Source organism: Chinchilla lanigera, unplaced genomic scaffold (assembly GCF_000276665.1).
Source record: "Chinchilla lanigera isolate Chin_1 unplaced genomic scaffold, ChiLan1.0 scaffold00005, whole genome shotgun sequence".
NCBI lineage: Eukaryota > Metazoa > Chordata > Mammalia > Rodentia > Chinchillidae > Chinchilla > Chinchilla lanigera.
In genome coordinates this window covers 26,826,120-26,898,208 of record NW_004955406.1, presented here as the reverse complement: position 1 = coordinate 26,898,208, position 72,089 = coordinate 26,826,120, and positions in this window count along the sequence as shown.

Genomic DNA, 72,089 nt, shown 5'->3' with positions numbered 1-72,089 from the left:
GAATAAAGGAATATGAACAATCAAGACAAATTTAAATGTTAAAGTTTGCCTTACATATTTTAAAGGCCACTATTAATTATAATGCTAACCACTGTGCATCGGATAGAAAAACTAATGGATAAATAAAATATATAAAAATTAATGAAATAGGACACATTAAAAAGGAAATTTATTTTGTTAAAACGTGATATTTCAAAAGAGTGGGTAGATGAATCACTGGGTGTTTCTAATGTGACAAACGGCTAATTGTTTGGAAAATGGTAACCTTATTATAAGTTAAAGGACTAAATGAATCAGTACGTTATGTTGAAATGAGTAATTGTTTCAAAATATATCATGATAACCTAATTTTAAATTAATCTCAATATTAAATCTGCTAATTGCTAACATAAAGATACAATAAAAATAGAATTATCTGTGTAGGAGTCCATACAATCTCCTCTTCAGAAAACAAGTTTCTTTTAGTCTCTGCTGTAACCTCTGCCATACACAAAGACTCTGAAGGGTTCTACACATGACCAACAGAGGAGACTGAGACAAATACCTCAGTGCCATGGCTTCAGGTAGGACATACTTTCACTTACATTTCATTCATACCGCATCCTCACATAATTCAACCTAGATGCAATTAAGCCCACAATACATAATCGCTGTTAGGAAAATAATGCATTCAGGTATGATGCCACAGCTTTGCAATCTTAGCTACTTTGGCAGCAGAACAACTCAAGACTACTTTGGGTAATTTCTGGAGATTCTCTCTCAAATTTTTAAAAAATGCTGAGGATGAAGTTTATTGGTAAAATACTTGCCTACCATGGAGAGGGGCTTGGGTTCCAGGTCCACAGTTACATCCTCAGTACTAAAAACAAAACAAAACTAGAAAAAGAGGAAGATGAATAGGAATTGTTGATAGACAACTGAACTTATCTATTTTGTACATATGTAAATATGAAGTAAGCACACTGGAATTAAGATTTCAGTTGCATTTATATACTTTAAAATTTAAAGCAGCCTTTCAAGTATAATTCAATCAGTACGCCTTAAAACAAAACATGATATATTTTAGTGAATGCATATATTAAAGATATAATAAAATTATAACCAAAATGCATTGAATAAAATTGAAATCAAAATAAAAGTGAAAAAAGTACTTAAATAACTAATGGCTCCAGTAAATCTACAAATACTTATTTAAATCAACAATAGAAATAAAAGCAAATACTATTCACTAACAGTACACAAATGGAAAAATTTAGCAATCTTGCATAGCGGAGAACATTGTTTTTCAGTCAAATTCATTAAAAACAAAAATTATCACAGGTAGAAATCTCCTTTCAGTCCTGATGGGGTAAGACAACTTGAATTTAGTGTCTAGTAGAAAAAAAAATGTATACTTCAACAGAAGGTATGAAACAAATTATTTCAGATATTTTACAAGCTGGAGAGAAATAAAATTCTTGATAAAAGGGAAATAAGGAAGTGAGCAGTAGAACTGTGCTTAATTTCATTCTGGAAGTGATTTTGAAGCAGGGTCAGAGAAGCCACAGGGCAGGAAGCCCTCAATGAAGTACAGAAATGGAGGTCAGGGTATGCGGCTGAGGTGCGTGGAGGATGGACAGGAGTGACAGAATGGAGGATGATATACAGAGAGAATCTCAGCTGCTTAGATTCCCTCTTGAGTGTTTGCTGATACTGAGCTGTACATGCAGAGATATAATTCACAAACCAGTTCAAAGTAAAAGGGAGAGGTTAGTAAAATCAGTCATTCTGAAAGTTGGAATAAAGAGGAAGAAGAGATGTACTGTATTTAAGTTTTAATTAGCAGGAGTTGATAGTAGTTTAAAGGTTTAGTGGAGGACTTAGAGGGAAATCCCACCTAAGTGGGAGACAAGTAGACATGCTGTGAAAGTTATTCTAAAACTAAAGTAGTAAAGCTTAGGAAGAGTCCTCAGAAGGACAAAATGATGTTGAAGTAATAGAAATGTTTGCCAACACAAATCTCCACACCTTCCAAAGAAGAATAAAACAACATCAAAGAAACTGAAAGATATCCTGGAACTAATGCAAATGTTCAAAGCAACATTTCAAATAACAGATAAGACTCTCAAGGAAAATGTGATCATAATGTAGAAAATTAGACAACATCAAAAACAGAAAGTGGAACTGCTGCAAATGGAATACTGTCTGAAAGGAAATATATATTAGGTGATGTCTGTCTTTCACTTTGCGGAGCCATAAAATTCCAACCTATGAATTAAAAGAGAAGAGCTATACCTCAGCTCACATTTCATAGAAATTTCAGCCCAGAACTGGTTGGTTTCAAGGCAAGGCAGCATGGCAGAGAGGCATGGAAGAGGAGAATCAGTCCATGACGTGGCCACAGGAAACACAAAGAACTATCAAGGGAGAAGGGAGGGACATACACCCTACCAAGCCATGTCCCTAGTGACTCAACTCCTTGGACACGGCTTCATTGCCAACTCTACACTGAACTATGAACTCATTAGTGGACTAATCCATTGATAATTACCATACCCCATAATCCAAATAATAATAATCACCTCCCAAAAATGCTACTGATGATCACAGGAGACTTTATGGGGACCTGTAGCTATAAACATTAACAAATGAAAATTAAGAACATACCAGCTACTACAGAAAAAAAGATAAAAACTTGAAGATATGACAGAATCTATAGAAGTGAAAGATTCAGAGAACAAAACTGAAAAAGAATGAGCTTACTTTGAGACATTATCTTTCAGTGTAAATATGCGTGCTTTAAACCTAAAAGAATGCAATAAATATTTCAGGCACTAACATCTAAGGTTTTCCAAATTTGACAAACCAATTAAATACAGAAGGAAGAAGCCACATGCTCTCCGATGACAGTCATATTTAATTCAACACAATTTAAACATTGGTAAAAGTAAGACCCCTAAAATCTAACATTATCAAACTATTCAACACTATTAATGAAGATAAATTTCAAAATAGAATACACATTAAGCAGACTGAGAAACCTGAAGTACCATAAATTAAAATAAGAAGGACTTCCTCAACTTGACAGGGAACACCCATGAAATATCTATAGCTCTTACTAGTGAAGGACTTAATTTACTTTCTTATATTAGAAACAAGTATTGAAAACAAGGTGTTATGGTTGATATATTGTGTCAACTTGGGGAGTCTAGAGGTTTGGCTAAGTAACTTAGCAGGAAGCCAGATTTCTTACTTTGTATACATCCTGAGCCTGTGGAAGAGGAGGGCATGGAGATTATGTGAGAGCTACACGCCCCTTAGGTGGGGGTAGCCTGTTTACAAAGTAAGGCAGGGAAAAAAAGCTGCTTGCCGCCATTCCTCCGGGTTTGCTCTGGCTGTTTGCTGTTCGGCTGCCATTCCCCCTTGCTCTTGTTGCTTTGCTACCTTCTGCCTCGGAGCCAGCCAAGTATGGACTGAAACCTCCACAAACTGTAAGCTAAATAAACCTTTCCTTCCTTCATTTTGGATGCTGGGTATTTTGTCTCAGCAACGAGAGAAAAGTAACCAAGACACAAGGTAAGTACCCCTGTAATTTAACTTGATTTAATGGAAACCAATAAGACAAATAAAAGGAATTTTATTGGAAAAAATAAACACTTTACTTCCAGATGATAAAATTAGGTGTGTGAAAATGAACCAAAATAAAACTTCCTAGAAATGATCAATTTGCTTAGCAATATACTGTATGATCTCTGTAAGGATAAATGATCAATATGAAAAACAATCCATTTCTCTATTGGAATAAAAATTCAAAACTAAAAAAAAATCCTTAAGAAGTTCTAAAAAGATCTAAACAGATAGAAAGTCTAATATATTTGGGAGTTGAATGATTCATTATGTTAAATAGGTTTTGTTTGAAATTATACAACATTGTTATTTTTCTGCACATCATTTAGGACTAGACCTGTTTCGAGTGTCATTTCTTAAATCGATTTGGCGAATGGTATATTCCTTCTGTGAATTACTTTTCTTTCTTTCTCCATTTTTACTTAAGAAGTGTTGTAATAAAAACTTTGTAAAAAATAGCTTTACCTTTTAATACTGATATTTCCTCTTTCTTAAGAATTGAGAATGAATTTCTATAATATATTCATCCATTCATTGTACTTACTTTTTATTTGTTTTTTTTGTTTTGTTTTTTTGTTTTTTTGTTTTTCTCCGGTACCGGGAACCAAACTCACGACCTTGCGCTTGCCACGCAGGCGCTTTGCCGCTGAGCTAAATCCCCAACCCCTGTACTTACTTTTTAGACAGAGAACAAAATGACAGATAGGAATTAGTCATCTGGGAATAGTAAATTCAAGATAAATTTAACACTGATTTTTAATTTATATACTGTATAAATATATACTGTATTAACAGTGCTAATGTCTAATTTCTATGTCAGGTGAAATTTCATAACACTGTCTTTAAATGTCTTAGGGTAACTTTTTTTTTTACATTCTTTTTTGAGAGTTTAGTATTTTATGAATATTTACCTAATTTTTCATTTAGATGAACTTGCTCACATTGCCATGAGCCTTTCAATGACTAGATTTAGATCTTCATGTCAGAAATTTTATACTATTATTAGTTTTGTTATTATTTCATCATCTGTCCATTTATCATCTTCAAGAACTCTTGCTCACATTATGTCTCTTGTTTGATTTGTTATCATACTTTAATATTTTATTATTTTATCTGCACTTAATATTGTTATTAATTATATCTTTATCTGTTAGGGAACTATTATTTTCAAAAGTACATACATTATTTTCAATAATATTCAATTATTTTCAATTAATGTCTTTTTTACATTTAAAATATGTGTTTGTAAAATTCTTCAGTATTCTGTTTGTGGGCATGCATACATGTGCACTGCAGGTGTGTCTTCTAGTGAGCTGTCATTTTCCTTTCACTCTATCTTATTTGCCTACTATTGTCACTTCAACAGAAGTACATGTTCAACACTTCCACATTGTCATATCTTTTTTCCTGATATATTTTTATTATTTTTGTCTCTTTATTACATTATGTACTCTTTATAGTCCAATCAGATTGTAAGTCTCTCTTGAGGTGCTTCATAGATAAAACAAAAGCTTCTGCTGCCATTAAATAAAACAAGTGTACACATTGAAACATATTACCATTGCGTGGCAGGTTACTCTGGATGTGAAAGCGGAGTAAAAATATCTTGTCCTACCATTCTGAGTTGGAACAACTTTGCCTACATGTTCAGATTTCTTCTGTGTTCTCAAAGGTCAGAGTCATGAAACCTTCTTATTCTTACTCTGTATGCTTGTACAGCCCTGTTTCAAAAGTGACTCAAAGGTATTCTTAAGTAACAAGCAGTACAACAGCCCTGTGTCAGAGGATTATCTGCTCTCCTTTCTCCATTTCTCAAAGGAGTTCTTAAGACATATGCACTGCGGATTTGATTACATATGCTGCCTCGAGCTTCATCCAGACATATTTTATATCCTATTAAATTGAGCTCTTCAAGGAAATGAAAATAAGATACCATCTTATCCAGATTGGCTCTAATTTTCCTTCCTTTCCCTTCCTTCCTCCCTCCATCCCTCCTTTTCTTCCTTCCTTCCTTCATTTTCTCCTTTATCTTCTCTTCCTCCTCCCTCTCTTTCCTGCTCCCCTCTATCTCTTCCTCTTTCTCTTCCTCTTCTTCTTCCTCTTCTTCCTCCTTTCTCTCTTCCTCTCTCTCTCTCTGTCTTCTTTATCTCCCCAACACTTTTACTCTCTTCTCCTATTGAGGATTAAAAACAATTTGATGTGATACAGACAGCCAGCTCAGAACACAAATAATTTGTGAATTATTTTCATCAACATTGCATAATTTAAAATCTGTATATACTATTTTAAAACGTTCGGAAAATATCCATTGATAGTGCCTTATGAAGTTGAATCTATGCACCCTCATTTTCAAATAACTTTAAGAAATGACTTATTGATTTATGTAGTTTTCATACTTCAGTACTATATGTTATTTTTGGGGAGTCTGTGTGCTTCCGATTTATAAGAGTTATGTATCACAGATGGCCTTCTGGTTAAATCAGACCACATATGCACCAGAGATTGCATGTGATTATAATGGAACTGAACAATTCTTATTTCCTTACTGACATCATAGCTAAAAAGGTATCAGTGTTGTAGTACACTTCATTACCCCTGTTTGTGAGATGCTAGTATGGACAAAACCTCTGCTTTGCCAGTTGTATAAAAATGTAGCACAAAAAATTATGTACAGTATAGGTTACATGACAATGAACAACTATATTATTGCTTTATGTATTTACTACATTTATTTGTTATTTTATAATGTACTACTTATTGAGAGCTTACTTTAAAGCAGGATGACATGTTACAGTGGCAACAGTGTGTAAGTATTTGAGTATAAATATCTCATATTATTTAATTTCATTATTTCATAATATTATAAATAATGCATATAATATAAAATATGATAGCATAATTTTTCCCTTACTTGATCTAACCTTGTGTTATTTTGGTTACCATGACTCTGATGGCAATAAATGATCCCTACATTACCATATATATAGTGGTATATCTCTTAATGATGGATACATTCTAAAAAATTTATAATTAGGTGATTTCATCATTGTATGACTACTGCAGAGTTTACTAAAACAAGCAAAAATGGCTGTGATGTCACTACCCATTCTACATGCAATACATCATTGAATTAATGCCATTATGTAGCATGTGAATATACACTATAAGTCCTAGAAGTACAGTAGAATGTCTTATATGACCTTATACAAGTGTACTGTGTGACATTTGAAGAACAACAAAATTACCTCATGACACATTTCACAGAAAATATTCCCATTTTTGGATTGACTAGCTTAGATGTTGTCAGGAAATACAACATTAACTCGATGATATGTGCCTTGCTTACTTCTGTCTCATTGCTGAGACAAAACACCTGATGCCCAAAATAAGGGAAGGAAAGGTTTATTTAGCTCACAGTTTATGGAGGTTTCAATCCATACTCAGCTGGCTCCATGGCAGGGTGGCACAGAGGACAACTGTTTATGGTAGAGGAAGACAGAAAAAGCAACAAGAGCAAAAGGGGAGAAGTAGGGGGAAGAACAAGCTTCTTTCCCTCCCTTCACTGTATGCAAACTACCTCCCAAGGATGGGTGCGGCACTCACATCCATAAACCCACCATTGGCCCATGGATCAATCACAAACTCTACAAGCCTGTGCCCCATGACTGCATGAAGCTTTGGGGGGACATCAAGACACAAACCATAATATATGGCTAATTTTGACTTGATATATCTGTCCATAGTTCACATTTGACTAATTATTTTATGTAAAAATTTTGTCATACATGTTTATGTATTTATATGGAATTGTAGCTCTCTGTAAAGCCTTTTAAATGACATATACTTCAGACTTGAATTTATCATATTTTAATTTAATTATCTTGAAATCTGGTTGGTATTTTGCTTTGAAATTTAATTGAATTTATTTCCATATCTGATCATTGACTTAATCGTGGTAACACTCATTTTCAGACAAAATTAACACTCTGTGAGAAATGTACATTCTGTGAAGCCTTGACAGCTTAAATGTCAGTTAGAATTATGTCAATTCAAATTGAATTTTAAAAATAACCATTCTGTGATGAGGAAGGCCATTTGAAATTATGTGGCATATAGCTTTTTTTAAAGTGGTGCTAGAAATTGTAAATAGGATCCAGATATGAATGTCATACTGTGTAAGATTTGCCTTTTTACAATCCATGCAAAACTTGTATGAGATAGAACTCACATCATTTTACAATATTTTGGAATTAATCTCTCCCAATGTTGGTTATATCAATAAGCAGATATTTTCTTCTTAAAAATAATTTTGTTTCTTAATGATCTAATTAAGCCTAGGTAATTAAGTGACTGACTTTGGCCACAATCAATTACTTGATTTTTTTTTACTCTTTATGGATTTCAATAATGAGTTTATCAATGTTATAATGCATAATAATAAAAACTGAGTAAATCAGGAGATCTAGTAGAGAATTAGGAAACAACAGCTGCTGCACCCACACAGATCTATGTCTAAATCAGCACTTTAGACCCCGTTATCCCACTTGGCTTTCTCATACTCATCTCAGAATATATCTATGATCATATTATTATCTTTTCTCAAAAATAGTTTCCCTTACCAATTCTTATCTCTGTCATTCACCCTTTCAATTTGAAATCGTATCAAAGTTTGCATTCTTTTTCTTTACTTCACTCCAGTATTTGATTTTCATAATCCTATGATAAATTCCATTTCCTATCTCAGACCAGGGTCTCATCATCCCCTGGAAAACTGTTGCTGTAATCTTCAGCTTGTCTGCTTGCACAGCATACTGTTTTATCTTACATCCTTCAGACTACTTAAACATCATATTCACTTGCAGGTGAAACACACTGTTGCTTTCCATGGCCTTAAATTCACACAAATTTAACACTGCACCCATCACACATCCAGGACTAGAAAGCAAGAGTTACAATAGTGTCAATGTGTGTGCATATCCATTGAAAAGATGGCTCTGCTGAAATCATTTTTATTACCACTAAAAAGGTGAATATTCATTTAAATAGTACTAGAAGAGAGTAGATTGATGCTTCCAACAAAATAAATTACAAATGTGTAAGGAAAGAGAAATGATAATTATTCTGATTATATCATTATCATATATATGGTATATAATACTTTGTAGCCCATAAATATCTATAATTACTATGCATCAATTAAAAGTTCAAAGAAGAAAAATATAGAAAATAAAAAAGAATCATGCCAATTTAGAATATACTTCAAATAATCATATACAAAGTAATTTTTATGGAGAATTATTTGCAAATGGAGGTATGAAAGAAGAAGAAAATAATAAAAAAAATTAAACAAATTCCTTTTATTAAAGATGACTAGGCATTGGCTAGGAAAGCTTCTTCGGTTTTCACAAGGTTATAGTGTTTGGAGCTAATAGCATTGTCAGAAACTTTAATATTGGCTCTAATTGAAGCCCTTGATAGGAAGAAAATCAACAAACTACAAAAGCAACATCACTTTCCTCCCTAAGTCTCTATAACACAACTTCCCTTGTGTCTCAAGTAATGGAGTTTAACTGGATCATTAAAAACAAACCAGGCAGATGAAATTATCCAGAAAATCTATTTGAAAGCTCAAAAATTGTATAGCCGAGATATATAAACAGAAAGTTATTTATATGAATGGAAAAAGAAACTGCAGGTTGGCATGATTGTCATTTTTAGAGTATTACTACATGCCTAGTTTGAGATAGAAACTTTCAGATTGTCCACATATAAAGGGTCATAATCATAACATCCTTTTATTGCATGTTAAAGGACGACAGAGGAAAATCAAAGGAAGTTATTCATCTTTTGAAGGTTCTCTCTTCCACAAAAGTGCAAGGAATGTTTGTTCATGATAAAAAGCATAAAACTTTTATTGAATTTAAGCAATATTCTCTCTAAAATAACATATTAAAGCTTTATAATTTAGATCAACTTAAATATTTTAAGGTACTTCATAAGTTATACTACCAAAGATAAAAATAACTAGTAAACAAATAGTGTATATCAAACTTCTAGGGAGAAATAGTTGCAACTTTTGAACAACTAATCAAACAAAATGAAAGAAAAAATTGGAAAATGAAATAATTATCTAAAAATTATGCTAAATTGATGAGTTCATATTTTTAAAGCTTACTAATTAAAATTTATATTTTATGAAAATTTGAGTTTTTAATTATAAAGCTTCTGATAGGTCTAATTCCCATATTTCTATGCTTTCAATTGCTTAAGCTAGTTCATGCTTACATATTTGGAAACTCTTTTCACACTTGAAATCATAACAAACGAAAGTGAAATTTCAGACAAATCACAATTGGTCAGGTTATAGTCATGAACTTTATGATTTCTGTATGAAAATCAAGGTCGATGGTAAAACAGTGAAATTTATTTCTCCTTTTATCAATATGGGACATTTGCCTTAGAAATTATTCAAAGTTAAAATAGTAAAGCGGTAAATAAGTGAATTATCCAAGTGTAAGCTCTTTAGAGATTAATGTTGATGGAAAATGCAGTGTCTTAATTAACTGACTGAATGTTTTGGGCCACAGCCAATGACTTCATTTATTTTTTTATCTTTAAGTATTGCATGATAGAGACAAACTTATAAGTACTGCAAAAGATAATTATAGTCTGAATGACACATATAACTTAGAATCTCAGAAAATGCCCAAGCACTTATATTTAATTTGTTTTCCCATTTGCAAAAAGATGATCAAATAAAATTTTTGCTGATACCCAAAACATAAGAATGTAATAAACAAAAATGAGAAATAAAGAATATTCTTACCTTCCCAATCTATCCTTTTCCCAATTACCCTTTTCAGCAATGCAGAAAATATATTAAAACATAGTCTTTTCATTGAAATAATAATTATCAGAACACCTGTTTTCCTGATAACTACTAATCCTGGAAATAACAATAGGTAAAGTTCATCTTTAACCCTGAATATTAGGAGACTAAAGGGTCCTCACCCACATGACTGATACAGAAGATATATTTTCAACACTGTTATCTTTGACTAGAGAAAAAATTGAGAGAAAACCATCAATCTTTTCACTTTAATACTGAACATAATTTTTGACATGCAAACTTTCCATTTTCTCTGTTTTATTATATCTGTATTACAATATTCCAGTCATCATTAAAGAAAGTTTTCTTAGTATTTGACTAATGCTACCTAGTGTGTTCTTGATACATGTTTTAGGAACAGAGCAATAGTAGTATGAGATACACATCCTCAGGTTATTTTCTTTGCTTACAGTTATTGATCATTTTTAATTCATTATAGAATAAAATGGAGTGTTAAGAATATAAGTTATTTTGTCTTTCTGCTTAGAGCAATAAGAGATTTTCCAGATTTAATAAAACAGTCAAGTTTTAATTAAAAATGGTATAAGCCATAATTCATTAAAAACAGAAAAGCTAAAAGAGGGAAATTAATAAAAAGAACTCTGTAACTAACCAGTTGTTACACAAGAACTAAACAGCCAAACGTAGAATCTAGAGTGACATATGAACAGTGACGAGAAAAGTAATGAATCTAGAGATCATTAATCAAACAAAAGGAGAATCTGTGAGCTGAAAACCTGGAGGAGGGTTTCATGAAGCTGAAACTGGAAACACTGACCGGGGAATGCTCCATGTTGGTGCTGATATTCCTGGTGTGGAGGAGGCTGTATGTTCGAACCATGGCAAGGGAGCTGGAGAAGAGCTCAGGCCTCACCTCACTGGCAAAGAGAAACACAGTGGGCAGAATGTGAGCCCAATGACACAAAGCAGATTTTAGAAGGGTGAATCTGGGAACTGAGTGTTAGCAACCCTAACTGGAACAGGCGGCTTATGTCCAGGCTACTCTGTAATCTTATTTTAGTTGCTGTCACTGCAGAATACCCTGCTTCACAGAACTGAGATGGTGTAAATGGCAGCAGGCTTTCTAGTGATTTTTGTGACAATCCCAGAATATTCTGCCTTGCTTTAATCCAGAATATATGGAGATTTGAAGTTGTCTCAAATAGACTTTTAAGGTCACTGTCATTTGCAATCTCAAGCAATTGATCTCTTCTAGCACCAATGAAATTGAGTCATCTTGCTTATTCACAAATGGGTCACAGATCCATACTTTCCTAGTTTGGTGGTATTTGTGATCGGGAAATAAAGTTCAAACTCTTTTTAGAGCTGAGATCTATGATCATGCACTACCTGGGAGAAAGAAGTCCTTGACTCAAGCTCTTTTAAAAGATCAACTAATATTTAAACATATTGAAAACTCCAGTGTTCAGTTGCTGCCCTCATAATTCCAGGTTGGCTTTGAATGAATCCACTTTGTCATTCTCCCTTATCTGACAGATTTATTCTGTTAATCAGCTTGAATATGTTACACAAATAAGCATGAAGCATTTCTTATTCTGTGGTACTAAAATGTGCTGCCAGTGAAGGCTGTTTCTCTACAAGAAATCCCTGCAGTGTATCTCATAAATCAAAAACTCTAGCTACTGAACTACTTTTAGAAAGCCATCTCACTTCTGTGTGTAAGAAAACGTGTGTGCTGTGGCTCTCTCTTCCCTCAGAGTTATGCAAACAGACACAAGTTAATGGCATGTACTCTAACACGGAGTATAATTTCAATCGTATCCTGCAAAAGGTTAAGTTCAGATGACAGTTTTTGGACAGCAAACATCTCTCTGTGGATGAGATAGTGGCAGATTCAAATTCAGAAGCACTCTCTTGGACCTGAGTAGTAAAACGAGAAAGCCATTCAGTCGTGTCAGGCACTCTGTCCATGCATGGACCGACACAAAATGACCAGTTCAGTGTTCCTTATATGTAATCACTCAAATACTTGAAGAGTTGTGCAGCTCTAGTGTTTTTATTTTATTTTATTTTTTGTTTTTTTTCTGGTACTGGGAATTGAACTCACGACCTTGCACTTGGCAGGCAGGTGCTGTGCCATTGAGCTAAATCCCCAGCCCTGCTCTAGTGTTGATTAGCAACAAAATTGCACAAAGCATTTTCTCATGCACATCTTCTTGAAAAAAATGTATTGCAAAAACCAAACATTGTTGTCACTTCTTTTCACTAATGGTAGACTGCTCAACCCAGGCTACATACCATGCTGACTCATTAATCCTAAGAACTGTTGTCTTGATTACTTTTCTCTTGTTGCTGAGACAAAATACCTGATGCCTAAAATTAAGGAAGGAAAGGTTTATTTCACTTACAGTTTGGGGAGGTTTCAGTCAATACTTGGTGGGTTACAAGGCAGAGTGGCACATGGCAGAGGGCTACAGCTCATGGCGGCAGAACACAGCAAAAGCAACAAGCACACAAGGGAGGAATGGTGGCAAGCAGCTTCTTCCTGTCCCTTATATATGCAAATTATCCCCCCCCAGGGAGGTGTAGTTCTCACACCCATAATCAATCAAACTCTAAAAGCTTGCCCCATGACCACATGAGGCTTTAGGGGGGAAACCCAGTCACAAACCATAGCAACTGTGCTTCAGTATCCACTTCCCTTCTATAAATTTATCTATTTTAGGGTAACAAAAGAGAAACAACTGTCACATTTTAACTGTTTATAACAAATATCTCTATTTATTTATTTATTTTTTTGGTTTTTCTCCGGTACCGGGAACCGAACTCACGACCTTGAGCTTGCCAGGCAGGCGCTTTTGCCGCTGAGCTAAATCCCCAGCCCCAACAAATATCTCTAGAAGAAGGATCAATTCTTCATCCGAGTAAAAGTCTTCTTAGCTTTAGCAATATGATTATCTGATAAGAATAATAATCTCAGTGCAGGCACATTTGATGGAGGTATGGCCTTCAATTATTGCCTCCTGGAGCTGGGCATATAGCTCAGCAGCACAAGCTCCTGTCTGACAAGAGCAAGGGCGTGAGTTTGATTTCTGGTACCCTCTGCCAGAAAATTGCTTCTGTTATTCATATTCACACTTTTTTGTTATGAAAAACTCCAAAAAGTTGTCTTTCAATGCTAGGCCATCAGTCCCCATGTGCCAAAATGCTTATTTGTTCGCCAAAGCACTTTTGAAGGTATCATGGCTCCACTGGATAGCCGGTAGTCACATGTGATAGATAGTGAGTTTGGAGAATGTGAATGCCCCCTGAAGTTAATCCATCATTTGAGTAGGGTTCCAGATATTTTTTTCTTTTAAAATGCAACTTTCTTTTTCTTGGTAGTCTTCACGTCCTCTGCTATCTCATCACATGGTCTTTGTTTTGAAATAAACCCTCTAGTGATAATTTTTTTAAGCTCATTTTGAATAGATAGTATCTAGGCTCACCAAATCTGTAACAGAGACATTTACAGTGTGCAAGAAGGGCAAAGATGAAAGTGGTAAATAAAATAATGGGCAGGCCACATGTAGACTAAAGTAAGTGTCTGCTTATGAATATAGAATACCAGGAGATGCAGCATATGACTAAAGTACATCAACACACTTGGCACTGCACAGGCTACCAACACCCACAGTTAATTGTCACATGTCACACACTAGTAGGGTTTTGATATGAGGCTGTACACAATTAATTTGCTATAGTTGTTGTGTAGTAAAATCTGTCTACTAAGTTTAATCTGCGTTGTTAGGCATTTCCCAGGGTTAGCATTACTGTCTTGACTCCACCTCATATCACCAAGCATCTATTGCCATAAAGAACATGTGACCTAGAGCCCAACATGAAGCAGATCTGTCTGGAAGTGGGGCTCCTGAGGTAATGGAAGGTATGGGGAGCTGTACATACAAAGAAACCTTTGTTTACTTGTGTGCCACTCACCTTGGGATGTGCAAAACAGTTGATGATGAATATAAGAATTTATTTTTGAATTTCCTATTCTGTTACCTCGATCCATATATCCTTTTAAAGGCCCTGCCATGCTGTTTTGATTAGTAAAGTTTTGTAATGAATCTTGAAATCAGGTAATAAGATGCTTCCAACTTCATTGTTTATGCTAAAGATTGCCTTGACTATTCACTGAATTCTTTAGCTCTGTGCAAATTATAGAAATATCATTTTTCATTCTACTTTAGAAAAAAGTAATGAAATACTAGAATATTGAAAGAGATAATTTTGAATATATAGATCACTTGGGTCAGTATGGACACTTAAACAATATAAATTCTTCCAATCTGTAGAAAAATAATAAACTTCTATTTATTGTTTTCTTCAATTTGTTTCATTGATATTTTATACTTTTAGTAGTATAGAATTAGTTTACACCCTTTATTAAATGTTGTCTCATAATTTTATACTTTTATAGCTATAGCAAATGGTATTATTTTCTTGATATCTTTCTTCAGATACTTCATTATTAATATATAGAAATGTTATTATTTATTGAAACTTGCAATTTTACTGAATCTGTCTATTAGCTGTAATAGTATTAGATTTTCTGTGGCAGTATTGTTACGGCAGAAATTCCCGTTTGTCCCAAACATTCCACAAGAGACGCCAATCGCCAGTGAGAACAAAATCAGAGTTTAATTTGAGGCTAGCCACCCTGACTTCCTTGCCAATCTGGAAGCAGGGGCTCATGGCTAACTTTGTTTCCCCTTATATACACTTTGGTTTCCACTGACAACAGATTGGGGTGTTACATTCTCTGACCCCGGTGGGCATATGGTGTTTCTCTCATCCTGTTGGACCCCAGGTCAGTTGCAGGTCACATGTCAAACCATGATAGATGTTTTTCCCCCCAATATCTCCTTTTTTACAACCTATGCATTCCTTTAGGGTTACAATGTTTACCTGGGGCCAGGAGATGGCACTACCCAGGCGGGGTCACGGAGGGTCACCTAGGCCTAGGCGCCCCCTTATCTTGGGGAGACATTCCTGGGCAGTGTTGATCTGGGGAATTAGCTCTTGCACTGTCCCGGGAGGCTTCCCGAGGCACCATGCAGGCTTTTACCAAACTATTTTATCTAAAATAGTATGCTAAGATTCATTGCCCCCTACAGTATTAATGTTGTAACATATAACATATTTGATGCAAAGCAGTTATAGCTTTAGTTTTGGAATATTTTTATTTCTTTCCCTTAATTGGTCTATCTACAATCTTGATTAGGTCTAGTAAATCAAATAATTTCTTTTTTTGTCTTGAACTTAGTGAAAATTAGACCATTTGAGTACAATGGAACATACGGAGTTCTCATATATATATATATATATATATATATTTTTCATATATGGTTTTTATACCTGCGTTCCTCCTTGACCTAATTTCTCGGGAGGTCTTGAAATAGCATAGAGTCATAAAATTGTAATCAGTAAGTGCTAGCAACTCAGTTTCTCCAGGACAAAATGTCTGTAGAATCTGGAAAATAATAGCTTGGAGAAGAACCAAAGAGATTAAATGGTACACAGGAACCGTGAAGGAACTGACAGAGGAGAAAAAAATAGAATTAAGTGATACAGAAGAAATAAAGCGCCCTGCAGAGGGGAGACCACGTGGTGCTGCCAAGAAAGGCTGGATAGCCACCAGGTGGGAGGCAAAGTGAAACCAACAACTTTTCTTCTCAGGAAAAACTGACAGCTACACCAGGACTAAGAGAAGCTCACAGAGTTGGAGACAGCAAGAACGATGCAGGACGCTGCATCCTAAGTGCCCCTTCAGCATCAAAAATTTGTGTGTGACTGCAACACAAGCACCTAAGTACACAAACTTGAGGAACAGGAGCTGGCAGGGATGTCATTGTAGGGAAAGGATAGGTGATTGAACCTGAGCCCTAGAACCGCCCCTTGGCTGGTTTATATGGCCAAATTCCCAGAGTGGATGAAGGAAAGACAGTCACGGGAGACTGCCTGCAGTTGGAGAGCAGACTGGGGCAATCCCACTGAGAGGCAGGGTCTGGCCAGTTTTTGCCTGAGTTACTCAAGATTCCAATCTCAAACTGGTCCCATGTTCCAACTATAAGGATATCTCTATACCCAGCACTATTCTGGGGGCAGACTGCCACTTTAAACTTCCAGCATGAACCAAGACACATCTTGGTCTGAGATCTGCCCCTTAACCAAATCCTGGGGAAAGGAGCCAAGGGTACAAAAGAACAGGAAACTTTATTTTACTATTTTCATTTGATTGTGTTGGTTTCATTTTATATTTTTAACATTTGAAATTTTTATTTATTTTATTCTTTGCTGTTTTTCTCATTCTGTACATTCCCCCTATACGTTCTTTTTTATTTTTTATTTTAAAGAGAAAATACAGATTTTACAACAAACAAGATAATAGAATATTAACAATGGTTAATACATTGTGTACTGAGATCTTCAAAGTAGTTGCTCAGATTACTAGACATGGACATGCGTAATACTTTCATTCCATTTGTTTACACTCTTTTCCTTTATGAACATATCAATGTCTGCATCTTTACTGATTCTTGCCTTTTATTTCTCCTCCCAATATAGTTTATAGAGGGTAAGGAAATTCCCCCTTAGTCATTACTATATCCTTTCTACTTTTCCCCATATCTCTTTGTATGAGCTTTCTCCTATGTCTTATTCATTCTCAAATTTTTTTCCTAACACTTATATCAATTAGAAGATTTCTCTATCCTCATTTCCCAATTTTGTACCATTTTTTTCTGTTATTCCTTCCTAAATATATAACAACATACCCTTAACATCAATGATTCCTTTCCCCCTACTATTTCTTCTTTCTCAGACCACAGAGCAGAGGATCTAAGAGAAACATTTTCCCTTTCTTTTCACCCTGTGGCATCACCTGATCCCCAATGCCCTGTGCTTCAGATCACTGATTCTAGAATTTTACTGTTGAATACTGTTTTTCTCCATTAAGGGAGACACAGCCATTGCATTTAGTATACATTAATTGTGGGTCAAGACGTGAGTTGCTACAATGCTTGCATCATAGCTGTAAATTTCTTATTGAGGCTAAAGAGAAACCCAAGACAACATCTTATGTTATGTTATTTCTCAGCTAGCCCTGAGAGATACCACTGTAACAGACTAATCTGTTACTGTTGTAGCTGAATTGACTACATAGGAATCATACTGACTCGGTGAACAATTTGCAGCTAGAACTTGTCTACCAAATCTAATATCATACCTAGGGAGAGGGACCCAAAATTTCTAACCCAAAAACTCAGACTAGATCAGGCTTTTCAAGAATGATTGCAACCTGGAAGAAAAATGCTCTAGTCTGATTTAGCTTTAATACTGCAGTATTTGGGGTAGTTTTTGAGTGTGAGCACTCTGGGTCTCTGGCAAAGAAGCTATGTGAGAATCACACATTCATTGTCTCAGTGGACTATCTAATCTTTGTTCCTATTAGATATTTTATTATTTTGAGTTTTGGTAGTTTTAAAATTTATTTAATAATGCAGGGATATGCTTTTTTTATGATTTCATGTGTTTATCAGGTTGTTATTCTTGTACACTTGTTCTCTCATTGGCTCTGGTTTAATAGGTATCTAGGTGCTCTCTTTCACCTTTGTTCTCTATCTAGTTTCTTTACCTCATACCCCAAGACAATATTATTAACATATTTCTTTATTCATTTCCAAACACATAACTCCTCCTCTTAAATTTTTAAATTCATCATACTTAGTGCTCTTAGAGTCACTCTTACTTTTATTAATATAGTTCTTCAATCTTCCCCATCCTAAACTATTGACTCTTCCATATCTTAAGCAGCTTATTATCCCCACTTTAAACCAGATTGGATAACAACCTCACTTTCCTCAATCACAGAGTAAATCCCTTTTCTCTCATGTCTCAAACCCAAAGTTCTCCAATAATTCAAATAAAATCAGGCGAAATTAACCTTTTCTTCTTATCTACCACTATTCTCCCCTTTAAATTCCTCCCCTAGTGTCTAAAACTACTCATCCAACCACCTGCCATTCTTCTGCCCCACCTTACCTATCTCACTGCAGAACAACAACAACATAAACCCCCAAAAAGCAACTGTCACAGTGTGCATAGAGAATATCCAATGCTGGAGAGTAACTGCAAGGACTATCATACACAAATGTTATAAGACTGAGTCTGTGGATGCTGTTATAAACAGAAGCATCTCTTTTGGCAGGCCATAAGGACAGATTTGAAATTACTAGAAGTATAAAACAGAAGCAATAAATACTGGACATACAAGGCTCAAAATTATTCACACAGAGGCAACATCCTACTAAAAACCCCTACACAAGCCACACACTCTCCTCACTTACTATTTATATACAAATTTACAGATGACAAGATACTTTATAGAGAAGACCCAGAAAGCTCACTTAAAAAACTTTTAGAAATAATAACCACCTTCAGTAAAGAAGAAAGGTACAAAACCAACACACAAATTACCATTACTATACACAAATAATGAATGGGATGAGAAGTACATTATGAAAATAATGCCATTCACAGTAGCTTCAAGAAAAAAGAAATATCTAGGAGTTACCTAACCAAGAAAATGAAGAACCTTTATTAAAAAAAAGCTAGAATGATTCTGAAGAGGACATGAGAAAGTGGAGAGATGTCCCCTGTTCCCAGAGAGCAGGACAAATATTGACCAATAATGTCAAAAAGGCCATACTTTCAAAACTGTAATATAGACTCAATGAAGTCCCAATCAAAATACCAGCCACACACTTTATAGATCTGGGAAAACAATCTTAAAATTCATATGGAACCAGGAGAAACCCAGAATAGTAAAAACAAGTGTGGGTAATAAGAGCAAAGCAGGAGGCATAGCAATACCTGACTTGAAGCTACACTACAAAGCAATAGTGATAAAAATGGCATAGTATTGGAACCAAAATAGATGCATAGATTAATGCAACAGAATTGTGGATGCAGAATTCTCACTAGACATACTCAAGTATTTGATCTTTGAGAAAGGGCCCCAAAACATGTTGGAGGAAACAACCTATTCAATCCATGATGTTGGGAAAACTGGTTATGTTTGCAGAAGAATGAAACTAGAGCCTGGTCTTTCACCATATACTAAATTAAAATAAAATGAATCAAAGATCTACACATTAGAACAAAAATATTAACTCTCTGGATTACCTATTTTGTCTTCCAGATTAGGTAAAACACTTGAACACATAGGTGTAGAAAAGTATTTTCTAAACAAGAACCTCAGTTACACAAGAAACAGCAGCAAGAACCAATAAATGGGATCATGTCAGACAAAAACGCTTCTGAACAGCAAAAGAATCCATCAGTAGACATTTGTAGGAAAATGGATACACCTAGAAATTACACCGTTGAGTGAAATAAACCAGATACACAAGCTTCATACCATATAATGTCTTTCATTTAAAATAGGCAAAATAAAAACAAAGAAAATGATAAAGGATTGATAGAAAGCAACAAGGGAATGCATCTCTTGCAATCAAGAAGTGATCTAAGAGAACATCATAAGGGGTAAGGGGGAGGGAAGAAAAAATAAGGAGAATAAAGATATGACATGTACAAGAACCTAATAACCCCAATTAACATAAACACTACTGCATAACGTTAGCTAATATAGCAACATTAATATGTAAGAAAGAGGAGATAAGGAAACCAGAGGAGGAGGGAAGAGGGGGAAGGAATGCGATTTTAAAAAGGAAGAGAAATAAGCTGTAACATGTATGTGTCCAAGATGATTGTAAACTGTATGGATCTTACCCCTCAGGTTTCCTTGGCAGACATTCCACATTCCTATCAAATCTGACTTCCTGTGGTTCCCATTGCACACTCTGCTTACTTCACACTGCTTCACACACTGCTCTCCAAAGGACTCCCTATCTGCTTTTGCAGGCCTTTCTCTAAAATAAGGTTAGAAGGTCTGACTTAATGACTCTTGTATTCTTCATGGCAGTAAAATCAGTATTATGTGGATGAGTCCAAGATCAGCTGCCTGCTGAAGCAGTTACCATACTACTTTGGCTGCAGCAGTATCCAAGTTCTCGGAAATGAATGCAAATGGAGTAATCAATGACTTAGATGAACATTCTCAAGCAGGGGTCCCAAAGTTCCTCTTCTTTCATGAAAAAGTTACACCTTTGATTATTAAGCCTAAGACATTGTACATGGGGTGTATCCCATGTACAATCCTCAAAATATTTTTCTTCTTATTCCTGTACAATATACTTGAATCCTTTCTATACTCTTAATATTTTCAACAGCTACATATCTTTGGCCACAGATTTCTGGATCAAACTATAACCTTTAAAGCTTTTTTCTTATTTGCCCTTTGGCCTTAATTCTCATTGTAAATTGAGGTAAAAGTATTTGCCTGTACCACTGTTGCAGCCTGAATGTTGGGCTGCCTTTGAATTTTTTCTCCAAGATCAATTAGTTTACTCTGCCTTAATCTCAGTCTCCTGTAGTTTCAAAATATGTGAAAAATGCAGCAAAATTTCTGCTTCAGCATACCACACATGGCCTCTAGTTCAACTACCAATGTGGGTCAGGTGTTTGTTCCTAACTGAAATTCCTTGAACCTGACCTTCAATCTTCTCATATCAGAATTCTGGTTTTCTGAGCTCTGACTGAAATCACCTATCAAGATCTGCTTATAGTATTCCAAGATTTCTCTACCGTGTTTCTCAAACCTTTCCAAACTCTCCCTATGAACCAGTTCCAAAGGCTTATGAACAATATGCTCAAGTACGACTGGTGAGTTCCACACACTTGGTACCAATTTTCTGGCACCAATTAGCTCTCTCATTATTGAAAAATAATGCCCAATGCTCATAACTTATTAGGGAGGACAGGTTTAATTTGTTTGTAGCTTCAGGTAATGTTCAGCTGGTTTTAAATCGATTACATCAAAGTGAAAGGGAGAGCCAAACATGTTTATCTCATGTTTATTTTGTGATTGCCAGTAACAAAAGCAATGAAAGAGTGCCACAGTGGGTGGGGGCAAAGGACACCCACTGATCACAAGGACTTTTAGTTTCAATTTGTCTGTATATTTAAAAGTGAAGTGAGTCTACTACAGTCAGAATATAGTTTGGTCATTTTCATCCATTCAGATAATTTCTGACTTTGTTTGGAAAATGCAGTCTATTTACATTTAGGTAATTATTTATATATAAGGATTTACTACCATTTTCTTGCTGCTTGCTTTGTATACTTTTGCTTCTTCACTTTTTACTGCTTATCTTACTGCTTGTTTTGTAGTGGTGTGATTTGATTTCTTACTTTACATATTTTGTGTATGTACTGTAGGGATTTATATGATACTTACCATTAGAATTGAAAAAGCATCTTACAAGTATAACAGTACATTTTAAACCAATAATAACTTGAATTTGACTAAACAGTTTTTATGATTTGTATCTGAATGTCCCCTCAAAGCCTCATGAGGTCATGGAGGATGGGCTTCCCACAGGTGGCTGAATCTAGTCCTGTGATTGATTCATTGTTTAGTCCTAGGTTTGGAAGGGTGAGTACTACCCTAGGGCAGGTAGCCTGCATACAATACAAGGGAGGAAAAAAGGTTTGCTCTTCACTTTTGCTTTTGTTGCTTTTGCTGTTTTCTGCTGCCTTGAACTATTGTTGACCCTCTGTCTCGACTCTCTACCTGTACCTTGGAGGCAGCTGATTATGTTCTGAAACCTCTACAAACTGCGAGCTAAATAAACCTTTCCCCCTGTAACATTGGGAGATGGGGTTTTCATCTCAGCCATGAGAAAAAAGTTACTAAGAAAATAGGATATCTTTTATTTTATTTGCCTATAAGGGTGTATGATTTTTGTTTGGTTTCCTTCAATACTTTATTTTTTTGTTAAGTTTCTTGTTTAGGTACTTATTGCTTTTCTGAATTTAAGTTTCACTACATTTTGTTAATTTTTTTCTGCTCTTTCTTAAAACAATTATTTTCAATTCTTTACCAAGTAGTTTACACATCTCCATTTCTTTTCAGTCTGCTACAAAGGAGACTGCTGTGTTCTTTTGGTAGTGTTATGTCTCCTGTGTTTTCATTGTTTTGTCTTATGTTAATGATTGTGCATTCAGTAAAGCAATCATATCTATTAGATTTTGGGGGGCAATGTTTCTGTGCAAAAATCTCCCCCAGGGAGTGCAAGCATGCTTACTTATAGGGGCTAGTTCTGGTTCTAAATGTATCAGTTCTTGTTATTTTTGTCACTTCAATAGGTACGTCCCACATTCATAGAGATTGTGGGGATATGACAGCAAACAGTATGAATGGCAGCAAAGGTGATGAAGATTATTGAGACCTTTGCTGCTGATAGCTACTAAAGGTCTTTCCAATCTCAAGGTCTTCCCAATCCCAAGAAGTTGCAACTCAGATCTCTCTTCACAGCATCCACCTGGTAAGAGCACTTACAGTTTCATTTGCTCCTGTGTTTGATAATTCATTACTGTGTAATGGTCATGAAGCTTGGACCTGAAGCACTGGTATAAATTGAAGTACTATGGTTTTAAGATTCAAAGTATCAGGGTCAGGGATTTAGCTCAGTGGTGCAGTGCCTGTCTGGCAAGTATGAGGTCCTTAGTTCAATTCCTGGTACAAGCACAAACACAAAAGATCCAAGGTATCCAAGACTCGGCCTAACACCCAGTCTCCTAATATGAGTTACAGCAAAGGCTTAAATAAAGGGAGACAATGTAATATGATGTTGTGGAGAATCCAGGAAAGTCAAAACTTCCTGGGAGTAGAGACAAAGACTTCTAGATGACCATATTTATTGTGCTCCCACAGGTTTGGAGAGGGCAGGAAGAGAAGGACACATCAGAGGCAAAAACTCATGAAAATGGTCAGTGCCCTAAGAAACAAAAGCAATAAATCTTACAAATTAACAGAGCTGTTTGACCTGTAAGGTTGGTAGCTTTATTGCTCTAGAATAGGGAGTGTCAGTAGTGTTTGTCCTGACTACCGCAGCTCCGGTATTATCTTGATTTCAGAACACTGTGAATGTTAGCTTTTCCAAAACAGGCAGAGGTTCCTTCACGGTGAGCAATGTAACCCTTACATAGGCTGTTCCACAACACCAAGGGAGTGCTGACTCTAGTGTGGAAGGCACACATACGTCTGCAGTCATGCTGGTAGCAGTTTTGAGGCCCAGATGAAAGAGAAGGAGTAAGGGAGCCACCAAAATGGGGATAGGCATGTGCTAAGTTACAGCAGCTCTGGATCGGTGGTAGGACCTACTTCTCTAGGGCAACTGAGCATGAACATGCACAGTAAAAACTTGATTCTGGGATCTGAAATGTGAACTAGCATACTATGGCGATGGCTTCAATGTCTGATGTGGAAGATCCAGTGTGGACAGAGAGGTCAGACTTGGATGTGGGCAATTTTTCAGTTACTGTCATTTCGATGTGAGCATGTATAATGTTAGAAAAATGACACTATTTCCTCAACATGTGTCAACTGTAGTTACAAACTTGGGTATAAGTGAAAATGGATGTTTCCCTTTCTGGAGATCCCAGTAAGAAAAGACTGGTAGTTAACTCTTGAAAAATCACCAATGTTCTTTACAGCGGCATTGTGGAGAGCATTGGGTTCCTGTACATAGGTGATTTTGATGCCCCTGACATTCCACTTTATTTCTAACTGTTGCCTGATATCTCAGGTATGCTTATCTCACCACTGGTACATTTTAATTTAGAAGAGAAAAATAACGCTAAAATAGTGTTTCAAAACAGGTTAGTAAGAGAGCTACAATAATTAATACATTGCATGATGTCTTATCCAAACAATGTTAGAACAAACTTTACTTTTCAATGAACTAAGAGAAGCTAGCTCTATAACTATCTTAACTATATTGTTTATAAATTTATATTTTTTTCTTTTTCCCTTTTTTCTTTTCCCCTTTCCCATATCACAGTTTCTATTTTATTTGGTACAGTTTCCTCCCAATTCATAACAACAGTTTTAAATTTTGAATCTTATTTACTTGTTCACCATTGATATTTTTTGAATGTATACTCACTTTCCTTTTTCTTTTTTCATTTATTTATTTATTTATGAATTTATTGATTTGTAGGAGAATAAATGTTGATATCTTCTATTGTGACAAAGTACTTTTAAACTTAATAATATAAAATCCTTAATTATTTCATTATAAATTTTTATATTATGAAAAAATTAAACATAATTTCATCATAAAATAATGAGAGAATAACAATAGTTACTAGACTATATTTATCCTCAAAGTAGTTACTTAGAGTACAAGAGATGTCAAAAAGATTGCTACAAAAAAGAAAAACAGAAACAGTTAATAAAAAACTTTCTTCTCAATGAGCTAAGATAAATTAGTATTATGTGTAAATAGAAGAAATTAGAATGTATATTAAAATACTTTTAAAACAATAGAATTTCTAATTTCTGGATGTATTTGAACTGCTCTCTACTTCCTATTTATCCATCTTCTGTTTTAATTCAAATATATATAAATGTTCTTTATATATAATATATATAGTATATCTACATATGTTGTATACATGTTTCTCATATAAATGAAAGTATGTGGTTCTTAAGCTTGCATGTCTTACTTATTATTTAATAATACTTTCATATATCTATTAAGATATATTAAAACATATTGTATCATATATAAATTACCAACTCCCCACAATGAATGTTATCATTTACTGCATACATATACTAATAAAAATATTAAAAGAATATTTCAATAATTTTTGAAAGATAACATTTAGAAACTCTCATATTGCTGTCTTGATTTTTGCATGCTTCAGTACTAGGGAGTGTTTCCTGAGGGACATGGAGTGTCACATAGAGTCTCAATTTAGTTAATTTTTCTTTTATATTCTGCTTAATATTTTATGGCAGTAACACAATATTATTTTCCAATCCACAAAATTTGTGGTATTTGTAAAGGCATAATTGATTGTAAGAAAGGCTTTGCTTTTGAAAACACAATAGATTTCTTATCTGTCAAATTATTTCTTTTGCCTCAGGCAATTAAGTTATTAATGTCTCATTTTCAATCATGAATTTTTTATGCTTATAATTTCTCATCAGGTAAGGTGAAAAGGAGCATTCACAATTCCTTTCTAAAATTTAATATCTCATAATATGCACCTCACTTTTATGAAAATATCCTCTTTGGATCACAAATGTACTTGAGAAGCTATAAATCTAAAATTTTAAGAGATAAGAAAATATTCTTGTAAAGAAGGAGAAAGATACAAAGTTTCATGAACATTGTGTCACAGGAAATAAAAAGCAAAGAGAAGTGAAAATAGCAATAATTATAATAAATGCAAGATTTACAGACGTACTCTTTAATGTTAGAAATAACTCAATGTCAATATCAAAATTATGCATTATTTAATCAAAGTTTAAAATAAGTTCAATTTTATAAGTTCAATTTTTCCCTTTTATGCATGTTTTGTCCATAATCTGATGCTACCATAGAATACCTGAAACAAGAAGACTGATAAAGAAACTAAATTTTGTGTGATTCTGGAGGCTGGGAACTCCAATATCAAACTGTAAGCGTCTGCTGAAGGCATTCTTGCTGCATTATGACAAGGCAGAGGGAAGCACGTGGTGATCCCAAGGGAGCATGAAAGGTCAGGTTTCCCTTCCTCTCTTTATAAAGACTAATCATGTTGGGGCTGGGGGTTTAGCTCAGCGGCAAAAGCGCCTGCCTGGCACGCGCAAGGTCGTGAGTTCGGTTCCCGGTACCGGAGAAAAAACAAAAAAAACAACAAAAAACAAAACAAAACAAAAAAAGACTAATCATGTCAAATAGTCACACATTCATGGTCTCATATTATCATGATTGCCTATCAAAGATCCTAGCTCCAAATACCAGAAGAATGTGAATTTTGAGATTGTTTCCAATACATAAACCTTTATGGGACATAATCATAATGATGTGTAAAGATAAATTTGCAAGTTTTGTTAAGGATAAAGGGATACATCCAAGAACTGAGTAAAATGTTCAAAAGTGTTCATTTTATTATATTATCATTCAATTATGCGAAGTCTAAGAAAATAGTGTGAATTTTTTATATATTTAATTAATGTGAATTAATGCAAGATAGATTCATTTCAAAATTGGCTACAAAATTCCAAGTAAGCAGTTTTTGTCAGGAGGATATTGAATAGGATGAGAATTGAGAATATATATCTAATTCTCTGCTTTTGTCCATAAGTAATTAACATAAAATGTACACTTGCTATTATCCACTGAGATATCAAACATTCATTCAGTCATCATGTACATGTTAAGTATATATTGGTAGACATTTGTTAAATGGTCCTTATATAGCAGAACTTCTTTTACTTTCAGAGTAAGTCTGAGTGCCAGGTACAGAGTCTCCAAATACCCTCTTTTTCCACATATGGACAGCCTTTTCCACTACCAGCATCAAAATCCATATAGGAATATTTGTTGCAATTGATGAGTCTACACTGACACATCACAGTATTTCCAATGTCATCTTTTACATTAAGAAATTACATGTTCTTTGGGTCTAAACAACTATACAATGACATGTATACACCACTCTAGTACCACACACAGTAACTTCACAACTTTAAAATACCTACATGCCCACTCCTAACTCACTGAAACCTGGAAACCTTAACATTTTTATTGTCTCCATAGACTTGTCGTTACCATAAGGTCATGTATTTGAAATCATACAGTGTTTAACCATCCCATATTGACTTCTGTCACTTAGTAATAACTACTTAATGTTTAAGGATTCTCTGCATCAATTTGTACCTGATAGCTTATTTGTTTTTAAGCTCTGAATAATGTTTTATTATCTGGATTGCAATGCTGTATTCATTTATTCATCTAGAGAAAAATGTCTTGGTTGCTTCCAAAGTTTAGAAATAAAGAATAAATCATATATAAATATCTATTTTCAGGCTTTCTATGTAGACATAAGTGTTTGATTCTTGTGAATGAATACCCATAATCATAATACCTGGGTTGCATGCTAGGTATTTTGTTTGGTTTATTTAGGTACTTGATGTGGTGAGATCTGCCATAGATTTTCACTGATTTGATTACTCTGCAGCCTTTCTCTCTGTCATATTCAGAAATCCATTAAAATTCATTGGAAGGTCTTATTGTTGGGAGTTAAATTATAATAGCTAAATTGTATCTACACACATAAATTATCATAACTCTAGTACAGAATGCTGGTGGGCAATGATTTTGTTAAATTCTTTAACTTTCAGAAATCGTTGTATATTTTTCATTTTAATTCATGAATTAAGGAATTCAATACATATTAGGTATTTGCATCATTGAAATAGAATTTTGTAAAATGTCCAGCTAAGGCTAATAGCAAACACATACACACATACACACACAGACACATGTGTGTGTATGATTCAGGCTTTGCTGGTTAAGACATAGAATTCAAGATTTATACTATTATATACTGTATTACTAAAAGAAAATACCTGAAAGTGAGCAAAATTATAAAACTTTATTATCTTGCCACTGGTCAAAGAGGATATTGCACTAAATAGTACAAATCACAGACTTTCTAAAGAAAACAAAAGTATTTAGCTCCCAGTACTGGAGGGATCCAGGCTGTATCTAGCGATTTTGCTGGCAGAGACTTAGGAGTGCCATAGGGCATCACCTATAGGGATGCAGGATGTGGCAGTATGTATTCTCCTTGTGCTTCCTCTTATTAAGCCACTGTAATTCAGTAGATGTGCTGCTGCAGTGAGAACAAGCCAATATAATTCAGTAATGAGGGCTCCATGCTAATGGATTTATTTTGTCCTAATTACTTGTTAAACCCCATACTTCTAAATTCCATAGTAACAGGAAATTTTTATCCTATTAATAATTCGTGAAGATGATTAAATTTCAATACTGAGACATTATATGACATGTGCAAATCATATCTAAGCCATACCACTGCTCCCCTGTTATCCAAGACAGATGTTCTTCTTCTAACGTAAAATGTAATCATTTCATGACCTATAACTCCAAGATTTAAAATTCTTCCAGCATAAATTCAAAATTCCAAAACCCAAAGTCTCACCTAAGACTAAAGGCAAAATTTTTCCAATTGTGAACCTACAATCAAAAAGTTACCTGCATCCAACATAAGTAAATACAAGGTACAAAGTTGCAAATATCTGAAACATAGCAGGGAATACATTAAATCCTAAAACTTTAAGTTTAAGATACCATGCAGAAAGAAGTTGGCTTCCAAAAACATAGAAAGTGTAGTTTTCTTGTTTGCAATCCAAATGGCTTCCCTTTGAGGCTGTTGTCTTTTTTATTATTTTGTGCATGCTACCTGTAGTTTTTCTCAGCAGGCATTAGACAGTGTGGATTGCTGTCTCCACTATACTTGCATGGCTCCAGTACACATCACACTATAACAGGCTTTCTACAAGGAATCAAATCATTGACAATTTCTGCCTGGTGTCCCTGATTTTTCTTTAAAATCTTGGTAGAAGTCATCATGGCCCCATAGCCCTTGCATTATGCATGCATGGAGATGTAGCACAATATAGATGCCAAAGTCCACTGCTGACATGAGCTGTTCTTATCCCTACTTGAACCATGGATGCAGCTGCAGAATGGGTCACCAGCTGAATGCCAGACAACAGATGGTACTCTGAATCCTTTTCCTGAAAAAAATCTGCCCTGGATATTTTGTGTGACTATGATGGAAGGAGAGGTCTCTAAGATTTCAGAGATGCTCTGGAGGCCTGTTTCAAATTATCGTTATACAAAACACTCGGTTGCTTTTTATCTACACGAATTTCTGCTGCAAGAGATTTTGCAGCAGTGTCATTACAATTTTTTTCTCCAGACTTTCCCTGGGTTGACAGCAAACTTCATAAATCCTTTCAACTTTGTTTTTATTTTCTTCTGTAGCTTATTTTGACTGTCGCTAAAAGTAGCCAATAATATATGTCATGGCTTAAATATTTTGCTTACCAGAAACTTCCTACAGCAAAGGACATAGGTCACTGTCTAATATGTATTTCAATAGCCACTCTATTTCCTCATTTGTCTGTAAATTTTTAGGTAATATATCATCCCTGTGATGATTAATTTTATGTGTCACCTTTTGGGGGGCTAAGGGATTAAAAGAGAGCTGATAAAACATTACTAATAAATGTATCTGTGAAGGTGATTGTAGAAAATATTATCATTTGAATCAGTAATACAGTGAGTAAAGAAGATAGTCCTCACCACTGTGGATAGACATATCCAAATGATTGAAGGTTAAAATAAAACAAAATTGTGCAAGAGGGACAATATTTCACAGATTTTTCATCTGGCTTCCATCTTCTTTTAAACATCAGACATCAAAATTCCTACTTATTTGGCTTTTGGACTGGAATCAAAACTTATGCCATTGAATGCTTTGGTTCTCATGGCTTTGATTTGAACTATAACACACTGCTCGCTTTCATGGACCTCCAGTTATAGAGGTTAGCACACAGGAAGTTTCAACCTCCATTATTACAGAAGACAAATTTTCATAATAAATCTCTATGTATCTGTTATATATGTATGTATGCATGCATCCCTCTGTCTATCATCTTCCTGTCATCTATTTATCCTATTTATTATATTTTTCTGGAGAACTTAGTAGGAGCTATAATTTTCATATTTTAGGTCCAAATGCTAATTTTACATTTCTAGATAGCCCAGGCAAACTTCAAAATGTTAAAATTTGTGATTCCAAGTTCTACAGTTTGGAGGTGTCCCTCAAAGTCTCAAGTGTTAAAGACTAGGTGCTCAACCCATGGTATTATTGGGAAGGATGCGCTACAGCCTTTAGGACATAATGCTTAGTAAATGCCTTCCAATAATGTGCAAATTTTGCTTGAACAGAATCTTGTGACCCTGGTATTTTTCTTTTCTTTAGTTGTTTCTGAGATGCCATAAAATCAACAGCTTCTTCTGTCAGGTGCTTACACTATGATGTACTGTTTTGATACAGACCCAAAAATATGAGCTCACTTGACCAGGGTCTGAAACTTATGAAACTTCAAGCCATTACAAACCTTTCCTCTTCTCAGGTGGATGAGCTCAGTTACATAATTACAATTCTATAAACTAACAAGAAGACTCTTGAGATATTATCGACATGTTAGAGTAATTCTCTAATCCCATCTTCAGAGCACAAGGCACATACCAGATTATGTACTTTTTATCAATATCCATTTTTTCCTGTAAAGTAACTGTGATGACAGAAAATAGCTGAAAAATAAGTTTAAAATTATGATTTAAATTTGAGTATTAAAGAATCTTACATGCTTTACTATAATTTCACTAACTTTCTTTGAACCAAAATTATTCTCATGGCTTGTTTTAAAATTAGAGACACTCACTTTTTGCAACCTGTAGACACAGCGCTGACATTGCATATTGCCTTGCTATCCCTCAAGTGCCTCTTCTCCTCTTTCATCCCCATACTGCCATTTATTCCTGATGCTTTTTATGTCTAATCTCAGAGATCACCTGCAAGGAAATTTTCTTTGTAATGTAAAAGCAAAGCGATCTCTAGTCCTATATTTCTTACAACCTTTATGCTTATTTAGGTTGTTTTCTTCAACACAATTTCTGAATTACTATTTCAAAGTAAGTGCTAATATAAAACTTATCTATTAGGATCAAAACATTAGACTCTCAAATTCAAATATCCAATCCAGAAATGGTCTGATGAGATGGATACATACTACTCAGATGAAGAAATACAAACAGCATATAAACATACTAAAAAATGTTCAACATCATTGGTCATTTAGGAGATATAAATTAAATAACACTGAGACTCCATCTCACCCCAGAAAGCATGACTATCATCAAGAAATTGACAAAGAACAATTGCTGGAGGGGCTGTGGGAAAAAATGAAGCCTTCTCCACTGCTGGTGGAAGTGTAGACTGGTGTAATCACTGTGAAAATCAGTATGGAGATTCCTCAAAAAGCTAGGATTAGAGGTCTGATCCAACCCTGCTATTTACCTTCTGGTTATCATCTCTGAAGAATTAAAAATATCATACCTCAGTGATATACGTGCTCCTATGTGTATAGCAGCACAGCTTACAATAGTTAAATCTTGGAAACAACCCAAATGCTCATCAGCTGAGGAATGGATTAAAAAGATGTGGTAGGTTTATATAATGGAATACTACTTAACCATAAAGAAGGATAACCTTTAAACTTTTATAGTTAAATGGGTGCAACTTGAGATCATACTCATGAGAAGTATCAGACTCACATGTGTAAACACTGTATTGTCTCACTGGTGTCAGAAACTGGAAGAGTATATAAGGTCTAAAATGTGCAATAGATATTGTGCAATAAGAAGAAACTGTTCAAAAGGAAAAAGATTCTAGGATTGGGGAAAGGATGCAAAGAAAAAGGGGAAAAATGCAAGTCAGTTATACTATTAGTGTCTCTTACATCACTGAATACTAAGGGTTGTGTCAACATCAATTAGAAAAAAAAATAATGTCCGCTGAATAACTACTTTAAAGATAATGATATGAAATGTATTAACTATTGTTATTCCTCTATTATTTTGTTATGAAAGTTTGTTTTACCTTCTTTCCAGAAAATAAGATTTAAAAAAATACATCAATTCATTTACATTAGAATATCAACAAATAAATGTTAAAATACGAATGCATTCATTCCTTTGCAAAGAATAATTTGAAATAAGATGTTTTTCTCTGTTGTCTTCAGTAATATTATTTCTGCTTTTTTTTTTTCTTGGTGCCAGTGGGAATTAAACTTAGGACCTTGTGCTTAGATGTCTGTGCAACTGAGATATATCCCCAGCCCTGTTTTTCGCAATTATTTCTGTATAGCTTTTTCATACTTGCTAGTTCATCTGACGGTCCAATATTTTTTAGCCAGCTCTCTCTTGGTTCATAGGCAAGTACAGTTTCAAAAGATCTCTTAGCTCTCCAAATTCTCTTTTTGCTTTGCTGAAGTGTTTTATTTCTCCTCATGTAGGACACAAGGCAAGGGAAAAAAATAAAGATGCATTGCAGTTTTTGGTTGTTTATAGTAAGATCAAATTTAAATTCTATTATATATTAAAGCAGTATCTGGAAATGCAGTGAGAAAAAATGTCAAAATTAACAATGTACAACTTACAAGTTTGAAAAACAAAGCTTCATGTAAAAATGCAAGTAGTCATTTGTTATTGAAACTAATCTCTTGACAATGTCCACCATGACAATCTAAAGCCATACTGAACACAATCTTCAAAATTTGTGGAATCAGTATGTGAACTCCTGACTATTCTTTAAGTGAGAGCTGGTTTTCTTGTATAACCAAAATACTGAGAGGCCAAATTTTCTTTGCTCTGACTTTAAAATAAATGGGTGTACATTGAAAGTGAATCGAAAGTTATTATAGTGTCTTGGGGGAATTATTTTCATTTTATTTTATTGCTGAAATAAGCATCTTATAAACAAGAAATCCCTTTGCCAGCTACTTATAATTCATTTAATTTTCATAAAGCTCAAAGGCTTTTTCTAATATTACTGCTATTTTTGAAATGAGAAAGTGAGCCTAAAGAGGTAAAGGGATTTGGTCAGCCTTCACGGGTATGAGTCAACACGAGGACTATCTGCCTTTAAAACTTACATTCTCAATTTACACTACTTTAAACAATTCAGATTTGTGGGGACAAAAATTTGACAAGATCTGTCTATATATTATTACCAATATTAGTACAATTTTACATAAGAGATTGAAATATTAAATAAATTAATATTACCAGAAAAGAAAATCAAGTAAGGAACACCAAATTAATGCTTCATGATGTACATTTGCACTAAAAATTTATTTCTTGCATTTCTAAAAATCAAAATTAACTAGCCATCTTATATTTTACCTAGTAATTTACAATAAATGCCAGTAAAAAAGATACTTCATATTTAGAGAATAATATTAACGCTCAGAATTTAGAAAACTTGTACAAAATAAAAATAAGAAGAAGGAGAAAAGGAACCCAAAAAAGTAAGAAACAAATGTATGGAAATGGTGAAAAGAAAAAGTGAGAGAAAAAAGACAACAATCAAAACAAAGAAAGTGATAAATGGAAGACATATCATGGAAAATAAATATTTAAGGTGGACTCAATCCTTCACCTTACCCACATTACCTTTTGACAGTACTCCAATCCCTGAAAATGTTTAGTTGTTAAGTTCAAAAAGTTTGGCTCATTGCTAAGCTGAATTCAGCATTCATGCTTTATTTGGAATTTCTCTTTCTGCAGTTTCAGTTACATCCTGCTATCTACAATCCAAAACTACTAAAGGGGAATTTCCCTTTGTCTGGTATATGTGGGATGATAGAAATATGATAAATATCCAAACTTTAAAAATAGTTATTGTGGTAAAAAATACATTGTCATGAATATGCCTCAAAATTCCTCCACTTAATTTAAGCTCATGTATACCACCACTTTTCTGCTTTCTGAAGCAGTGCTGGAAGTTTTCTTTCCTGAGTTTCTTCGGGTAGGCTGTCACGACTGCCTTGATGTCCTGTATCATTTCTAAACCTTAATCTTTTATGAGACATCAAATATTGCCAGAATCAGTGAATAAGGTGGAAGAGGACATGCTGAAATGTTTCTGACCAGGCTTTGTAAAGACCTAAAACTGCTTTACAAAATGACAAAATATTGGGATAAATGTGTGTGAATCAGGTCCAAGTATTTTGAGTACTAGTAATAATGTTTTTTAGTGTATTTTTAAAAATTTAACATTTCACATTATATTTTGATCATGTCTAGTATACGTATTGTATACACTTCTTATCAGACACTTAATATCATTTTCAGTTATTCAATCAACTGTCGCACTGTGTGCATTCAAATAAACCAAATTTACTTGTCAGTAGTCCTGAAGTAAAACAAAATAAAACAAAAGCAGAACAATTCAAAATAGGCATTATGGCATAAAACATGAAAGGACAAATTTCTTCGGTGGCAACAATGAGTGGCACATGGAGAAAAGCATATCCCAAGTAGGGTTAGACAGTATCTTCAGTATCAAGATTCAGTTTCAAGTCTTTGCGTCTAAGGAAGTACTTTACTCAGAGTGCATATCTCATGTCCCTTACCTTATCGACTATTAGTTCAATAATGCCTTTCCTGTTGTATCACAGGTAACTTCTGCATTATTAATTGGGTCATCTCTCTTTGGTCAGAGGTTGGGATATATTTTACATATATATTTTGGATGTGTGTATATCAACTAGAGGTCCAAAATGATTTTCTAGTTAACACAAGAGCTTTACTGGGCAATTTTCAGTATGAATATATCAAAATCATTTAATTTGTACCTTGCAGAATTCTAAGCACTTTTTGGTGGCCTGGTGAGCAATCATAATTACTTTATTCTCAAGTGTATTACATGCACAGTGTCCTGCTAATTAAGTCTAAAAGCCCTGGTTAATGCTAAAAGTGTAGACCATAAAAAGAATTCTAAAGATAATATTTATTTGAAAGTGTCAGTACTTTTCCCACTTGGTCAATTATTCTACTTGAAAAATAACCTTATTACAAATTAATAGTTTTTATATTACTAAATGATGAATTGTATTCTTTTATCTCTTTATGGAATAATTAGCTTAGATATGCAATGAAATATCTAGCTATATTCTATCTTTATACTTAGACATTTAATTACTACAGAAACACTACTAGGAAAATTTAAAATTGGATACACTGAATTAAGAAGTAATATACTATGGTACAAAAACAAAAAATATGTGAACACGTAAAGATTATAATTCTCCATCATCTTTGTGATTCTAAATTAATTACTCAATATGTCTGGAACTCTGTTTTTCATCATAGAATTAAAATTATGAAGCAAGACATTCCACTTTTTCTTTAATTTTTTTTTTGCAGAGATGAAATTACATGTTATGCAAATTGTACACTTAATTTATTAAATTAAGGTGATTTGGTGTCTATTAATTTTAGACAAATTTACTTTATGTATTGTGGAGCAAGGCAAATTAATTTAATAATAAAGACACTCTGAAGAGTATCTAAATTTTCTGGTTCTCAGTTTCTTTTTATTTAGGTAACCTTGGATGTGATGGAGTTATACATTTCAGATTCCTTTTTAAACCACACATAAAATAGACAAAATATGTGATAGCCAAGCCACCACTTTTTTGTGACACATATGTACAGTCATGAAGTAAAAATATGACATGAAAGAAATGAAGCACACTGAAGTGATGAGGCCAATTCATTCTGAAGAAACTGCATAGTTAACAATGAGATCTAGGGGCTGGGGATTTAGCTCAGCGGCAAAGCGCCTGCCTGGCAAGCGCAAGGTCGTGAGTTCGGTTCCCGGTACCGGAGAAAAACCAAAAAAAAACAAAAAACAAAAAAAACAAATGAGGCCTAATTAGCTGCAGGTTCATAAAAGCACTGAAGAAATGTCACACATATGAGCAAAATTTCTGAATTAAAAGTGGAATAGAATGAGTGCTACGAAGCTTGTATACTGTGCAAACAGAAAATCATTAGGCAATATCATAAAACACCACTATTCCAGAAACTTCTACTATTCTATTTCTACAAATAACAATTTCACTCTTTTTTTCTGTGTACATTGTACTAGGGGACTCTTTTATGTTTCCTTATCTGTTTAAATGTAGTTATTTTAAGATTTATTTTTCCTAGTCTTTTACCTTTTAAGAATGCAGCATCTCACAATGTAACAATTAGTGTTTCTAAAGCAAACCATTCTCCATTTTTTTGTTTTTTTTTGTTTTTTTTCTGATACCAGGAATTGAACTCACAACCTTGAGCTTGCCAAGTAGGCGCTGTGCCGCTGAGCTAAATCCCTAGCCCCCATTCTCCATTATTAATGTTAATTGTTCAGAAGAAAAGAAAAATACATTCCTTATGCAATACAAGGTGGCATTGTGGTATGCGGACTATTGTAAAGAGATTAATATTTTACTATTTCCTTTTTTATTTAAAAATTTTATGTTTGTAATATTCTCATTCAAATATATTTTTCTTATTTTTTCTGAAACAGTTTACTGTATATACTGTCCATAGTCTAAGAGAAAATTCAGAGATGACCTTGGGAAACACTTGTTTACAGCTAGGTAGTCCACCTGTTACACCACTTGTTTACAGCTGTAGTCCACCTGTTACACCATTTGTCTGAGAACATTCAGGAACTCAGTGGTATAACAGATGTCTAACTACAAGTCATTCGGTATAACACATTAAAATCCATCATTATTATTTCTGTGACTTTGAAAGTAGCTTATCTACCAAATATTAATAAAGGAAAAACAGTAATTTAACTGTTTTTTAAAGACAGTGTAGGATTTGTAGGAGAATAAATAAAAAATGAATGGAAGAGAATAGAGAATTCATACATAGAAAAATTCAAATATCAAATAATTTTACTAAAAGAATAAGGGAAGCAAAAAGAATAAAAGTTCAACAAACTGTGCTAAAATGACATCCATACACACAAACAGAAACACACACACAGGTATAACACAAGACATAGATATAACTTTTGAAAAACTGCATGAAAATTGACCTTAAAAGTACATGTGAAGTTCAGCACTATATAATCCCTAGAAAATAACCCAGAGTAAAATATGTATGATTTTTGCTTGGTATGAATATTTCTTGCATATTTCATTCCTGCTATAGCCCTATGAAAACCAGCACCATGTGTATAATGAGAATGTCTTTAGCCAGACATCCTTGGGTCATGGTTGCAGAGATCTCTTAATTTCTGCATAGCTGAACTCTGGAAAACATTTCCTTCTTCAGCCTTCAAAAAAATAGACCTTTTAGAGTTTTGAACCTTTGAACCTGCAAAAGATGGCATCATGTGTATTCCTGAGATGTTGTCAAGCTATCTTCCTTATTGTCCTGATGCAAAGTGCTTGCTTTATTTTTCAGGAACTATGTTCTCCTTATCTCAGCTTTTGAAACATTTTCTTTTGAATTAAACTGAAAATTTTTCAAATAGATTTTGCAAAGAGAAAAGAGAGGGAGATATATCTTTCTACTTCATGTCACCAATGACCAGCCTCTTCCTCAAAAGCTCTTCCTCAAAAGCTCTTCCTCTTAACAGCATGTTCAGCTATGATTAGTTCAGTGATGAGCATAGTTCCCCAACATCCAATCACAGGGCACAAAGTTTCAGTTATTAAATACTTATCATTTCAAGAGAATTATTATAAAATATAGTGACTGTAGCTCACAATATTGTGTTGTGTACTTAATATTTGTTCACAAGACAGAGCTTACATTTGATACACTTATTAGAAAAAATAAAAACAAAATTGATAATAAAGAAGGAGAGAAAGAGTTTTGAACCATGGGTAAATATGGAGCTTCCACTATCATGATGGCTTTAGGGGTGTATAAAGGGCCCAAAATCATAAAAATGTGTACATTATATATGTATATTTTTCTATATCAATGATACCAAATGAAGTGTATTAAAACATAAGATGCCTTTAAAATAAAATAATAAAAAGCAATGAAAGCATAATAATATCAAACAAATGTATTAATATGTAAGAAAACAAACTCACATAATAAAGAACTTCTCTCATTTCTCACTGTTACTGGGAAGTTTTGATCTTTTACATTAATTGAAAACAAAATATATTAATCACTTGTACAAAAGTAAATATTTCCATTAAATTTTAGATTTTATTTACAACAAATGAATAATACTATTATAATTAGACTTACATTTACCCATATTGATCTCGTATCTTCTTAAAATACTAACTTTGGTAAATGCAGTTTTGTTTATGCCTACAGTTTATTCATGAGAGTATTCTTTTCACAATATACAGAAAATATTTATGTTTTCTCTGTTAACAATTTAAAATCTAAATATTTTAAAACCCTTTATGAACCAATTTTCTTTGACAAACATATATATACATATATATTCAATTAAATCTAAAATATTTTCTGATATGCTGCTGTATGATATTCCTCTAAGCAATAAGTGATATTAAAAAGATTAATTATCTGATTATGTCAAGCAATTTCTCATGATGAATTATGACAAAACAAGGCATGTCAGACTGTGTTGGTTATTTTACAAAAATTTTTATCAAGTTTATTTGGAAAATAGCTTTTAGTAGTGTGAAATGCAACTCATTTGTATCACACATCACTCCGTATATTCAGTCAGTGCTCTAAAACAGAAGAATTTGATTCAATTAATCCATTAATTTATACACATTTTGCTTTATATATACAATGTTCTAAATACCATGGTCTTTTTCTTGCTTTAAACAAATGAATATAAATGCTGGATTTTTCACACAGTACAAAATATGTGCCCGGCAAATTGCATTTAGCTGGAAAGTGGTTTTCAGCCCATTCTATTATATCAAAGTTGGCTTACTCAGCAGTGAACTTCTCCACAAAAATTGATTGTGTGATGGCAGCTGGGTATGAATTATAAAAAAGAAAAACAGGTGTTCCTTTATACCAAAAACTAAAGGCTTATTTTGTAAACATTATTCCTAGGAGCTTTGGAGAATTGTAGCCATTTAAAAATTCACAGAAAAATAATATAGCATATCTATTTTTCAAATCCTATGGACTATGTTTCTTTGCCTTCCCATAAAATGTTTGTTCTTCACGTTGTCAAACAAAGGAAATGTAAATGATGAATGTCTTTTCTTACTGAAATTATTTTCAAAAGAATACCATGCACTACTCATAACAGTGTTACAAAGCATTTTCTTATTATTCGAGAGTGTTTAATATATAGATATCTAGGTATCTATAGATTTAAATACACCTCTAAGAATCACATTACCTTATACTTTTAGTTCCCTTTATTGAAATATAAGATGATCACTTCAGTATTAATTAATATACATGTAACTACTCATTACTGTTCATAAAAATGTGTATTAAATCCCAGGAATGCTATTCTTTTAAAGTGTGTGTGAATGTGTGTATGTGTGTGTGTGTGTGTGTATGTTTGAAAAAATAAACAAAAATTTATGACTTCCTGAAAAGCAGGCAAATAAACACTTGAGAAAAATGAGCAAAAGATCTTATGTAAATCAGAGAATTTAATAAGAATTCTAATACCATTTTAAGACTTTTAATGTTTTCTTTTGTAAAGGACATACAAATAAACTCAATACAAAGCCATGTTACATCACATAAAACAGTTAAAAAGAATTACAATCCAAATTACTGAGACAATATACAACTGCAAATTTCTGTCAAATTTAAGGTGAAAATATATAACAGTATCACCACTTTTCAAAGTAGCTTACCAATTTTTTTTGTTGCTGTTATTTTGGCTTTGGGTTGATTTTTAGCAATTTCTTATGAAGTTGTAAACATATATTCAATACATTAGGAATTTTGCTTCTATGTAATTATGTAATTAAGGAATAAAAGCCAAGAATAGATCTGTACAAAAATGTCCACACTAATATTTTTTCAAGTAGACAGAATTTCCGTAAAAGTGAAAAATACTTCCACTAAATGAAAAGACTTCATTTGTCTCATAAACATCATTAGTAACAATACAAGTCATATTTGACTACATGTTCTATGATTCTATTTGTCTAAAATTCTAGAACAGACAATAATAATCTACAAGGATATAAATGTCAGTACTTATCCAGATTTAGTGTGATAAAGGACAAAATGTCACAACTTTCTAGGATGATGGATATATATATATATTTGTTGTACTCAAAAATATATATTCAGGAAATGTGTGTTTTCACTTTAAAGTATACATGTATAGAAAGAATTTTAAAATTTTGCAAAAAATGCGTTATTGGAAGACTAGACATTTAGCTCGGCTCTATAATGCTTACCTAGTATGTACAAAGTCCTGTGTTTAATCCTCAGTACTACACACATACACACACACACACACACACACACAAATTGGCCAAATATGTGATAATATGTATTTTGAGCAGCATACTGAAGATACTAGCAAAAATACAGTCTAGTGAAAACAATGTATTCTCAGTTACATTCTGGAGCAAAAGTTGACCTGACTGAAAGCGAATTTCTGTGGCTGTGTACGTTGGAATCCCCCCACCCCATTCTCTCACATAGTATTTTATTGGCTCAACAAATATGAACACTTGGTACATGTAAAAATGGCAGAGACTTACTGTAGAGTGCTTATTTTTTCTTGAATGAAAGAGGCAAATACAGTTGGCATAGATACATAGATATCCAGCAAAATAGTAAGATTCACGTCTTTATTTCCTATAGCTTCCTGTGTCATTGATAAAAACCCACTTTCATAAACAGCATTAGCTTCCTATTGCTCTGAATAAGAAATAATTTGAAATAAGCATAATCTATTAAGCAGATAGTCAACATATGAGAAAATAATGAAAACGAGCTAAGCATTGAAAACATAAATGTAATCAACTGTAAGAGGGAGTGTATTTAAAAATGCAATGGGTCAGAGGGCTCGGTACCTGAAAAGACACCCACACCAAATATATTAATATATGTTGGATGCAATATTTGTCTATCATATAAGATTATTTAGTTTTACAAGTAATAGACAATAACAAAATTATTTTATAGAATAATAGTATACTGTAGCAAATAATAGAGCTTCAAAACTGGGTAGGTTTCAAAATTTAGAATGTAGGATTTCTGCCTCAAAACTCCCAGTTTTATTTTCAGTTTCTTCAACCTTCATGTAAGCTGTGTCCACATATCTACTTTACTCATGCTAAAAGTATGGTGGGTTTTTTTATTTGTTTGTTTGTTTATAATATCTGGGGCATCTTGGACTGTTGTTCATATCCAAAAGGAAAGACAACACTAAATTCCCATTACTGTATCTTAAGGTTGGAAACTTAATGAACTTAAATTCTTTTCTAGTCCAAATGTTTTATCTATGAGGTGTGATTTTTGGTCAAATTTTGAGCCCCAAGTTTAGTCTTGCAGAGAGTGATTCTACAGTCTTTGACCCGCCCCCCTGGAGAATTCCTAGCTAAGCAACAGGGAAGGTAATCTTATAGGAACTGAGAAGCTTTATGTTATTGAAAGTTGGCATTAGGTAACATAGAAGGTGATTATGATTTAACAGTAACACAATGCCTCACAAATAAATAAACACATGAACATGCACAGAAGCACATGAATATACACCCCTCTGTCTCAGTGCTTGTTTCTATATTATCTGTGCTTTTATCTCTCACTAAATTTTCATTAAATTGTTTAAGTCTATTCTTTCACCTTCAGGTAATTCCTCTCAACACATTTATTCACAATACCTTAGATATTTCAGGTGGCTGGAGATTCATTCCAAATTATACCAGAGACCATGCCCACTGCAAACTTACTGCAGTGCCAGAGGACTGTGGAGTATCTGGTTCTAATTGTACTACTGTCTGCAAAAGAAGATGGAGGCTCAGACCATCACTTTCCTTGGACTCTCCAGGTTGAAATGCCATTATCATTGCTATGAAAAAGGTTCCTGTTCCAAATTTGGTTATTTGTGTTGCCGTGTACATCTGCCTCAGCCTCATTATTTACCTATAGCAATGCTAATCTAAGATCTGTGTTCACCTTCTGTTATAAAAAAATGGATGCATAAGCATAATAAAATCATCTTTCCCTTTTGAGAAAGCATATCCTACAAGAGTAATATTACATTTCCTTACATAATAGCATCAGATATAATTTAATGGAGACACGATGCCAATTTTTTAAATCTAAATATATGTATGTAGGTATAAATGTATGTATGTATTTGGATATCACTCTAAACTTGGCTTTAGAACTTTGTTTTAAAGCCAAAACTATTGTATAAAAGTAACTACATTCATGCCAATAGTCCTCAGAAATGACATGCATTACTAGCAACTCCCAGGTTTTATGTGTGATTTTATAATTACTAATTTCTTATGTGCTTGTTTTCTTTCAAAATGTTTTATTGAACTCATCAGTCTTCTAGAAAAACAAGTAAAATCAACTGAACACACCAAAAGTATTTTAAGAATAATTTATCATATACCAAAATGCAATTATTTTTATTTGTATGGCTTTCAACACTGCTATTTCTCCTTCTCATTTTTTTTTCGTAATTAGAATTGTGAAATTCGTTACCAACTGCTTACTGAATAGAAACTGTGGCTGAAAAGAAGTTACTGTAGGCTTTGTTCTAATTTCTATCTGAGATTATTCTCTAAACAGTGAGGAAACAAATGTGGCCAATGCCATTGAATTCTACAAGATTTCCACTGTTTTAGGAAAAATGCAATTCATACATATTTTCTCTTCTTCAAGCAATAAATATCTTTTAAATAGTGGATCGTACTAGCCAACATTTTACATTACTGTTTACATGAGAATATCCATTCTAGGTATTATATAAACTTATTTAGAAAGCTAACTCTGGTTAGAAAAATATTCGCTTTTCAGTGGTTGTGAAAGTAAAGAACATCTCAAAGAAGCAATCTGAATGTTTTTCTCATGACACTAGTTTAATTCATATATGTCAATGCAAGTCAGTGACTTTTAATAAGTTTTTTCTTGTACTTATAATTTTGTTCTACAAATATAAAAGCTTGAATTCTTGGCAGCTAACACGATCATTAAAATGTTACACCTAGAAAATGATGACCAATGCTATAATTATTATTTCTATTATGACATTTTAATAGTTTCTCCATAATGAAAAGATATCAATATCAATGGTCTTCACATTTCCGTAAGAACTCTGAATGAGTCTTCCGGATCACACTGCTTCTATTAATGCTATTATCAAGAAATTGTGAGTGAACACAACCCATTAATTTATTATTAGTATCTCATAAACACTCTTAATTTCAGTGCTAGGTAGTAAATTATGAAGACTCTAATTTTATCATGAACACAATTTTTTGAATGTAAAACTAAGACATATGTTTTTCTTATAAAAATTGCCATTTTAACAACTTCTTGAGCCAGAGGAATACTTGGGAGATCAAGATTCCATATTTGTACTGTCAGTTTGTGATGCTTAGTAAGAATACACCTTTGAATATCAGCACCATTGGATTTTTCAGGTGGATTGCTGTGTTTGGGGAGCTATTCTTTTCATTGTGGGGTGTTTAGTAGCTCTCCAGACCATCACCTACTAATAGCATGACCTTTACTAACTACTATAGATAAAATGATTCTAAACTGCTGCAAAAAGTTTCTGGACCCATCAAATCATGTCTGGTTGAGAACTACTGAACTCCAGAGTATTTTATGTAGGAAAATTTTAAAGAACTTTATAATTTAAGCCTAGTTTAGCTTCATTTCCAAAATTTAGTGCCACTCTTATAAATGGTCTGGAAATGGTCTGGTGCATATTCTCAACTCAGGCCAGGTGATATGTGGAGAGTTCCCAGCCACTATGACTTTGGGGGAATTTTTCACCCACATAGTAGTTATGCTTTGCCTGCATGTATAGGGTTTCACCCATAGAGTCAAGTTTCCAAAGGAGTAAATTACTTAATGGAATGATTATGTGATTTACTCTAGTTCTTGATCTGCATAGGTCTATAATTTCTTTCGCCTGTTCCAAAATAGAGCTATACAAGCTTTTATAACTTCTAATACACAGTGCATTAACTGACTAGGAAGAGCATGCTCTGTCTGGGTTTTTATCCATGTGCAGTGATGAGGAAATTGTCACTGTAAGAACTGATTTTTTATTTCCATTTTTTTCCAGATATCACAGTGATAGGCTATCTATAACAGTCAGCTTTTCCATTTGTGAGACAAACTATTTAACTACAATTTAAAGCAGGAGTGGTTTAATTCGGCTCATGGTTTCAGAGATTTTAGCCCATGGTCAGCTGGCTTTAAACGAGAAACTTCATGGCAGAATGGCATGGTAGAGCAAGTCTTCTCACTCCATGAAAACTAAGAAGCAGAGTACACATTCAGAGTGCCAGGGAAAAAGGGGCTAAGGTTCAGATCTATTCCCCAATTGATGACACCGTGACCTCCCCCCGACACACCTAGAAGTATTCTGTGTCATTCCTCTTGACACTCAAGCCAAATCAGTTGACAGTCAATACCATGCGTCATATTGCAGGTTATATAACAACCTAACACAGTTGCTTCACATATTTTCTATAGTTTTCCCATCACTTATGGTGGGAAAAAAGCCCAGAAGAATTCACTTTTTCATGGAAGTTACAATGCCTTCCAACTGAGATATTTTTGGCAGAGAAAAGGAACACTAGAAAATAATTTAGGAAAATATAGGCACAGTGACACTGCCTAAACAAGACTTTACCTTTGGTCTATGACTTTTATCCAAGTCCAAGGATATATCAAAATTTATTCAGCAGAAAACTACACATGAATGCTTTAGTATAAGGAGAGATCCCATTTATTGGAATAGATTTCATAAGATTATTATAAAATGTAAAAATAAATCTCTGAAAGATTTAATTTTTGGTGTATGATCTTTTATACAGGCTGCACTCATTGTGGCAAAGTAAAGTACTAGAAGATGTGGACATCTAATTTAACGTAAACCACTCTCACATAATATTGTCTCTATGAAAAATACCATTATTACTATCCAGGTGGGCTAATCTAATGACAAACTTTTGATTTTACAAGGCAAATATTTACTCAGTCATCTATTTATGATTTTAGCCAATTATTTTTTCATAATATATAGTTAATGATATGTCAAGAAAATGTGTAGTGATGTGTTAAAAAAATACCAAGAAATACAAGGAAAAAGTATTTCCACATACGTGGAGTCCTTGGTAGTATGATAGAAAATGCAGCAGTTCTACAGAAAAAGTCAAGAGTTCATGATCAAATGAGGTCTGAATTACACCAGGAAAAGCTGATTTGACTCCGGAGTTATTTAGTTAATGGTCTAGTTTTATTTCTAGTCTTTGAATATTATATAATAAATTCATTTTTCTTTATAGTAACATAGGTGCCTCTCCACTTGTATAAACAATTGTGTCTGCATTCTGTGGAATTATTATTAACATTCTGATACCCTTTATCAAGTCAAAATAATAGGCTACAACTTGTATCTGAAGCAAGCAAATAAATTTGTTGTTTGCTGAGCAAGAGAGAAATGGAGTTTCAATGTACATATTCTTCAAACTAAATAAGATCTGATCTACTGTATGTCAATAAGGGATGAATATATTCAGGTATTGAAAGGAGTGGTAGTATTTAGGAATTGGCTCTGTCTTATAGATTTAATGATGTAAGATTGCTGTTACTTGGCTTAAATACAGAAATGAAGAGTTGCCGATGACTAGAGTAGTTTCAAAATTATGCAAAGCCAGAGAAGCAGCTACTGATCACTTACTATGGGTATACATCTTTCTGTCCTCTCCTATTTCTCCCATTATTTTTCCCTCTTTATCCAAGTACACTGTAAGTGCTTATAATACTGACCAAAGGATATTCCACTTTGCTTCTTTCTTTTCTTTTCTTTTGCTCTTCCTTCCTTCCTTCCTTCCTTCCTTCCTTCCTGCCTGCCTGCCTTCCTGCCTTCCTTCCTTCCTTCCTTCTTTCCTTCCCTCCTCCCTTCATTCCTTCCTTCCCTTTTAGCAGTAGACATTTTCAGCAATAATGAATATAATTGTTGTGGGTCATTGGTACATGTAGGTGACACATCGTAACTCTTTTACATTAAATTCTCATCTCTCTTTTCTCCGTTGTCATTTCCATCTCCCTATTTCCTATTGTCTATACTTTATTTGGTTCTTTATTTATACTTAGGGCTTCTCATATAAGAGAAACCAAGTGTCATGTAAGCTTGTGTATCTGCTGTATTTTACAAGTAGTCTCCTTTATATTTGAAAGCTCACACAATGGCTTTAATTGCATTACATCCTTAGTGGTCATCCCTCAGGCCAAATTCCAGAATATGCAGTCAAAGGTTGTCCAGAACTTTATAATTTTATTTCATTCTCATTGGAAAAAGGATTTGATTTGAAGGACTCTGACTTTCTTTGAGTGATTATCAACATGATTTCATCATCATTTTGTTTTGTGTCTTAATGAATTATCGATTTTTAGAAAAGGGGCTTCCAGTAGGCATACAAGTCTCTAGGTTATTGTCAGCATAAAGATGACACTACACAAAGATGAAAAAATAAATTTCTGTAAGCGCTGAAAGGAAGTTTATCCTGAGCTGCATTTCAATATTGGTCAACTTTACTATAAATGTTTCGCAAAGACAAACTTAGTGCATTTTAAATAGGCTGGTTTTACTTCTTCAGTTTAAAAACTCTAACATTTCACTTTTATTAAGTGCTGATAAAATTTTTACTAGTTGTCTACTCTGTTTTGCCAAATTATATGCCAGTGTTGCTTTAGTACACATAGCTACTTTGTCTAACGTTTTGAAATTGTTTTGATTCTCAAGCGCATGTGATCTATTTTTATTAGAACACAGATACTGGGATACCCATTTTGAAGTGGCCACTGATATTCATTAATCCTATGGTTAACATTAGATTTATTTGGTTACTCCTGGAAAATTTTCACATTTTAGATTTTTTTCTAAAAACTTTTCATCAACATCCTAAAGAACAAAATCTTTGTGATCATAGCAATTAACATAAAGGAAATATTATACAACAACCAACTTCCATTCATGATTAAACATTCTCAGAAAACTGAATAGAATGAGATTTCATGAAGTGACAAAGAACATCCAAAAATTAATTAAGCTAATGTCACACTAATAAGAAACTGGATATTTTACAAGAGGAAAGAACCAAAGATGTTCTCTGGTATCTACTCTGTTTAATGCAATCCTGGAAATCCCAGATAGTGCAAAAGGAGAAGAAAAATAAGTACAGTGAGTGCATATTGGTTGTACTGATTTAGGTTTTCATTAACAATGTGTAACTACTCTCCTTTCTCCTATCTTTGCTACCATTGGTCATTTTCTACCCTTTTATAATAGCTAGTTGGGATGAGATGATATCTTTTGGATGGTATTTGTATTTCCTTGATTATTACTGATGTTGAGCACCTGACTTTATTGTTATTTTCTCTGTGATCTGAAAATTTACTTTTTCTTAGTATATTTTTGACTTAAAAGTCAGAAATTTTTCATCTCTGGTGAAATCTATAAACTTGTCTAGGTATTTGTCTTTCCAAAACTGCTAAACTCATAACACCTTATTTAGCACAGTAATTATTTAAAGTATTTCCTCCAATTCAGTGTACATGTTTCACAGGAGGCCAGTGCCATTACTTTTCTGTGTACATTATTTTTGTAAGATGCATTGATATACAAAGTGATTCAAAATCTTTTGTTCATTTCTAACATTGTACTTAAGAGGGTAATTAACAATTTTGCTTCTAGAACATTCCAAAGTCATGAAGTGCATTAAACATTATGAATATTATAGACTATTTCTAATCTTGCATGTTTAGTAATTCATAATGCTCCAGGAATGTTCACTTGGGTCAATTTGGAGTTTGATGATAGATTAGAATCTTCAAAGAAATCAGGACTAGTTATTGAAAAAGCAGCTTGAAATTATCTTTCCTTTTTAAGTTAAATTATTCCAAGACATGAAATTAAGTTAGGATTTTCATAATTCTAATATATCTGAAGTCTCCATTCTTGATAAAGATGTTGCAGAAGGTACAATGCTATTATCATAAGCACCTCCCTCAACAGTGAACTGTAATGGCATTCTGGAAATCATAGTATTAGATTGGCAGATCTATTATATAAAAATATAACAGTGATTTAATCAATTGTTAGGATGATCTTAGGGATCTATTAGGAGTAAATATTTAACTACATACACTAACATCAGGTGTAAAATGTTATTACTGTTGAAGACCCATAGATACCTTAAATAATTTAGCTGGGATTGTAATTGAGTGACTGAGGAGAGACAAAGCCTTGGTTAATGGATTACAATCCCTTGTATCATAGATAGTTCAACCTTGACATATGAAATATTATTGAGATAACATAATAGAACATGACCTAGGGCCAGAGATATAGCTCAGTGGCACAGGGCCTGCTTGGCAAGTGTGAGGTAGGGAGTTTGATTCCTGGTACCAAAAAGGTAAAAAAAAAAACAAACATGACCTAGCTTCGTGTGTACGTGTGTGTGTGTGTGTGCATGTGCTTGTGCATCAAGAGTAAATGTGGCATGGATACTTTGTGATTACTTAAACAATATTTTGATTGGTATCTATGTTCTATGAAATGTGGTTGCTTTAGCAGCACATACAATATTCTATGTTCTCTGAAGTAGTTTTCATAATTTAAGTTTAGTCAAACATATAAAGCATTGCTAGTTCAGAAAAAAAAATTGATGTTAATTGCCTAGTAAATATGTTCATATGACAAATCTTCTATAATTCTTCTACTGGTTGTCTCAAGTAATTTTGAATTTTATAATTTACCCTTAGATAATATTCTTCCTTCATCTAATAGATCATTGGTTGCAAAGACAATACAATTTTTTTCTAGAATCATTTTATTATTTTTCAACAGATTAAAAAACAGATGACCACCATTTTGATAGACAAAATAATCACACCTCCAAGATATCTACATCCTCATTTTAAAGACATATAAATATGTCATATAGCAGAAGGAACTTTGCAATTATGATTAAACTAAGGACCTTGAGATGGAGAGGATTTCCTTGCATTACTGACATGGATCCAAGAAAAATACAAGGGTCCTTAGAATAGACTGTGTTTGAGTTGCAAGAAAGTGATGCTGTGGTGGATTAACCACTGATCAGCTTGTAACACCCAGCTGAACTGAATCAGTGCAGTGCTGAGTTTGGAAGGCCACCTAAGGACTGTTGCCCACAGTATGAAAGTAGAACTGGAGGGGAAGATGGTGTGCTGTTGTTTCTCCTGGAGAAAAATGTCACACTGGCTCTTTTGGTATGAACTTGGCTGTTGTCATCATTTAGGGAGCTCAGGTCATCACTGTCCCTGAGGATGGCTGTGGTTCTCTTTGGGGGAGCTTTGGTCCTTACTTTGAACATCACTTCTTGGCTCCTGTGCAGTTCCCTCGGTCTGCAGGTGCAGATCCTTCATCCGCTTGGTGCAGACTTTCTGGTTCCCACCACTGACCTTTTGGCCTTCCCAGTACAGATGCTTGATACAGACTGGCATGAGACACTGTTGTGGGCTTTAGGCCCCCATTTTGGCTTGTGAAAGACATTGCTGTGGGGTCTAGGTCTTCAGCTGGACTCATGCAGGAGGACAATACTATGATAGCTAGGTTCTCAGCTCGATTCTTTGGGTCTCTAGTGTGTGGACAGATCTCCTGCACTCTTCTGAATTTGACTCTTGGGATGAATGTTATAAAATAATCTTATATATTATATATCCTGAATTAAACCTTTCCTTTGTAAACCTTAACTACAAAAGTTGCAATGAGACCAGCAAAAATCACCATGACGTGTTTTCTACTGAAGAAATGTTGATGAGTCAGTGACTACAGGTTCCTATAGATGCTGGAAAATGAAAGGAAATAAATTATCTGTTGGAAAAACCAGAATGTACCAGCCTGATTCCATCCTCACTATGGCTCATGAAGCTGATTTTATACCAATGACCTCCCAAACGGTAGCATCATAAATTTTTTATATTTGTAAAGCACAAAGTTTGTTTTAATTCTTATAACAGAAATTAGAATCTAACCAAAAATAAGTATAAGGCTGAGCACAGTGACAGAGGCTTATAACCCCAGCACTCAGGCTGAGGTAGGGAGGAGAAGAGGTAGTAAACAGTTCAAGGCCAGCTTGGGCTACACAGTGAGTGCAAGGCCTGCCGGTGTTTTAAAACAAACAAAGAAATATTAGATCTATACATAGCAATGTAACATGTACTACTGCCCTCTCATGCACTATGTACCACTGGATAATCAAACCAGGAAAACTATACATTCTTAATATACTTTTTAAGGTCTAGATAAGTAGCACTGATCTTCAGTGAATCTTTGAACCATACTTATAATATCTGCATATTTTATGTTTCTGTGGCTCCCTCTCAGCTCTTAGAGAAAAGAAAATATTTATACATTTTTGTGTGAGAAAAGATTTAATGTATTGTTTTCAAAGGACATAAGCTGGCTTTGAATAATTATTTACTAGACTTCTTTGAAAATGTTCACCCACATATGGGAGACCTAATTGGGTGACTTCCTTTTCTAATTTTCTTTTTTAAATTTCATGGGCAAAATTTCCTTTTCATATTAAATTTGTGTGCAAAAAAACAAAAAGAAGAGAAAAGAAAACCACAATGTCTTTGGCTTAGCAGTTTTTCTACCTCAGATTACTGGCTCAAAGTTTACTAATATAATTTTAAAGGTTTCAATTTATTAAGGTTTATTTTCATCTTAATTTTTATTCTTATGCAGATTACCCTTAGAAAATATTTTGAAATGCCTTGAGGGTATATATGCTTTTTAATCTTTTCTTGCATTATTGATATTACTTTTAAAAATTAGGTACAGAGAGAGGCACGAAAAGAAACATGCAAAACAGAAAAAGAGGAAATGAAATAGAAGAAATGCAAGAATACTTAGTTGCAGAAAGTACATTGTTGGATAAACTTTTCTTTCCACTTAGGAAATTTTTGAGAGATGAAATAATATTGTATCATTTCATGTTGATATATTCCTAGAATTACTTGTAAATATATCATTTTGACATGTTAAAAGTTCACCATCATGATTATTTTAACTTTCAGTCGTTTTTGCATAATATCGTCATTTAAAAAGAAAAGTGGAAGATCAGTCTTATACAGATATCGGCATAAGATGCAAGAGAGTAAAGCTGGATCTTAAGGTTCTTGTACAGAAAATTCATGGGAAATAAAACAAATCACTACAGTCAGTCAAAATTCTGTGCTTCTTAATGGCCTCCCACATCCCCAAAGCAATAAGAGGAATAAATGACTGCATGATCAGAAGTTCAATATTCCTAGACCCCATAACATGGTGCTTCTTTCATGCTTTTGTAATTGTTTCATGGCTTTTTTCAAGATGCTTAATATTTTGAGAATAAACTGATTACATAGGTGTGGGGTCCTGCAGTGGAAATGTTATAAATTTTGAATTCAAAAGAATCTATGCTCAAAGCCCAATGAGATTACGTATACACTGTGTTCTCATATAAATACATGACCCTCAGTGGAAAAGACTGGCAAATTGAAGCTACCGGGTTAAGCCAAAGTTGACAATCCTTACACATACACATCAACAGCCATGTCAAGGTGACTAAAATTATTCAAATTAAAAAATACCTACTGTTATTATTAGCAAGAATTTCCTCGTGAAATATATTTTTGCCCAACTGTGTATGCTAACCAAAATGATAAATAATACTTTATTCACTAATTAACAAAACTGCTATCTAAATTTAACAAGTTACCTAATAGAATTAATTAATTAATTAATTAATTTATTTATTTATTTATTTTCAGAGCCAGGGATATAGCTCAGCTGCACAGTTCCTGCCTGGCAATTTCAACTTCCTGAGCTCAATTCCCGGTGGCGGTGAGGGGGAATGTTTTCCTTCTTCTAACTCACAAATCCATTGTTTCCTTTTATACCAGGACAATTTCTATACATTCTAGAAGTATTCTGAATACTATTACTTACAATTTTTTTTGTTTTGTTTTCTATCTTCATCTACTTTTAAAGCCACTTCAAATCAGTGCCTTAAAGGCTTGACTGACAGACCAAAATCTCTCTTCTCTTTCTTTAGGAGGATTTAGGTTATACTTATGCAAATGAATTCCCACTGGTATTCCCTTTGAGTGAGAACACACAATAGAAACTTTCAAGACTTTAAGAATATAGATAAACAAAAAGCATTAAAATGAATGTAGTAAACTGGAAATATAACAAGATAGTAGTCAGAAGAAAATTATTATGAAGTATTGTAATTCAAGTATTCTAATTTAAAAGTTAATAGTTAAATTATTAACACAAGTACATGTTACATTAAATTTTGTATCAGGTATCTTATTTTACAGTAATTAAATTACTTACCTCACTATAGCCATTTTGCTTAATTTTATAAACAGGAAATCTTTTTCTGTACTTGTTTGCTTTGCATGATTTTTATCAATAGATCGACCAACTCAGAAAATTATTGTAGTTTTAAAATTTAAAGTTACCATAGAACTACCTCGTAAGGATATCAATCCTTTAGGTTCTACAAATTTCACTGCAATCCTCAAAGCATATGAAAGTAAAAGAAGAAAAAAATGTTGAATGCTCACGAGAAACAGAAAACTTTTTCATATTATTGCTGGGCAAAGAATTCTGTCCTTCCTTTCATCCTTTCTCCTATTTTACCCCTCCTTCTTTGTTTTATACCTTCCTTTCTTTTTTCAAGTCTTTCATCTGTACTAAGGCCTAAATATCTGCTATTATGAGGTTCAAATATACATTTCAGAAATTCAAACCCTCAGGCACTAACATTTATCATAAAAGTTTGCCAAGTTGTTTATATACGTTGTTTTGTAAAATTACATGGGTGCTCTGTGAAGCGAGATCTTAACAAAATAGTAATATATCATAATGAGACATTTATAAAAATTTTGAGGAAATGCTTATGCTTTCATTCATGGTCTTGAAATTATACGATTAATTACCTAAAGTACAGAAAATCAAATTTTACATATATTAATAATCTACATTTTAAATATTTCATCATATGTTAAAATTATACTAAATGTTTTCATATGGTCTCCGGTGTACATTAACACTGTCCATATATGAACAAATTAGTTTTTGGGGCTGTTTGATTATGCTTAATAAATAATACACTCTTTAGAAATGATAGTAATGCTTTAAGAATATCTACCTCATTTCAGTTCTGTTTGGTGTTAGTCTAAGTCAAAATTGTTTATGCAAGTTGCTTGAATTCTCTATCTTCATTTTTCCCTCAGTAAAATAAGTATGAATGAGTACTTTTAAATTGTTTTTTGATCATTGCTTTAGAAGTAGAATATACTTTAGTGTGATGCTGGGCACGTGATAATCATACACTGTCTACCTGCACATGATTTAAAAAATTTCAAATTTACCATGTTGCAAAAAATTATATGCACTGGTAAAAACCATACATCAAGTTTTGAATTTGTACCTTTTCCCTTGCTAGTGATAGTACAGAAATCTCTTACAGTCCTGGGAAATAGTAGGAGATCACTAGAGTGAATAGCAGATACTCTGCAGTGTGTTAGTTTGCTGACCTATGATGGTTGATCGGCTAGGTGCACTAAATGCATGTTAAACATACCTACAAATTACAAAAGATTTGTAAGCATGTAGCCCCCTTTTAAATCATTTATTAACACATATTTCCAGTACATAGTGGTTACAGGTATCGTGAGGAGTTAGCAAATGCACATGTACCTGATACCCCTTAATTCCTTTCCTTTATCTTCTATTTATGCTCCTTCTGACTCTGGGCACCCTTCCCATTTTAAATTACTAGGAATCTATAGAACAACTCATTAGTACTATTTCCCATTTTCAGGTTGGGTTTATCAGGGAGTAAGTGAGGAGACTGGATGCTGGTTCCCCTAGGGGTGTTGTCAGATAAAACAAAGCAGAACTGAACAGAAAGAGACAGAAACGGGGTAGGGAGTCGAGCTGTGATATACTAATACAGTGGCAGCCAAAATGGCCCTTCGAAATTGTGCCACAATTGGCCTAGAGGGCCAGGATTTCAGTCTGCTTTATCAGTCAGTCATTACATGTGGGCCCCAGGGGAGGGCAGTGGTTCTGAGCAAGGGTTCCCTGTGGAGCTCAGGGAATCGCTGAAGGGCCTAAGAGCTGAATGCTGACCTGTGACATTGCTTTCTGCACTAAAGCAACAGTTCTTTATTCAAAGGAACAGTAAGTGGCATTTTGCAGTGTCTGCCCCTGTTATTAGCGCCATATCATTATCCTTTACTTTCACTGTTACAAGATTGTCATTAAACCTTATTCGACTCCCAATAGCAATGGTAGAAAATGATTTCCAAATCAATCATGATGCTATTTTTATAGAAATTAACTTATTTCATATCATCAATATTTTCACTCTCTATTCTTACACCTGAGAAGTTAATGATATCTCTTCCTCATCAAAAAAAAAATCAGGAAAGGTCATCCGGAGGATTTTCTTTCTCCCTTGGGAAAAAATTAACATTCGTGGATATGCTTTGTGCCTTTGTAGGAATTTAGAGCAATTCCTGATGCTGGAGAGGAGTGAGTTAAAAATGTGCCCCCCCACTCATATTTCTGTGCAGGTTACACACATAAAGGTTGCATTTTAAACCGCAATGACCCAGTAGGATAAATTGGCCTTTAAGAATAAGCTGCAAGGGCCTGGGATATAGCTCAGTGGCATAAGCTCCTGCCTGGCAAGTGCAACGTCCTAAGTTTGAGTTCTGGTATGGGGGGAAAAAAAAAAAAAGAATAAAATGCCATTTATCCAGTGCTAAACATGCCATGGGAAATAATAGGGCCCTTTATGGGTATGATCCTTTTTTTTTTACTCCACTGTAATAATTTCCAGTTTGCAGAAGTTTAAATGGAGTTGTTGATGTTAAGTAATTTCCGGAATCATATAACTGGGCAATAGTCGGACTCAAGTAGTTGTATTCCAAAGGCCATGCTCTTAATCCAATAGCTGATGATTATTTAACCTTCCTATATTATAAAATAAAAAAAAACCTTAAGTCATTATACTTATAGGGCACATTCCTTAGTCTAATCAATTTTGTTATGTGCATGAATGTTAATTATAGAAGAGGTTTAAAGTTGGAGTTTAATTTCTACATTTTCAAATGGCTCCTTAGTATCTAACACAGAGCATTCTCTACATCCTTTATTTTAAAGAAGCCTCAGATTTAGACAATATCTCCAGCTTTCTCTTTTCCTCTTCCCTGTAGATTTAATGACAATTAAATTTAATTAATTTAATTGACAATTACTTTAATCTGTGTTAAATCAGAAAAACAAAATTCCTTCAAACCCATATATTCTTCAAAATCTGGTATTCAGGTCAACTTAGCCATAATAAAACATAAATAGAATTTCCACATGGTGATTTTCCTAAGGAGGGCTTTACATGCCAGCTGATAGAGGCATGTTTCACATCTTCCCACATATTTAACACATATCTAGTAATTAGGGGGGTGGCTTTATTTAGAGGACAAACTCTTGATTAATTAAATTGTATATGATTTAGTAATTAACTCCCTTTCTGATTTGAGGCAGGTTTGAAACCCTTGTTGGGATTTCAACATCCCAGATCTGACAGGTAAAAAGCATGAGTTGAAATTAAGAAACCTTAATATATATAAGTATTAAAATTTCGTTATTCCTCATGGAAGCTTTCCTGCTTGGTAGACAAAATTAAATCTTCCAAATTTTATGCTAGCTAACAATTAAAAGAACTGCTTGAACTTTCATTTTTTTTTACTTATTACTATTTTGTATTAAATATGAATTTCAATAACTTTAAACATCAACTGCAAAATTTTATTATAATAAAGAAGGCAAAAAAAGAGACATCTGCATTCATTTGAAAAGTAATTATTCTGTTTAGAGAACAGTGCAAGAAGAACCATAGGTCAATCTAATTTTTAAAAATGTAACTTTTGTACCACTTTAGGTTATTACTCAAGTGATCTTATGTAAAACCCTAAAGCACATTTTGTGGTTTGATGAAGAGAGAAATTCATATTAACCTCATGATAATTGTTTGCACATGATAACTGTATTATATAAAAAAAAACCAAAACCCTCCTTGACCATCCTTCCACTGATACCCTTTGTTATGGTTTAAATCTAAAATTTTCTCCAAAACACACATGTTCTTGAAAGGTCATTGTATTCCTCATCAGTAGATCACCATAGTAATAAGTTCAAAACTGAATTGCTGTTAAATGTTGAGGCCTGAATAGAGGTAGACTCCCTGAAGCTTTTCCTAGAACAATACGTCTCTCTCCATAGCTCCTCACTTCTCTCTCTGCTTCCAGACTTTCATGACATTCTCAACTTTTCCTCCACCATGACCCTCGACCATCCTGTTCTATCTTGGAGCCAGCCAGCCATGGACCAAAACTGTGAGCCAAAATAAACCGCTTCTTTCAATTTTGGGTGTTGGTTATTGTGTCTTCGCAGTGTGTCTTACCCTTGCTTTAAAATGTGCACCCTTCTTAATTTCTGTATATTTTTATCACACTTAAAAGTAACAGTTTCAAGAAGAATTCCTTTTTAGTAAAAACAGAGTTGTTACAAATACTAAGAAAAAATAGGTAAAGTTTGAAATGAAAACCATTGCAGGATTGCTGAAGAAAATAAGCAGAGGAAAAGAAATATATTTTTGGGTGGATTAGAAAGAGTAAAGAGAAATGCCTTCATTCATAGATATTTCTTTCTGAAGGTTGGTACAGAAATACCAAGTGTAAATGAGACGATATGTGTTCCTCTGGATTTAACATCAATTTCACTTGCCTAGTATGTGAGAAAAATTGAGGCTGGAACCTTAGGGGGAAGATAAAGCGGAATTGAAATGTTCACATGCATAAGTGAAGATCAAAAAGTATTTTGCTTTAGGCTCACATTTAATAAAAGGTGAAAGAAAAAATGTGTCAGAAAGGAATGGTAATAAAGAGAAAGATATTCTTACACACTTATCCTCAATGATATCTACTTTTTTAAAATTCAAGTTAATACAAATCAACCTCACAAAAGTCTTTGCCATATCCCAGGTGCCATTTTAAAGCACTGCGGAGATAAAAGCTTAATATATCTTTATATGAAAATGCGTTTAAAGGAATCTGACAAATTCTAACTCTAAGGACTCTTTGTGCCACCAGCTGAGCCTTTACTAATTCCGCCATGATCAAGCCATCCCCTAGGCTCTCGGAGGCTAAGTCTCGTCCTTCTGAAGATATTAAGAAGCCTGATTCCTGCCCCAGGTACATTACTATGTCATCCTTGAAGACCTCCTAACACTGCCCTGGTACTCTGATTCCAGCCATTGAGTTTAAGCCTTATTTTTGTGTCAGTCGTTTAATTATACAAGAGAGAATCACATTCAGTTTTTCTAATTTCATAATTCTGATCACTGTCCCATTCTACTTTATCTGCATTTATGACTCAGTTAAACCTGGTTGGTGTATCTTCACACATTGGAGGGTGAAAGGACAGAAGGGCTTACCTAGTGTCATGTAGCCCTTTTAAAATTTGCTAATGCCTTTCACGGTGGAAGAATTCTTATTCCCTAATCACCTTCTAAATCCCTGCATCTTGATACTGTTATGTGGGAAAGTTTCAACCTTCAGACTGTACCAGTTTTGGATCATACATCTACCAAACTAACATACTGTGTTTCTTAATATCTGCAATGCTTGTTTACTTCTCACTTTTTTTCTTCAAATTTTTAAGCTGAATATATTTCTTCAGAAAAAAAATTCAGCATATTTTTTTGCAGCTTAACTGTATACTTATCAATCAGATCAAGTGGAGAACTTCTTTTAGATTGCAAACTGAAGATTTTCCCCAATGATTCATACACACAGTGTGGGAACAAACTTTTAACTATGTAACATGAATGCTGCTATTGGTTTCAAGGACAAATGTTTCTTATCATGCTTTACGGATAATTAAAAGTCTCATTAATCAAGATTTAGGCAACACTGTTGCCTACACATAGTCCAAAACAAGAATTTCTGATTGTGTCTTTCAAATGCCAACACAACTAAATATAGTTCATAAACCCAAAAATATATACAGAGAGGTCTCTGCCATAGCCTATGTAGGCATGCTAGAGCAGAGAGGTAGCTTGCTGAGAGACCAAAGAAAACACCCAAAGATGGCTTGTAAGAAATAAGATTTATGAAGGCAACGACAAGAAACGATCAAGTTAATTGTGACTTACTACTAAGGAGGTATCCAAAAGATGCCCATGTGGGGCTGGGGATTTAGCTCAGCGGCAAAAGCGCCTGCCTGGCATGCGCAAGGTCGTGAGTTCAGTTCCTGGTACCGGAGAAAAACAAACAAACAAACAAACAAACAAACAAAAGATGCCCATGTGGGATCAATAGCACTGCTTGGCAAAATCACAAGAGGGGCATGGACTCACAAACAGTTTGTTCCAGGCATGGTGGCATGTGCCTATTAGCCCAGACCTCTGGGAGGCTTTGGCAGGAGGGCTGGAACATTAAGCCCAGCCTGGAAATTTAGAGAAACCCTGTCTCAAACAAATTATTGTTTTAAAAAAGGGAAAGAAAAAGCTAGTACTATGTCCTTGAAACACCCTTTTTGCATTCCCAAGACTCATCTCAAGTGAAGCTGAGATTGTAATTGAACAGAAAGGGGAATATGTGCAGATCAGTATTATCTGATGGAAACTAGAAAGAGAATAAGCAAGTGTTATCCAGGGCTGGGGATTTAACTCAGTGGCACAGCACTTGCCTGGCAAGTGCAAGGTCCTGAGTTCGGTTCCCAGTACTGGAAAACAAAACAAAACAAAACAAAACAAAACAAAACAAAAAAACAAACAAGTGTTATCCGTAGGAACTGCCTCCTTGCCCTTATACTAACTCAGCTGTCCCATGGAAAGCAAGTGATCGCATGGAACACGAAAGCAATGATCAGGGTTATGTATCTTCATCTATGCAGCTCCTTTCCTGCAGTAGGCTGCCGCTGTGCGATCATCTGGCCACCACCTACCTGCCTGCTCAGTGACACTGTTATGTACACTGCCTTGGTCATAAGCCTTGTTATCATTAACCTATGTAAAACATATTATAATTCCATAGGTTAGGGATAACAGGGTTCCTAATTTAGGCTTTTGAGGGTAGTAATGAGACAAGTCAATGTAAATAACAGCACATTGGATGAAGAAGTCTTGATGTCAGAAGAATGCTGAAATGTTTCTCTGGGCCCTTACAAATAGAAAGCAAAACAAACACAAAAGCAATGACAGGAAGTGAGTTCATTGTGCAATCACAGACCAGTCAAAGCCATGGGTGATTCAAAGTTGTCACACACATTCATTGTAAATTGTCTCTCTCCATTTTTTTCTTTCCTTTTTCTTAATTTTAAAAACAAAGGAAAATATTAATAAACAGACAACCATTTACAAAATAGCAAAAGAACAATATACACAATACAGAGTTACAAACAAAGTGGTAGGAAATTAACATGCTTGTTGTATTACATTTTGATATCTTCAAATTGGTGTCTCAGGAAAACAAATAGAGACATGCAATACTGATCAATCAAGGAATCATTAACTGTTTCTTTCAGCAAAGAAATGGAAGACAGTAGATCAACTATGTTAACTATCCTGTATATACTCCCAGATTCTTCCAGTGTCCTAAAATATTTGTCACATGTTGTTTGCTGTTCTTGACCTAGCTTCTTTATTGTATCATTTATTTCTGTCTGTGACTTGTCACACAGGTATAGAACAAGGACACGCTCCTTCCCTGGACCTGGTTACACCTCTCCTTCCAGCCGACCACTTCCTTTTACAATATGGACTGATTTATGTTGCCCATGATGAAACAAACGCAAACACTCAGGGTCTTTGACTACATAACCTTGGATTCAGAAAATACATTTGTAGCACTTACCAAATTGTAGTGTCTAGACTCAAGTATAACTTTAAAGAACATAATCTAAAACTTATGTAATTTTTTATAGTAGTATCTAGACTTATCAGGCAGAAGAGCAAAAGGAAAAAAAAAACTATATATGGAATAGTTAAAACTATACCAGGTATCACAATAGCTATGATAACATTATCTTATTTAATTATCTCAACACGAATCAATATTCATTTTAAAGATGTGGAAGTAGAGTTTTAGATCGATTATTCTGCCCAAGTTTATATATTTAGAAAGTACATTTATATTGTATGAGAAAATATTTAGGTAATTCTAAGAAACTTATTAAAATGGATTTACATTACTTTGATTTGTAAAGAAAAATAAGTTAGTGAATTTAAACATAAATATTGAGACTCCTGAGGAGGAGTCTACCTATTGATGGCAAGCAGAATGAACAACTGCTCTCTACAGAGCTTCCCCAAAGCACTGAAATTTCCTAATTTAATAAGGAAATTTTTTATTCTTTTTTGCCTTCTTTTATTTTATAGAAATGAGGTAAAACAAAATTTCATAACAAGATAATAGGAGAATAATGGTTAATACATTGCATCTTATTATCTTTAAAGTAGTTACTCAGATTGGCAAGTAAATATAAGAAAAAAATCTTCAATATCACTGGTCACTCAAGGCATGCAAATTAAAACAACATTGAGATTTCATTTCACTACAGAAAGAAAGTTGCCTTTCTTTTATTCTAATAAAATAGTGATAGGCTACACACAAAAGGTAACCAAGATATGATAAATATTAGATGGCATATTTTATTATAGATGTATTAATTCAATATATAAAGTTTAGCAAATTCCAACCTATCTTAAACTGCAAGATGCTCTTTTCATGACAAATGTGTTTACCTTTCCTGTAGCTGAAAGCCATTTTGGAAATTTGAAATGAAGCAAATAAAATTAAAGAAAAGTAAACTTTTAATGATTGGGATTTGAAGTTTGCCATTTTCTTAAAAATTTTTGGTTAATTAAATCTGGCAACTGGGGATAAAAAAAGCAGACAGAAACAATGAGTAGAATAGTTCTTTGATGTTAGTATTTTCTTTTGGCAATGAAAGTCAGGCAGTATGTCTATGAACTCACACTTGATAACATGAAAAAGCACATTAAACTTCCTATTGAAATCACATGGAGGATGGTCATTACATAATTTTTTTCTTTTGCTTTGGAAAATCTATAACTGCATATTATTGAAAAAAGACAAAATTGATTTTTTAGCAGGATTACTAAGGTCTAGTTTATATAGTAAAAATTAAATCATTTGAGGCGAGTTCTACTAATATATTTTTATATCTATCAGTATAATCCAGTTGTGATTATTTTCATAATTCCTAATGGATCCCTATATCCTCCTGGAATTAATAACTTCTCCCACAATATCTTCTAATCAATTCCTGAAGGGCTGTCTTCATAAACTTGACTTATGTGGACATTTTGTAAAAACAAAATCAAACAATGTACGATATGTTGAGCCATGTGACTTTAATTTAGCATAATATTTTGGAGGAACGTACATAATTCCACATGTTTTAATTTGTTCATTTCCTTCCTCAATTATATTTTATTGCAAGTTTATACTACTTACTGTTTAGTCACTTATGGCTTAACAGAGAAGTTGATTGTTTCAACTTTTTATCTATTACAAATAAGGTTGCAATGAGGAACACATACATAAATTTGTATAGACATTTATTTTTCTTGCTTAGATGGCTAGCAGTAAAATCATCAGTTCACATGGTTCACTTTAAATTTTAATGTAGCTCTCCAACTGGTTTTTCAAGGTGACTATACCATTCTACATCTCCAACTGCAATGTATTATGGTCTTTTGTCCATTTTGCATCTCAAATATTTTGTATAGTTATTCTATTATATGTAAAATGGTATCCTATATTATTAATCCACATTTCCAATATGAGCACTGATGGTATGCATCTTAAAATATGTTTTTCTGTATTTTAGTTACTTAAATGTTTTATATAAATTTTAATTATGTTGACTTGTTGATTAATCTATCCTTTCATTTTATTACTTTTTTTTTGCTTTTTTAAGAGGAGAATTGAGAGGTAACTTTGCCTGAGAGAGACAGAAGGGGGACTGGAAAGTGGCTTGCCCTCTCCTTTCATTTTAATGGTGCTTTTTGAATCGGAAGCTTTTTAACGTTGCAGAATTCTAACTTTTATTTTATGGAACATGCATTTGATGATGCATTTAGAAATGTCTATCTCATAAAATGTTCTCAGATGTCTTCTTACAATAATTGTGTAGTTTTAACTGTTAATTTATAATTAAGTGTATAACTTTGTATTATATAATTTTGCATGTGATTTTAATTGAGGTCATCTATTCATGAGTTGACTTTGGATAACCACCTTTGAAAGAACTACTCAGTGAAATGCATATTCACAACCTATGGAATTTTTTGGCAATTTTTTTAAAACTCAGTTGATCATAACCATAAGAATTTATTGCAAAACAGAAAAAAACCCTCCAACTATCTTCTTTTTGAAAATTGTTTTCCCTATTGTAGCTATGAACATACAAGTTGAAATATCATAAATTTCTAAAAAAGAAAGACTGCTAGCTATTTGATAAGGATTGTGTTGGGGTTAGATCTACTGAAGAAGTATTAATATCTCCACTTATTTACATCTTGAGTTTCCGCCTTCATTTTAGGATACAGCTTCCATGGTTTTGCTAAGTGCATTTAAAATGTTCAGTTTTTAATTTACTCTATTCTTTTGTATGACATGCCAGGTTAAGAAATTTTCTTATAACTTGCTTTCTCTTGAATATTAAATGCAATTTTATAGAACTAAAACTGCCTTTTTTATATCAATTTTGTATTGTATGGCTTGTTAAAGTCTTTCATTATTTGCAGGTTTTTCTTTTTGTGATTTGAGGAATGAAGCTTGGGCCTTTGCACTGAGGGCCTACACCCATTTTACTTTTTGATTCAGGGTCTTGCTAAGAAGCTAAATTGCCCAGGTTCAATGTTACAGTCCTCCTGCCTGAGCCTACTACAGTGCTAGGATTACAGGTATAATCCCCAGGTTTTTTTAATTATTATTATTTTAAAGAGTAAAATAAGGATAACATAGTAATAGGGGGCTTACTGAATTACAGACAAAGTGGTAGGAAATTATCAATGGCTGTTGTTTTATATATTGTTACCTACAAGATAGTTTCTCAGGAAAACAAATAGACAAATAATAGTGAGTTACAGACAGAAGTGGTAGGATATTATCAATGGTTGTTGTACTATACTTTGGTATCTTCAAAGTGGTTTCTAAAGAAAATAGAGCTATATATGAGTGACAATTGAATATTTATTGACTGTTCTCAATGGTTGTTGTAGGAAACACATAGTAATAAACTTAAATCCATTTATGAAAGAGCATAGGAACAATATAAACATTACAGAGTTATGGACAGATTAGTAGGAAAATATCAATGGCTGTTATCTTCAAAGTGGTGTTATCTTCAAAGTGGGTTCTCAGGAAGACAGAGATAAGCAAGAAAGATCTAACAAGTTATAGCCTAAGGGTTGTGAAAAATAGCATATTACCTCCTCACCAGTGACTCCTTTCACTGAGGTGTGACGGCTGCAAGGAAGGCCAGGACTGAAAAGAAGGACTGAGAGACTTGCACCTGTGTCTAGCAACAGGCTGTTTTCTTTTTCCTCTATAGGCATGATTACCCAGGGCTCCTCCATGGAGATGACAGTCTGGCCAGAGGGAGAAGGCAGAGTATGCCCCGGGCCCCCTCATTCCTGTTGGACTAACTGGTAGGATGGGTCTGAGCTATGGGGCCTCCTCTTCAGAGGGCAGCCCGATCTCCAGTGGTCAGCTTTGTATTCAGGGGATGGCCCAGAGTCCCCAGGCTTTTAAAAAAATTTTTAAAAATTTCTTTAGGTACCATGTTTTCAGTAAAGAACACATTTTCCTTCTTGTTTTAATGTAAATGTGGTAATTTTTTTATATTTCATAGGTGATATTCAAAATTTAATAAATGCAGTAATAATATGTTTAAGAACAGAGATGGCAAATTTAAAAAAAATGTTATTTCATAACTAAGAAACTTTTTCATAAATAGTCAATGAAATGATGAAGTGAAAATAAGGCATACATGAACTAAGAAAATTTTTAGTATGTAGGAAAACTACAAAGAAAGTAAAAAAGATCTTTCTTTAAAGATAAAAGTATTTAATCATAAACTGGGAAAACAAGACTTAAAATGTTCATTTCTTAGTTTAGAAAATTTCTTACCTTATTATTGAACTCAGATATAAACCAAAGCAAGTAATATTAACTTCTAGTAATATTGACCTCCTAAGAAAATACCTAGGAGGTCTGTGCGGTAAAATATGAAATCAGTGGAATTTATCAATTTTTTTTTCTTTTTTTTTTCCAATACCAGGAATTGAACTCACGACCTTGCACTTGCCAGGCAGGTGCTATACTGCTGAGCTAAATCCCCAGCCCCTAGAATTTATCATTTATATTAATGAAATCACCTATATCAAATCAATAAGTATTTTAAAATTGCTTAGACAGGCATGGTGGTGCAGGCCTATAATCCCAGCAATTGGGAGGCTGAGGCAGGAGGATCACTATGAGTTTGAGGCAGTCCTGGGTTACATAGTGAATTCAAGCTCACCTTGAATTGCATTGCTAGACCTTATCTGCAAAACAATTCCTTCAGTTTTTCAATATTGATATTTATAGACTGTGTAAATACTTGGCAAATTCAATAAATCCTAAAGTATAGTGGAATTCAATAATCAAAACCTTGAGATCCTATCATTCAAGATGAAAAGAAAAACAAACACCAAAACATAAAATAACATCAACTAGTTATATTTCTTTATCACTCTTTCTCCTAATGTAGTGTCCACCACTTACATTTAGTATAAATTTTATCCACAGTAATTAACTTGCTTTCTAACAAGAGAACCACAGGGAAACAACTGATAAGTCTGTCATAAGCAGTCAGCTTCATTGATTTTGTCATCACTGAAACACAATACAGTACTTGATACCATTCAAAAAAGGAAAAGCCTAGTTTGCCTCGCAGTGTGTAAAGGTCTCAGGCCATAGTCTACTGGTTCCAAGACAAGACACCACAGCAGAGAGGCATGGCAGCGGTGTGTGGCTTATGGCAGGCAGGAAGCCAAGAGTGAATAAGGAAAAGGAAGGGTCTTCCACTGTCTCTCACCAGGCTTCACCTCCACACATCACAGTTAGCTATAAACTCTTCAATGGACGAATCTGCTGATAAGAATCACACCGCCACCATCCAGCCACCTCCCAGAAGCCTCACCTTGAGCATGGGAGGCTTTGGGGAAACATCTCCATATAGACAGAGGAGTTATCATGCTTAAAGATTAGCAGCTCATGTGTTGCAATCCCCTATGACCCTCTATGACAAGGTCATTTATTTTACATTTTTTTATAAGTAAAAAAATGTAATTGTATAAATAAAAAAATTTGTTTTATAAATTAAAAAGTCATTTATTTTACATTTTTCCAAAGTAGCACAACTGAAGAATTACTTACCAAAAATATCAGCCATGGAGTGAAAAGGAGGAACATAATAAATTACTTAGTAAATAATGTTTCAGTACATTTTTATAAAATATCTACATATCCAAAGATGATACACTAATTCCTTCACCTGAGTATCTTTCCAAGATATTTTTTCTTTCCAAGATTTTAATTCATCTAAAGACTAATTTCCATAAATATTTTTTACACCCCGTATACTTAAGTACTTACCGATTTGACATTTTCATATCAAATTTATGTTTCACTTAAAATATAAGATAATAGACATAAAAGATAATAGACATAAAATTATTTACTGAAATTTAAAGTAAAATGTCCATACATTTGCACAATATTTGTTTATCCAGGGCATGCCACCAGTGTATATATCAAGCATTAAACTATTACTAGGACACCAAAAGACCTTCTTTACCCATAATCACTGTCAGTAATTTCCACAAATGTACCTATAATTTCAATTTTAATATGAATGCTTAGCTTTAATTACTTTTAGCAGGTTTTAATTCCATATATGTAAATTTGTGAAATATATGTTATAGCATATGGCCAGCTTCTCTTGATCAACATATATTACTGCTTAATATATTCATGTCATATATTTTATAGAAAATTCATGTAATAGTATTTCTTTTATTTTTATTGTGGAAAGGTACTTCTTAAAAATGCCCATCTAAATGATGAGGTACAGAGGTATAGATTTTTTCCAGGTTTAAACTTTGACAAATAGTAAACCCACTAGAAATATTCATGCCTTTTCAGTCTTTTAGAAACAAGGAGAAAGTTACAATTCCCAACCTGCTGGATGTCAGATATGCCAAGGTCATGTTCTCTGTTTTCAAAGAATGAATTTTAAGAAGCAATGAAGGTTAAGAATTAGAAAATTTACCATAGAGTAGGAGTGGAAAATTAGACTAGCACCTGAGACACAGGAGGACCCTAAATGAGTTGCTAATGATCTTACTTCTTTGAGAAAGTTTTATAGAGCAAGGACATGAGGAAGGGTGGGTACAATGGGGACAAAATTATAATCAACCAATAAGGTTATAAGTATATCTGCTTAAGCAAATATTGATCCAATGGTAGGAATGGTATATAGATGACATCACTAAACTTGGTCAATAATACATAGTCTTATTTCTTTTTTCTTAGTTTTTGTTTTAGTAGTCTTAGTTTTAGTCTTAGTTTTAGTCTTAGTCTTATTCTCAGTTTTATAAATAGTTCAGTTAGGTAGAAATATTGGAGGCAGTCAGACAGAGCTGAGCCCTTTGGAGGTCACTGCAGAAGACAGCTGTGGCTGGAAGCATATTTACTGAAGCCCTGGCTTCAAGGAAAGGAACTACTCATGAAAATACTTACCCTGGGTGTGAGCAGCAGTGATTGATATTCTAAGGAGGCATCAATCACCACGGGGTGGAGGACCAATCCTCCTTAACCCACCCCTTCCAGGAAAGCCCTTGCCTGACCATGTTAACCTGCTATGTGGCTTGTTTGTCCATTTGATCCCCATGTAATCAGTAGTACCCTAGTGAGTGTACTTGTTGTGTACTTCTTGGTTGATTATAGCTTTGTTCCATCTCACACCCATCCTATGATTTGCCACTCGATCAATTTTACCTAAGTGACTATATTTATAATCTTATTGCTTGATTATAGTTCTATCCCACTTAAACCTACCTCACTTCACCGCTTTGCTCAATAAACACCCTGGAGGAGTGGGTTTGGTGGGAAAACCACATTCTGGGCCCTTTCTGTCCATCTCAGCCAGAAGCTTCCTTTCTCTCAATAAATTCTTCCTACTCTTAGCCTCCATTGTTCTTACAATTCATTCATAGATTTTAGAGAACATAAACTTGGCATTTTGGACAACTAGCAAGTTGTGAGTTTGTTTGTTTGTTTGTTTGTTTGTTTGTTTTCCCCTTTATCATTAGTCTTAGTCATACTAAATAGAGAAAGACTGAAAGCTTTCTCTGTAAGATCAGGAAAGAGACAAGGGTGTCTACTTTCACCACTCCTATTCAGTGTAGTACTTGCAACTTTAGCCAGAGAAATCAGGCAAGAAAAAAGAAAATAAAAAGGACATGAGTAGGAAAAGAACTCAAACTAACTTTAGTTACATATGATATGATCATTTATTCTGAGGACCCAAAAAACTCCAACAGACGATGCATAGAACTAAAAAACAAATTCAGCAAAGTGGCAAGATACAAAATCAATACAGACAGATCAATAATGACTCCTATACACCATTATTGAAACTATCAAGCAAAACTCAGAAAAATAATCCCATTTGCAGAAACATAAAAAATGAAATGGCTAAGAATCAGACTACTAAGAAATTTAAAGATGTGATAAAAACTGTCATATGTACTACTTTGAATAAGGAGATTGAAGAGGATATTAGAAAATGCAAAGATAACCATTGTTACTGGACAGGCAGAATCTATATCAGTAAGATGGCCATACAGTATATCCAAAATGGATATATAGACTTAATTCAATTTCTATTAAAATACCAACTACGTAATTCACAGAACCAGAGAAACAATTTAAACATTCAGACCAGCAGACACCCAGAATAGCTGGAGTAAAAGAGCAAAACTGGAGTAATTAGAGTCCTGGACTCAAGCTATACTGCGCAATAACAGTAACAAAAACAACATCATACTGCTGTAAAAATAGACTGATACACTAACGAAATAGAAGATACATAAACAATCTCATGCACTTTCAGGTATATGAATTTTTTACAAAAGGAACCAAAAACTGTCACTAGAGACAAGACAACCTCTTCAGCAAATAGTACTGGGAAAATTTGTTATCCATATGCAGAAGAATGAAACTAAAGCTGTATTTCTCAGCCTATACTAAAATAAAATCAAAGTAGATCAAAGACCTAGACGTAAAATCAGAAATCTGTAACTCCTGGAAGATAATATGGGGAAAATGCTTGAAGGAATAAGCACAGGCACGGAATTCCTCAATGAAAACTGGTAGCACAATAAATAATTCCAGGAATCTACAAATGAAATTAATTAAATTAAACTTATGCACAATAACATAAGTGCTGAACAAAGTGAAGAGACCAATGCATAGAAGGAGGAATAAGAATTTTGCCAGTTACTCTTCTGAAAGAGGATTAATATCTACAACACATAAGGAAGTAAGAAAACCCCCCAAAACAAATGGTCATACAAAGTAAAGAGACACATCAAAACAAGTACAAACAGCCAATAAGAACATGAAGAAATGTTCAACATTTTAATCATTAGGGAAATGCAAATCAAACCAATTCTATGATTTCATCTAACTTCAGTCAGAGTCACTATCATCAAGAACATAAAATACAAGAGGCTCAAAAAGGAGGATCGTCATGACTTAGAGACCAGCCTGGGCTATAACGTGAGCTTCAGCCCAGCCTGAACTGCATAACGAGACCTTGTCTCAAGAGGATAAAAAAAAAAAAAAAAAAAAAAAAAGGAACATAAAATACAGCAAATGGGGAATAAGAAACCTTTCTACATTGTTGGTATACTAGTAAAATTAGTATGGAAATCAATATGAAGCTTCTCCAAATCATCATTGTTTTCAATCACTAACCTGTGAATCTCCCTTTTCCATAGTCTCCCCAGTGTTTTCCAATTGCTTGAGGTTCTCTTTGCTTTGTTGTACTTGTTATTTGTTATTTTTGTTAGTTAGTCAGCTTTTTTTCCTTTCACCAAAAACTGAGGTTATCTAGACAATTCTTTTTTAAACCACTGTCACTGTGCCAGCAACTGGGAACAAACAATACAAATATAGGGACAAAAGGAAAAGCATTCAATTTCCCTGGTCCCCATCTTAAATCACAGCTCCAGAGAATGGAGAACAACAAACCCTCACTTCTCATATAGCATTGCTTTGGGATTATGCAAACAATATTAAAAGAAAATGATAGTTTTTCTCAACACTTTCTGAGTGCTGGCAGTAGTTTTACTTGCTTTATGTTGAGATGACATTCCTTAAATGCCTCTGTGTAGGTAAATGTGGCAACCTGAAATATGTTGGATTCTGGTCATAGAATACAAAATCTGTGAGGTTTTGATAAAGGCCTCTGCTCAGTCATACTGCTCCTGTTGAGTTTTTCAGAATCTTCTAGTTCCAGGCATTTTGGTCTACTTTTATTAGTACATGCAATGAGAATTACTATGACTAAATTATCAAACCTGCAAATTAACAACAAATATTAAGCACTCCTTTTCATTAAATATCATTTTCATTTAAAGTTACTCTAGTAAGGTAAATAACACATTTTCTGGATTATGCACAGACAGGGTTATAAAGTTTGAGCTCAAAATGCATAATTAGAATAATGAGATTTCATATGGTGCCTTAAATTTGTTGTCACTTTTTAAGTCTACTGGTATTTTAAATATAAAAGGTTTTCCTTGCCCAGTTACATATTGTCCCCTGATATTACACAAATTTCCAATATTAAAATAACTTCTTTCATCTTCTGTAGATAGTTTAGTAATTTCACAAAGACATTCATATCTCCCTTCTCTATTATTTTTATTAGACTCATTTGCCAGGATGAAGCTTAAATTACACAGATAGCACTTACAGATACATCCACTGTATAAGCTTACAGTTTATTATTTTTACTTCTTCAGCTGACCTGAATGCTGACATCTTAACACTGAAGACAACATGATCTCTCACTTGGCTCAAATTCTCCCATCTTTGATAAGTAAATTATTCACGATTTTTTACTATTTATTGCTTGTGCCCCTGAAAATGGTTAAAGATTACTGTTCCTGGATAAATGGGCTTTCTAAAACTTTATTCTGCAGTCAAAAGAGCCAGGGAAAAATACCTCCTCTTTTCTATGAATATGACTTCCAATAAAAGCCCAAATACGTATATTTCCCAGTGATTTCTTCAAAATGTGTTGTAACCCTTTTGACTTACATGGCCATATGCAAGTCAAATACATTGTACATTTCTGTAAAGCACGTTTTCTGTTTCTGTATTTCATCCAATTTACACGTTACATTACAAAATTGACAATTGCATGTATTTTAGGATTGTATCTACCTGGCTCATTATAGAGATAGCTCTAACACTGACACAGAAAAAAATTCTCCCAAAGTACTACAGATTTGCAGAATAGTTACCACTGTGAAAATTGTTCAGTTCTTTGTAATTGCAAAGTTTCCATCTCTAGCTCTTTTCTCTTTAATTCTCAAAAACGGCAAAGATTCAAAAGATGTTCTTGTCAGTTTCCTGCTTCCCCATTTTCTGGCTTCAGTCTCTTGCTGCAAAGAAATGAGTCCTCTGCTTTCTATATCAATGTTTCATGCCATCAGTTTTGGAATTTCTAGGCCCATAGTAACCATTTAATATATGAAAGCTGCCACCTGCCTGCCAAGTGTACTTGCCCCTTTCTGAAAAACAAAACAAAACCAGGCAAATAACAAAACAAATGTCTAACAACAGAACAGAAGATCTTCAGTAAAATAATGGCAGTCCCTGACATCTGTGTGTAGAATAGGGCACGGGATGAATAAATGCTGTGCCACACACTCATAATATGAACTAAATCTCTAGTTTGAAATAAGAAATCTGAATCTCATTATTAAGTCTTTGCACAGCAACAAACATTTGCCTTTATAATGTTCTTCCTTCTAAAATTTCAAGTAATTTATATGAAAATTTAATTTAGAGAACATCTTTCTCTAACAGAAAATCAGTGTTTCTCCTGTCCTATTATATTAAAATATTATTTGCCAATACTTGCAAGATTAGCTGAAAATTAATGCATTTTGTGGACAACTAAATTTCATATAAAATATAAACATAAGACTTAAAATATTGTTTTACCCTAGTGTGTTTCAATTCTCACACAAGACACAGTGAAAGGATACTCTACTTTACATTTTAATACAAAAATAAATGTACTCCTAACTCTAATAATTCTCATTTCTCTGGTGAGAAAGCTTGTACCATTCTTAGAGAATCTTTCCTTCTTTCCATAGGCTGTACATATTTACCAAAAAAAAAAAAGAATTTGTGCTAGAATCTTACTTGTTGTATCTATACATATACCATGAGTATCATCCAAGGAATTTATCTTTAGGGTTTCATGCTTCATTGCTGAGACAGGTCTAACGACAGACTTCAAGTGCTCATGTGATGTGATATAGATAATTTATATATGACCCATTCCTAGTGTTCTAAAAAGGCACTATGAAAGATTAAATTTATTCCAC